The 72,089-nt window shown below is 41.1% G+C and overlaps 1 long non-coding RNA gene across 5 annotated transcripts; it reads left to right on the top strand.

The window, feature by feature from the left end:
* The first annotated feature begins 30,270 nt into the window (after positions 1 to 30,270).
* LOC147359264 (uncharacterized) lies at positions 30,271 to 44,729 on the top strand. 5 transcript variants are annotated; one of them, XR_015140216.1, is made up of 4 exons: positions 30,271 to 31,244; positions 32,286 to 32,646; positions 36,354 to 36,461; positions 43,185 to 44,040. It is a non-coding gene; the product is annotated as an uncharacterized LOC147359264 (long non-coding RNA). The 5 variants fall into 5 exon arrangements; XR_015140218.1 differs by lacking the exon at positions 30,271 to 31,244 and adding an exon at positions 36,120 to 36,248 and having other exon boundaries at positions 31,623 to 32,646; positions 43,185 to 44,729; XR_015140217.1 differs by lacking the exon at positions 43,185 to 44,040 and having other exon boundaries at positions 30,397 to 30,833; positions 36,354 to 39,124.
* The last annotated feature ends 27,360 nt before the right edge of the window (positions 44,730 to 72,089 follow it).

Raw genomic sequence — 72,089 nt, 5'->3', positions numbered from 1 at the left:
GTGGTTCATTAAGACGGAGCGAACAGTGAGTTGGAAAGAGATTGAGAAAATAAAAACAATAATTAAATCCGCAAATGCTGCCTGTTCAGAACAGATGAGGTGGGAGAGAATACCACCACAGTATGACTGCTTCCAATTATTTAAAGCCATGATCATCCTCGTTTTGAAATAATTGCCCCATTTGCTCACTTTTAGCAAGTCTATTTGGATCTGAAGCCCTTTCTTGCTTTTATTTGGCCTGACGTTAGATTTTGCTAGTGAAATCTCCTCCCCTTGCAACACTGCAGGCAGGCTCTGAGGAGCTGACTCCTAGAACCCCTGATGGAAACACCACAGGGAATGAAAACCGGGTTCAAGTCTGGCCGGCTGCAGTGCCTCCTGTTAATGGGTAGAAATGCAATATTCATTAAAAAGAATTCAGACTTCAATCGTTCTAATGATCATGAAACTTCTTTCATCAATGCATAATAGAACAAAAAGATTGATTTTCATTAGGAATGACTTTCAACATTTTTTTTTTTACTTCTTATATAAAAAATAAATCTGTTCGAAGTCTTATAAGGTCCAAGGTATTTCTGATCTGCTTAGAAACAGTAGGTAAGTTTTTACGGAGTTGTTCTCTTCTCCACTGTAGTCAATTTGGAATATTCCATTAGCTGGTGAAATTAGTCACCTAAAATTACTTTCCATTAAGAAGCCCCTCACTTCTCTCCCTCTGATCATTAAAATAGTACTTTTGAAAAGGACATTTGATTTGACCAGGACATTGCATAATTTCTTTTTTTGTTCTATAGAAGAAATGAGGAACAGGAGACAGTCATCAATGCAATTACTACACTGCCCATATGTAGCCACCCAAACTTACAAAATGACTACTTAACATTTTCTAAGTGTCAACAAAAGAGTGAAAAGCTTCATCAGATTAAGACCTTGCCCATCGGCACCTGCATTTTCAGGGTGTCAAATGTGTGTCCATGACCACTTTAGACTGTAAAAACCTCCCTTGTGCTGTTAAAATGGATTCTTGTTAAACTTGAAAGCCAATCTATTTACACACTTAAAAGGGTAGAACAGAAGGGCCCATAGAAATCACACAGTCTGACTTGGTCAATTAGAGTGCCACATTCTCCCGCCATGGTGAGTGATCCAAGGATTGGCACGTGACCCAGATCCGTGAGACACCTGAGGACTGAAGCTGGGACTGTGGGGTGGGACTCATGCATGCTCTCCTCTTCAGTTTACAAAACTTCTGAGCATAGTGAGTGAGTCATGTTTGTTAGTATGTACTCAAGTTTTATAGATCGAATGAAGGAATGAAGAAATTGAGCCCTGCAGAGCTGGCATATTTTTCCCAACATCACAGTAAGATGATGAACTGATAGAACTCTTAAAGAGATTTGTCTTAAAGTAAAAACAGGGCTTCCGTGGTGGCATAGTAGGTAAGAATCCACCTGCCAATGCAAGGGACACGGGTTCGATTCCTAGTCTGGGAAGATTCCAAATGCCTCTGAGCAACTAAGCTGGTGAGCCACAACTGCTGAGCCTGAGTTCTAGAGCCCACGAACCACAACTGAAGCCTGTGCACCTACAGCCTGTGCTCCTAATGAGGGAAGCCCGCGCACCGCAACCAGAGAGTAGCCCCTCCTCTCCACAACTAGAGAAAGCCCTGGTGAAAAAGCAACAAAGACCTAGGGTAGCCAAAAATAAAATAAATAAATAATTAAATTTTTAAAAAAGTTACTCCAACATGAAAATCATCTGTTGATTTGTATGGCTAAAATCCAGCAGAGGAGGTTTGCAGGAAAAACTGGATACAAGAGCTCAAAAGATGCTATCAAGCATTGGCTTCTCTTTATCTCTCAACTTTGCCTTTCCAGATCATTGGGAATTAGCTTCAGCCTCCACAATGTAATCCCTAAAAATCTAGGCCAGCTTCTTCTTCATTGCCAGAAGTTCCAGAAGGAAAAAAGAAAAAGTGTGTGTCTTTCCCAGAAGTCCTAGAACAAGCCTCATTGGATCTCATTGACACTGGTGGGTCATGTGACCAGTCTTCCATCAGTCACTCTGGCCAGAAGATTGGATGTTCTGATTGGTCTGGTCTGTGTCACATGTTCTCCCTCATCCAGTGGGAGTCAACACCATCTGAAATACACGGAGTGAGAGTGGGATCAGAGTGGTTCTTCAAGAGGAAAGCATCGTTCTGTTACCAGAAAATGCTGAGTGGTTTCCCAGGTGGCACTCGCAGTGAGGAACCTGCCTACCAAAGCAGGAGACAAAAGAGATGCAGGTTTGATCTCTGGGTCAGGAAGACCTCCTGGAGGAGGAAATGGCTACCCACTCCAGTACTTTTGCCTGGAGAATTCCATGGACAGAGGAGCCTGGTGGGCTACAGTTCATGCAGTCACAAAGAGTCAGACACAGCTGAACGACTAACACACAAAAATCACAGAAGCCCACAGCAAGACGCATCTGGGTCATCCGGTCCCCGATTTCAAGAAAGGGGCTATTTCCACCACTTCTCCTTATCTTGTGACTAAAAATCTCTGAATAAGCTTAGAGAAAGAGAAGATAGCAAATGAGCAATCAGTGGATGGTATAGGGAGACTTGGTAGACTAATTCCTAAAACCATAGAGCTCCTCAGGGCCACTCAGCAGTGGGACAGAGAAAGAAAGGGCTCACCTTCTTGCACTCACTTCCTAGTCTTGTTTGGGCTGGTGTCTCTTCCCCTGAATTGCTGTTCCACTCAGTGTGAAGGTGCAAGTTTGACATCCGTGGGTGTATGAGAGTTAGAAAGAAGATGATTCCCCCTATACCCAAGGTAAAACCTTCCTGTATTCTGTATTATGTGTTTCACTAGCATATGAATTAATAAGTGAAAGCAGAGAGGTGAACCATCAATTAAGAGCAAACAGGGGACCCAAATGAAGTGCTAAGGAAAGTATGGTAGCAGTGACAGATGGGGCAATGGGATCCATCAGTAGCAAGTTTCCCAGTTTTGTCTGTTTTGCTGAGGGCCAGTCAGACCAGCCTCTGCCAGCCCTAGCCCTGTTTATACTTGGGAGTTCTATATCCCACGGGACATCTTCTTCAACCTCTGCCTCTGATTCTGTGTGCCCACACAGGATCATCTGCTAACCTGCTTCTTAAGGCTTGGATTAGCCATAGAGGAGACTGAGCTCTCTCTCTGCCTTCTTGGTTTCAGCATTCCTGGAGAAGGAACCAGTCAGCCCAGCCTGTACAGTTTGTCCCTCATAGACCATCCGATTGTAGCCAGAGAGTGAGAACGTGGGGAAATTGGTTGCTGTCATGGTGACAGTGTGAAACTAGGGAGAAGATTTCAAACAACTGGAATGAGAGAAGAGCAGCTAGTACAGAAGGTGTCCAGGTCAGGGCAATTTCACTGCCTCTGGCTGGTGCTCCTGTGGCTCCTGCCAGCAGAAAACTCTAGATCTTAGGTCAGGACAAGCTATACAGCAAGCTAATAATTCGGGGTCCTTTCATTTATTTACCAGGTGCTGTGCTTAGTCATTCAGTTGTGTCCGACTCTTTGAGATCTGTTGGATTGCAGTCCTCGATGCTCCTCTGTCCATGGAGATTCTCCAGGCAAGAATACTGGAGTGGGTTGCCATTTCCTTCTTTAGAGGATCTTCCCAACCCAGGGGTTGAATCCAGGTCTCCTGCATTGTAAGTGGATTCTTTACCATCTGAGCCACCAGGGAAGCCCTTATTTACCTAAAAGGAAATAAATATTTTGTATTAATATGAATCACATTCTTCCTTTTTATGTTCCAAATAAGTAATTTATTGGGCTTCCCAGGTGGCACTCGTGGTAAAGAACCCACCTGCCAATGCAGGAGATGTTGAGAGATGCAGGTTCGATCTCTGGGTTGGGAAGGTCCCCTAGAGAAGGGCATGGCAACCCACTCCACTATTCTTGCCTGGAAAATACCATGAACAGAGGAGCCTGGCAAGCTACAATCCATGGGGTCACAAAGAGTCAGACAAGACTGGAGCAACTTAGCACTTAAGTAACTTATTACATGATTTTTAACTCCCTTAATTTTTCTATCAGGGAAAACTCACAAATATTAGACACACATTCTTACTAAGTATGTATATATACCTCTCTGTATATGTACACATAATGCAAGCATAAGATTTTTAAACTTCATTTCCAGGTTTAACGTTGAAACATCTTTCTCACTTTCAAAAGACACGTCTTTCACTTCTTTGTAGCTCACAGTCTCTAGTTTACTTTTGCAATTTTTCTTACCCAGATGACTTCCTAGGAGCTATATTAAAGTTCTTAACATTTAGATGATAAAATAAAATGGAAAAATAAATAGAAAACATGATTGACATAGTGAGGTAAAAATTAATAACACACATTCAGATGTATAAAGACACTGAGCTTCTGCATTTCCCAGTTATCTTCCTCACAGGTCCTTAACTTATTGGATGGTAGAGGAGAAACAAAATCAATTTTGTCTATTAAATTTGACCCAACCTGATAAACAGTCTCTTTATATGATCCTAACTTGGGCAGATAAAATTCCTTCCCCTTGCATATTTCCTTCCCGCCCCCTTGTTTCTCTCCAAGATGGCCACTGATTATTGAGGGGATGGGGAAGGAGGGCTCACGCAGCCTCTTAGAGGCAGGGAGAGGAAGTACCATTTTCCCACACTTAAACCCTTGTGTTCTCTGGTACAGTGGATGACTGCGATAGTGGTCTTTGGCAGCCTGGTCACGAATCACCCTGCAGGCACCAAATGATAAAATCTGTGGGGGTTCTCTGACTTTGATCAGTGTCCTCTGATCACTCCTGCTAAACTGGCCCCTCCTTGGCATTTGCTGCTGCTGCTACTAAGTCGCTTTCAGTCGTGTCCAACTCTGTGCGACCCCATAGACGGCAGCCCACCAGGTTCCCCGGTCCCTGGGATTCTCCAGGCAAGAACACTGGAGTGGGTTGTCATTTCCTTCTCCAATGCATGAAAGTTAAAAGTGAAAGTGAAGTCGTTCAGTCGTGTCCGACTCTTCACGACCCCCTGGACTGCAGCCCACCAGGCTCCTCCATCCATGGGATTTTCAAGGCAAGAGTACTGGAGTGGGTTGTCATTGCCTTCTCCGTTGGCATTTGCTGGTGTTGTGTAACCCCTAAGATCTCACTGTAGCTCTCTTCTGATCCCAAGCAGAATGGTCTTCTCACCAGTAGTCAACTGTTAGGCTCACTTTACACTATGACATCCCTCCTGGTTCACTCCCCAACAAGGGCCAGCATCCTACATCCCTGCAGAATGTGTGAGAATGTCTTGATACCTTCCATACTGCACAGATGGAGTCCTCCCTTTGCATAAACACTGTCCACCAAGGATTTTGTTCTGAGATGGCCACCACAGGTTGGCATGGGAGGAGTTACTGTGACAATTGGTCTCTTCTCAGACCCTGTGATGGCAAAGTAAGTCAAAAAGTACCTCAACTTTTAGATCTTACCTAACTCACCTAATACATCGGCGTTAGATTTTTTTTTAGTTTTTCTTTTATTGAGGTATAGTTGATTTACAGTGTTGTGTTAATTACTGATGTACAGCAAAGTGGTTGTTTTATATGTATAGCTTCCCCAGTGGATAATCCACCTGCAGTGCAGGAGTCACAGGAGATGCGGGTTCGATCTCTGGGTTGGGAAGATCCCTTGGAGGAGGGCATGGGAACCCACTCCAGTATTCTTAACTGGAGAATCCCATGGACAGATGAGTTTGGCAGGCTACAGTCCACAGAGGTGCAAAATGGCTGGACATGACTAAAGTGGCTTAGCATATATATATACACATTCTTTTTTAAATATTCTTTTCCATTATGGCTTATCATAGGATATTGGATACAATTCTCTGTGCTGTACAGTAGGACCTTACTGTTTATCCATTCTCTATATAAAAGCTTGGGCTTCCCAGTCAGTTCAGTTCAGTCACTCAGTCGTGTCCGACTCTTTGTGACCCCATGAATCACAGCACACCAGGCCTCTCTGTCCATCACCAACTCCTGGAGTTCACTCAAATGCATGTCCATCGAGTCAGTGATGCCATCCAGCCATCTCATCCTCTGTCGTCCCCTTCTTCTCCTGCCCCCAATCCCTCTCAGCATCAGAGTCTTTTCCAATGAGTCAACTCTTTGCATGAGGTGGCCAAAGTATTGGAGTTTCAGCTTTAGCATCAGTCCTTCCACTGAACACCCAGGACTGATTTCCTTTAGGAAGGACTGGTTGGATCTCCTTGCAGAAGACTCTCAAGAGTCTTCTCCAACACCACAGTTCAAAAGCATCAATTCTTCGGTGCTCAGCTTTCTTCACAGTCCAACTGTCACATCCATACATGACCACTGGAAAAACCATAGCCTTGACTAGATGGACCTTTGTTGGCAAAGTAATGTCTCTGCTTTTCAATATGCTATCTAAGTTGGTCATAAATTTCCTTCCAAGGAGTAAGCATTTTTTAATTTCATGGCTGCAATCACCACCTGCAGTGATTTCGGAGCCCAAAAAAACAAAGTCTGACACGGTTTTCACTGTTTCCCCATCTATTTCCCATGAAGTGATGGGACCAGATGCCATGATCTTACTTTTCTGAATGTTGAGCTTTAAGCCAACTTTTCACTCTCCTCTTTAACTTTCATCAAGAGGCTTTTCAGTTCCTCTTCACTTTCTGCCATAAGGGTGGTGTCATCCAGGCTAGTGGTAAAGAACCTGTCGGCCAGTGCAGGAGACATAAGAGACACAGGTTCAATCCCTGAGCAGTATTCTTACCTGGAGAATCCCATGGATACAGAAGCCTGGTGGGCTACAGTCCATAGGTTTGCAAAGAGTAGGACACAACTGAAGCGACTTATTGCACACGCACACATATAAAAGCTTACATCTGCTAACCTCAACCTCCCGTTCCATCCCTCTCCCAGCTCCCTGCAGATTGAGACTGGCAATCACCAGTCTCATTTCTGTGCCCATGACTCTGTGTCCCTACAATAGATAGGTTCATTTATGTCACAGTTTAGACTCCTCATGTAAGTGACATCATACGGGATTTGTCTTTCTGTTTCTGACTCACTCCACTTAATAAGTAATCTCCTAATCTCTAGTTGCATCCATGTTGCTGCATATTGCATTATTTCATTCTTCCTGAATAGTATTCCACTGTATATATGTACCACTTCTTCTTTATTCATTCCTCTGTCAATGGACATTCAGATTTTTCCCTTGTCTTGGCTATTGTGTTCATAGTGCTGCTATGAACATAGGAGTGCATGTACCTTTTTTAATGATGGATTCATATGGATACATGCCCAGGAGTGGGATTGCTGGATCATTTGGTAATTCTACTTCTAGTTTTCTGAGAGACCTCCTTACTGTTTTCCACAGTGTTTGTATCTGCTAGATTTTTAATGCAGAATGAGAAAGTCAGGACAAATATGTCTTACTTCCATTCTCTTCTCCTTTTGATGATGAACTGGGAGGTGAAAGAATTAAGGTTTCTACATTCTCTTCTTTTCAAATCAGAACTCCCTCTGCACTCCCTCCTTCTTCTTCACAAACTAGAATTTTCCATGCCATTTTCTCTGAATTTGTACCATTAGGTGGCTACCTGGGAATATGACATATGAGAGCGAGGAATAGAAAAACACACTATTTAATATGTTCAAGGTATTATCCCATTTACACATATGTGTTTGCTCTCAAGTTGCCCTTTTCTTTTCATGTGAAGTTGTTGCCTCCTTTGGAAGGAGCTAGCCTGCTTTATATTTTATCTGTTTTGTAAGAAGTCACCTGTAGAATCCTGGATAAAAGAGGCATTTCTATTTGATTCCTGTGGGGTTTTCATATCCTTTTATAATGGACACCAAAGAAAAGTCCTCTGGCTGACCTTCTCTTACTCCAGCTCTTCCTGGCTCATAACTTCTCTGATAAAAAGAGAGCTTTAGCAACTACTAAAGAAAAAAATGAGACATTCTCCCTACAGTAATTAAATGAACTGAGAAAAGGCAGCATTTGGGAAAGATGCTTTCCAAAGGTGAGCATCCATCCAAAGCATTTCTGCCAAGAATAAATATTTATGCACTTGTGTATTGATGGGACACTCTAGCCCCTAGTTATCATCTGGCCGGTGTTGGTCTCTAAATACTGCCCCAGAGCTCACGTTGTTGGGCGTGAAGTGATTAAGCATTGTGTCAGCAGCAGCTGTTGCCTGGAGACCTCTAATGGTGCTACACAGGCAAGGTCTCGCACTGGGAAGTGGAGGGGATCTGGTTTTTAAGTGAGGTCTTCAATCAGGAAAAGACTATTTCTGCCAAAGGAGCTTTAAATCCCCTCTAACACCACCACTATGGACCAAAAGCATAGGTTAAGTCCAGGAAGAGATCAGAGGCATCTAAGAGACTCTGTCCTGAAGTAAGAGAGAGGAGGACAGCCCCGCTCAGCCACCCCCAGGGTCAAACTGGACTCTGAAGTCCACACGCCTGCTGCCTCTCCTCCCTCCAGTCTCCTAGCTCTGACCTCAGGTTCATGGCCACATCTGTGTGTCGTTCTGCACAGAGGCTGCTCCTCTGCTGTGTCCCTCCTGCCACCAGCTCTCTGCCTTGCATCCAGTGAAATTCACATTCAGCCCTAAGCCCAGCTGTCTGGGTCCAGTGCTTCAGTATCAACATCTACTTGCCTGAACCCCATCAACATTTACCTACCTGCTTGGGTTTCTTTATGAAGACCTAGCTCTTTCCCAGGCTATGTCTCTGCTTTAATAACTCCTATTTTTTTTTAATTATTTGTTATTTTATTTATTTTTGGGGGGCTGTGCTGAGTCTTTGTTGCTGTGCACAGGCTTTCTCTAGGTGTGGTGGGCGAGGGCTACATTCTTGTTGAGTTGTGCAGATTTTCATTGCAGTGGCTTCTCTTGTTGCAGAGCGTGGGCTCTAGGGTGCACAGGCTTCAGTCGTTGGGGCACACGGGCTTAGTTGCCTCACAGCATATGGAATATTCCTGGACCAGAGATCAAACCTGTGTCCCATGCACTGGCAGGTGGATTCTTAACCACTGGACCATTGGGAAGTCCAATAAGATACACCTAAATGGTTTCAAGAATGTGGGGAAAAGTGTGAAGGCAGATGGGGACCTAGGCTAGGAAGGAGGTTAGTCCTAGTCTCAATAACATAACACCCCACCACAGTATTCACTCCACCTTGTGAGGATGTTGATGGTTGCTCTGCTATCCTGTAATGTATCAGTATTCTGTACCAAGAACTTCAGTCTCGGCTTAGTGGTATAAATAAGAAGTGTAAATTTCAACTAACAATGCAGCCATTCAGTCAACGCAACGTATGCAGATTCAAACTGTTTAGGGAAAAGTTAGTCATGCTGTTGGATATTCAGTCTTCCATAAATGTAACTCTGTATAAAAGAATTGCACATCTTATTTTATTGTGCTGCATTTTAATTATGAGAAGCAGGGACTTAGAGGATCCACAGTGAGGGGAGACTTCTGCCTTCATGACTAGGCTGGTGAATTTGGCTGAGAGAGTAACTAATCATTCTGCAGACCCATGATTCCAACCTCAGCACTGCTGGGGTGAGTCTCAGAAACTGGACAAGTAAAATTTTAGCCATTTGCTGATACTTCCTTCTAGATCTCCGACAAAGCTGGTAGCTGAACACACACCCAGGTCTCTGCCAAGGGTCTTGGCAGTGTAGTCCACAGCTTGGACAGCCCAGATCTGGGCTTATAAATGAAAAAGACTTGTGCTGGTTATTACAACCTAAAGGAAAGTCATTGTCCAAGGGGCTTTTTAATATTTTTATATTATTTTTAAATGGAAATAATGTTATTTTCATCTTTGCAATGGAAAATGCCTAGGGTATATTTTATGAACTGCTGTAGAGCTGCTCCTGAGATAATCTTTATTTTAAACAAGTTCATATTTGTAGGACTCATTTGTAGGGCAAAGATAAAGAGGCAGCAACTTGGTCTGTGAATTTTCTGTACTGTACCACTTATCAGTAATAAGGAAGCTGAAAAGGCTTATCCGGCTAGGTTTGTACAACTTTTGCCACTGACACCGCATGAATACATGCATGCTCACACACTTGTGTGTGTGTGTGTGTATGTGTGTGCATGCACACCCATATACTTTCCCAATCCGCTGAGTATATACAAATAGATGATGAGTAGTTAGATGATTTCTGGTTTTGCTATTTAGACTTTTATCACTGAAAAATCAAACGAGTCATAGTGAGAACCATTGAAAAAAAGACTTTAATCATGAAAACCATGATCTGATGTAATTGACCAAAGAGCTCATCAATTTCTGCTGCTTCATCTATTGATTAAAACAATACTAGCTATCTCTCTAAACAAAAGAGCGAGCTTTCTGAGTAAAGCGTGGTAAATAGCAGGGCCCCAGAAGTCTTCTAACTCTTTACAGTCCCAGAAACCTCAATTGTCACTCAGAAAATAGGGGAGGGAAAAAAAGCAAGCATGGAAAAAGAAATATGAGCATGAAGCTCATTTGTAAAATATCCGTTCCCCAAATGGACTCCAAACTAAAAGAACAAAAATAAAGTGATGAGAGGCAGAGAACCAGGGGAGAACAAAGCCTGCTATGAACTACCTGGTGGTTTGATAGAGGAAAAGGAATGTTTTCCTTTAAAAAATTCGCTTCCCCAACTTTTGGCGACTGGGAAACACATGTGATAAAACAAAGACATAACTGAGTCAACAGGGGATTTCAGTCTAATCAGATTTAAGAAAAGCCAAATTGTCTCCAGAGTGGAGAAATGGGAGGAAGAAGGTTTATAGAGCATGTTGGGAGAACATTATTTACTTCTCTCTGGAACACTGATGAGCTACTAGGTAATGAAATTTTTATTGCAATGTTTACTACAAACTGGCTTTGTGTCGCACATCTCTATTTTGACTTTGTGGAGGCCCTCTGCTGACCTGTTTTGGTTTGGCCTTGTATTCTTTACTGCTCTCCCTCCCCATGCCATCCTCTCCTCCACAATTTCTCTTTCTGATCAGCGTGAACACTACTAGCTTGTCCTTCCTTTGTTCCTTGGGTTTCTTAAGGTGAAACTCTTTAATCTTTATCTGGTTTCCTACTTTGTTCCCACTCTCTTTCTTCCTGTCTTGCTATCAGCATCTGAGCTCAGTGTCAGAGTAGACCTGCCCCTCTTTTTCCATCCTCTACCACTATCTTTTGGGCTCTGGAATGGCATCTCCACCCTCTGTTCTGACCACTCAACCTGCATGTCCTGCTGACACTTTCAACTCAACATTATCCAAAACGAAACTCAGTATCTCCCTCCCAAACCAGCTCCTCCTCATTCCCCTGCTTCCATTAATGGCATCCATAGCTCAAAGCTCTTTTTCCTTAACTCCCACATTCAATCAATTGCTTCTGCAGTGATTCTTAATATCTGTTCCCTCCATCTTATCCCCTCGGCCCCCACACTAGTTCAGCGCCTCATTAGTCTTCGCCTGGTCTACTGGGCAAAACCACTCCATTGATCTTCCTGCCTTCACCCACTCCAATCCATCCTACACACCCAGCTATCAGATTAATCATCCTGAAAGACAGCCCCAATTCCCTTGTTCACCCCCAGTTATAAAACTTTAAAACACCTCACTGTCTTTGGGATGAAGCACAAACATTTCATCCTGCCACTCAAGTAACTTTACAATAGAACTTCAACCCATCTGTTGAGATTTATCAACCACTACTGCCTTATTGCCCATCTAAACCAATGTCATAGCGAAGAACTCAAGAAAAGTCCAGAACTGGGCTTTTGTCTAGAAGTTCAGGCATGCATATTATTCATGGGTAGGGGCGTGGGAATGTCAAGCAGTGGCCCAAAGGCAAAGAGGGTTGTCCAAGACAATACCTGCCAATTGCATAGTTCTTTCCTCAGCCTATTACTCTGGAAACAGTAGACACTCCAGGAATTCTTGCTGAGCAACTTGCTTTTACTACATTTTAAGCTAGGATGTTACATTTGGACAAATCTCAATCAAAGAGCAGATGTTTTCTTATGCTTCTATAAATCAGTGTGGCTTATTATTCTCAACTTTCTGTTAATAGGCACTGTGTTACAAATACATTCCCTAGGCAAGGACTCAGCTATATTTTTAATGGGGAAGAAGGAATGACTTTCACTGCAGCCAGATTAGAAACAGCAGTCCTTCTCTTTCATCTCTCAACAAACAATTCATGCAGAAGTCAATGAAAAGTCTGCAGAGTCAAATTGTTTAGGGGTCAGTTAGTCATACTGTTGGACATTCAGACTCCCACAAATGTGATTCCAATATAAAAACAAAAGCAACAGTAATAATTACAATTTCCCAGGGTCATAAGGGCTTTGCATGATGAAAAAATCTTTCACAAGCTTTGCAGACTTTTCTCCCATCAACTAGTTTTTAAGTTAGGCAAAGAGGGTGTAGTGAAGGGTTTGGCAAACTTTTTCTATAAAATGGCTAAGTAGTAACTATTTTAGGCTTGTGAGCCAGATGGTCTCTCCCTCAATCCCTTTTGGAGCACAAAAGCAGCCACAGACAATGTGTAAAATTACAGGTATGTCTGTGTTTCCCCCAACATGTTATTTATGAATGCTGAGATTTGAATTTCATCTGATTTTTTTTTCTGTTTTACAATTTTTTTCATATTTATTTCTTTGGCTGTGTCAGATCTTTAGTCATGCGGGATCTTTCGTTGCGGTGCACAGTCTGATTGTGGTTACGGCACGCAGGCTCTCCAGTCGTGGCACACAGGCTCTGGAGTGTGTGAGCTCAGTAGTCGCACCAAGGCATGTGGGATCTTAATTCCCCATAACCGTGTGCATGCGTGCTAAGTCACTTGTTTCTGACTCTTTGTGACCCTACGGACTTTGGTCCTCCAGACCCCTCTGTCCATGGGATTCTCCAGGCAAGAATACTGGAGTGGGTTGTCATGCCCTCCTCCAAGGGGATCTTCCTGACCCAGGGATCTCTTGGCAGGTGGGTTCTTTACCGCTAGCACCACCTGGGAAGCCCCTTATTCCCCAACCAAGGATCAAACCCATGTCCCCTGCATTGCAAGGTGTATTCTTAACCACTGGACTGCCAGGAAAGTGCCTTCATCTGATCTTTATATGTTACAAACTATCATTCTTCTTTTTATTCAACCATTTAAGGGTATAAAAAATATTCCTAGTATATGGACCATATGAAAAGAGGAGGTGGACTGTATTTCACCCATGAGCCAGAGTTAGCCAATTCCAGGGCTTCCCTGATAGCTCAGTTGGTAAAGAATCCACCTGCAATGCAGGAGACCCCAGTGTGATTCCTTTCTGGGTCGGGAAGAGCTGCTGGAGAAGGGATAGGCTACCCACTCCAATATTCGTGGGCTTGCCTGTGGCTCAGCTGGTAAAGAATCTGCCTGCAGTGCGGAACCCCTGGGTTCAATCCCTGGCTTAGGAAGATCCCCTGGAGAAGGGAAAGGCTATCGACTCAAGTACTCTGGCCTGGAGAATTCCATGGACCGTATAGTCCACAGGGGTCACAAAGAGTCTAACATGACTAAGTGACTTTCACTTTCACTTTCTGGTTATAGTGCTTTCCTCAATCTACAGATGAGATTCTGTAGCTCAGAAGTTGAAATGACTTGTGTCTGAAATCACACAAGATGACACCAGTATTAGGTGTCTAGGCCATGTCATCTGATGAGAAGTCTATGCCCTGGCTCTCCAGCAATGCTTCCCTACATTTGTAAACATCTAAGAGTAGCTTATTCCTTGGAAGAGAAGTTACGACCAACCTAGATAGCATATTCAAAAGCAGAGACATTACTTTGCCAACAAAGGTCCAGCTAGTCAAGGCTATGGTTTTTCCTGTGGTCATGTATGGATGTGAGAGTTGGACTGTGAAGAAAGCTGAGCGCCAAAGAATTAATGCTTTTGAACTGTGGTGTTGGAGAAGACTCTTGAGAGTCCCTTGGACTGCAAGGAGATCCAACCAGTCCATTCTGAAGAAGCTCAGCCCTGGGATTTCTTTGGAAGGAATGATGCTAAGCTGCAACTCCAGTACTTTGGCCACCTCATGCGAAGAGTTGACTCATTGGAAAAGACTCTGATGCTGGGAGGGATTGGGGGCAAGAGGAGAAGGGGACGACAGAGGATGAGATGGCTGGATGGCATCACTGACTCGATGGACGTGAGTCTGAGTGAACTCCAGGAGTTGGTGATGGACAGGGAGGCCTGGTATGCTGCGATTCATGGGGTCGCAAAGAGTCGGACACAACTGAGTGACTGAACTGAACTGAAGAGTAGCTGCCTATTTTCTAAGCAAGGAACACTACACCCAACATGGAGAAAAGCATCTGAAACAATATCAAAGAATCACAACATTCCATCTTCCCCCGAAAGGCTCATGGGTGGTCTGTGACATCTCCCCAAAACTAAGCGCAAAAATGATGTGTGGGTTTTCATTAACAAAGACTCCCTCCTGGAACAGACTTTAGCCCAGCTCCTCTGGATCTTCTCCTCAATTAGACCTCATTCTTGGCCTGCAGCCCTTACCTGCCATGCCCAGTTTTTGGGGCGGGGGAGAAGATTGAGCTTGTGCTATTGCTGGGATCTGCCCAGTCTTCTAGTTAGGATGGTAAACTCCCCTTCCAAAGGGACTAGGAGTGTTAAAGGCCGAGTGGCACAGAGCCCTGACTTTGGCCAGAAGCCTTTACCCTAATAGTTACCACCATGGGGATGGAAAATGAGCATGGCTGGGGACAGCAGCTGAACTAACTGGTTGGCCTCAACTTGGATGTCAGTGGTGGAGACCAGGGGAGGAGATTGGAAGAAGGGGTATTCCAGAATCACCCTGAACCTTAACGGTTCCCCTTGACAGGATTGACTTCATCATTCATAGTCAGATGCTACACTACCATTTGAAAATGGGGCTCGGTAATATGGAGAATGCACTAATATCCTAATATATTCTTGGGCTTAAGTCAACACAAACAGGGCTTTCTAGAGATACTGCTCAGGTACGTGGAGGATGAACAGACTGTGGGTACACTGCACAGCTATGTGAATACAAATCATTACTTTCCTGACACATTTGGTGTTTGATCCCCCAGGCTACTACTGCTTTTGGGCATGGAATTATTGTAAAAGTCCTGACTAGTCAGATCACTGAGAAGAGCATGTCCATGCTTAGGGTCTGCAGATCTTTCTTCATTTATTTTTATATTAATTTTGAGTCTTTTCCTTGAATGGCAGAGCTGCTTCACTGACTCCTTTTGTTAGCCATTCCTTCCACTTTGGTGTTTTCCCAAAACAGGCTTCCCTAGACCATGCTGTCAGCTTTTTCTGTTTTAAGTAATCTACCCACCCACCTGTTAATGGCAAGTTTATGCCAAGTAGCATGATATAAATTTTTAAAGGTCAAGAAATTAGTTCCAGCCAATAAAAATCTTAATGATATCCAGCGGCCTGTATCAGGACAATGAACTATTTTATTTATTTTTTTTTTTCTAATTTTATTTTATTTTTAATCTTTACATAATTGTATTAGTTTTGCCAAATATCAAAATGAATCCGCCACAGGTATACATGTGTTCCCCATCCCGAACCCTCCTCCCTCCTCCCTCCTCATACCAACCCTCTGGGTCGTCCCAGTGCACCAGCCCCAAGCATCCAGCATCGTGCATCGAACCTGGACTGGCAACTCGTTACCTACATGATATTTTACATGTTTCAATGCCATTCTCCCAAATCTTCCCACCCTCTCCCTCTCCCACAGAGTCCATAAGACTGTTCTATACATCAGTGTCTCTTTTGCTGTCTCGTATACAGAGTTATTGTTACCATCTTTCTAAATTCCATATATATGCGTTAGTATACTGTATTTATGTTTTTCCTTCTGGCTTACTTCACTCTGTATAATAGGCTCCAGTTTCATCCACCTCATTAGAACTGATTCAAATGTATTATTTTTAATGGCTGAGTAATACTCCATTGTGTATATGTACCACAGCTTTCTTATCCATTCATCTGCTGATGGACATCTAGGTTGCTTCCATGTCCTGGCTATTATAAACAGTGCTGCGATGAACATTGGGGTACACGTGTCTCTTTCCCTTCTGGTTTCCTCAGTGCGTATGCCCAGCAGTGGGATTGCTGGATCATAAGGCAGTTCTATTTCCAGTTTTTTAAGGAATCTCCACACTGTTCTCCATAGTGGCTGTACTAGGTTGCATTCCCACCAACAGTGTAAGAGGGTTCCCTTTTCTCCACACCCTCTCCAGCATTTATTATTTGTAGACTTTTGGATCGCAGCCATTCTGACTGGTGTGAAATGGTACCTCATAGTGGTTTTGATTTGCATTTCTCTGATAATGAGTGATGTTGAGCATCTTTTCATGTGTTTGTTAGCCATCTGTATGTCTTCTTTGGAGAAATGTCTATTTAGTTCTTTGGCCCATTTTTTGATTGGGTCGTTTATTTTTCTGGAGTTGAGCTGTAGGAGTTGCTTGTATATTTTTGAGATTAGTTGTTTGTCGGTTGCTTCATTTACTATTATTTTCTCCCATTCTGAAGGCTGTCTTTTCACCTTGCTAATAGTTTCCTTTGATGTGCAGAAGCTTTTAAGGTTAATTAGGTCCCATTTGTTTATTTTTGCTTTTATTTCCAATATTCTGGGAGGTGGGTCATAGAGGATCCTGCTGTGATGTATGTCAGAGAGTGTTTTGCCTATGTTCTCCTCTAGGAGTTTTATAGTTTCTGGTCTTACGTTTAGATCTTTAATCCATTTTGAGTTTATTTTTGTGTATGGTGTTAGAAAGTGGTCCAGTTTCATTCTTTTACAAGTGGTTGACCAGATTTCCCAGCACCACTTGTTAAAGAGATTGTCTTTAGTCCATTGTATATTCTTGCCTCCTTTGTCAAAGATAAGGTGTCCATATGTGCATGGATTTATCTCTGGGCTTTCTATTTTATTCCATTGATCAATATTTCTGTCTTTGTGCCAGTACCATACTGTCTTGATAACTGTGGCTTTGTAGTAGAGCCTGAAGTCAGGTAGGTTGATTCCTCCAGTTCCATTCTTCTTTCTCAAGATCGCTTTGGCTATTCGAGGTTTTTTGTATTTCCATACAAATTGTGAAATTATTTGTTCTAGCTCTGTGAAGAATACTGTTGGTAGCTTGATAGGGATTGCATTGAATCTATAAATTGCTTTGGGTAGTATACTCATTTTCACTATATTGATTCTTCCAATCCATGAACATGGTATATTTCTCCATCTATTAGTGTCCTCTTTGATTTCTTTCACCAGTGTTTTATAGTTTTCTATATATAGGTCTTTAGTTTCTTTAGGTAGATATATTCCTAAGTATTTTATTCTTTCCATTGCAATGGTGAATGGAATTGTTTCCTTAATTTCTCTTTCTGTTTTCTCATTATTAGTGTATAGGAATGCAAGGGATTTCTGTGTGTTGATTTTATATCCTGCAACTTTACTATAGTCATTGATTATTTCTAGTAATTTTCTGGTGGAATCTTTAGGGTTTTCTATGTAGAGGATCATGTCATCTGCAAATAGTGAGAGTTTTACTTCTTCTTTTCCAATTTGGATTCCTTTTATTTCTTTTTCTGCTCTGATTGCTGTGGCCAAAACTTCCAAAACTATGTTGAATAGTAATGGTGAAAGTGGGCACCCTTGTCTTGTTCCTGACTTTAGAGGAAATGCTTTCAATTTTTCACCATTGAGGATAATGTTTGCTGTGGGTTTGTCATATATAGCTTTTATTATGTTGAGGTATGTTTCTTCTATTCCTGCTTTCTGGAGAGTTTTTATCATAAATGGATGTTGAATTTTGTCAAAGGCTTTCTCTGCATCTATTGAGATAATCATATGGTTTTTATTTTTCAATTTGTTAATGTGGTGTATTACATTGATTGATTTGCGGATATTGAAGAATCCTTGCATCCCTGGGATAAAGCCCACTTGATCATGGTGTATGATCTTTTTAATGTGTTGCTGGATTCTGATTGCTAGAATTTTGTTAAGGATTTTTGCATCTATGTTCATCAGTGATACTGGCCTGTAGTTTTCTTTTTTTGTGGCATCTTTGTCAGGTTTTGGTATTAGGGTGATGGTGGCCTCATAGAATGAGTTTGGAAGTTTACCTTCCTCTGCAATTTTCTGGAAGAGTTTGAGCAGGATAGGTGTGAGCTCTTCTCTAAATTTTTGGTAGAATTCAGCTGTGAAGCCGTCTGGACCAGGGCTTTTGTTTGCTGGAAGATTTTTGATTACAGTTTCAATTTCCATGCTTGTGATGGGTCTGTTAAGATTTTCTATTTCTTCCTGGTCCAATTTTGGAAAGTTGTACTTTTCTAAGAATTTGTCCATTTCTTCCACGTTGTCTATTTTATTGGCATATAATTGTTGATAGTAGTCTCTTATGATCCTTTGTATTTCTGTGTTGTCTGTTGTGATCTCTCCATTTTCGTTTCTAATTTTGTTGATTTGATTTTTCTCCCTTTGTTTCTTGATGAGTCTGGCTAATGGTTTGTCAATTTTATTTATCCTTTCAAAGAACCAGCTTTTGGTTTTGTTGATTTTTGCTATGGTCTCTTTTGTTTCTTTTGCATTTATTTCTGCTCTAATTTTTAAGATTTCTTTCCTTCTACTAACCCTGGGGTTCTTCATTTCTTCCTTTTCTAGTTGCTTTAGGTGTAGAGTTAGGTTATTTATTTGACTTTTTTCTTGTTTCTTGAGGTGTGCCTGTATTGCTATGAACTTTCCCCTTAGGACTGCTTTTACCGTGTCCCACAGGTTTTGGGTTGTTGTGTTTTCATTTTCATTCGTTTCTATGCAAATTTTGATTTCTTTTTTGATTTCTTCTGTGATTTGTTGGTTATTCAGCAGTGTGTTGTTCAGCCTCCATATGTTGGAATTTTTAATAGTTTTTCTCCTGTAATTGAGATCTAATCTTACTGCATTGTGGTCAGAAAAAATGCTTGGAATGATTTCTATTTTTTTGAATTTACCAAGGCTAGCTTTATGGCCCAGGATGTGATCTATCCTGGAGAAGGTTCCATGTGCGCTTGAGAAAAAGGTGAAATTCATTGTTTTGGGATGAAATGTCCTATAGATATCAATTAGGTCTAACTGGTCTATTGTATCGTTTAAAGTTTGTGTTTCCTTGTTAATTTTCTGTTTAGTTGATCTATCCATAGGTGTAAGTGGGGTATTAAAGTCTCCCACTATTATTGTGTTATTATTAATTTCTCCTTTCATACTTGTTAGCATTTGTCTTACGTACTGTGGTGCTCCCGTGTTGGGTGCATATATATTTATAATTGTTATATCTTCTTCTTGGATTGATCCTTTGATCATTATGTAGTGACCTTCTTTGTCTCTTTTCACAGCCTTTGTTTTAAAGTCTATTTTATCTGATATAAGTATAATGAACTATTTTAGAGTCTGATAATATTATTTTAATAAGGAGAAATGCATAGACATGTTTAGAGCCTATATAAGTGAATTTGGGTATCAGGGCTGTGTGTGTGTACAGGGAGTGGGGAGGACTGAAAATGGTGTGGTCCTGCCCTTGGTCAGAAGGGGGCGACAGAGGATGACATGGTTGGATGGCATCACTGTGGACTGTGAGTTTGAGCAAAATCAAGGGAAGCCTGCTGTGCTGCAGTTCATGGGGTTGCAAAGAGTTGGACACGACTTAGCGACTGAACAACAATTCTCTCAGTCATGCCCAAGAGATCCTCTAACTAACCTTGGCCTTGCTTTGATCTATGTCTCTCTGGAGACCTGACTACTATCACACATTGAAAAAACAGAGACAGTTGCTAGAATCTCCTGACTCTCTATTTCTGGATTGGACCCGACAAGAAATTGTTTTTCCCTGTGTTAACCCTTAGTCTTTTCCCTTGGTCAGAGTTTTGTCCTTGACCTTCATCTGCCTCCAGTCAGATTTGGATCCAAAGCCTATTCTGCAGACCCACCTCTCACCCTCAGCTGCAGAAGGGGCTGGATGGACTTCCCTCCCCTCCATTGCATGTATTCCTCTCCTCACTTAAGATTTAGCCACCTTCTCTTTTTAGGGAACTTACATTTGAACTTTCTTGTCCATGGCATACTCTATATTAGACCCTAAGGGCAGGCATCAGTTTTTTTTCAGGTAGATGCTGGTACTACAGACATTCAATCAGTAAAACTAAAAACAAGCTTTCAGTTGCATTGTGCTTCTATTCTGCAGTCTGTTTGGTAAGTTACAGGATAGAGGTAATCTGATATTCTACCTGTCTGAAGAAAAATACAAGCTACAGCTGGGAGGTCAACATGAGAGTGCATTCAGTTCAGTTCAGTACAGTTCAGTCGCTCAGTCGTGTCCGACTCTTTGTGTCCCCATGAATTGCAGCACACCAGGCCTCCCTGTCCATCATCAACTCCTGGAGAGAGTGCATTAGAATGTATATATGTGGATTCAATCACGGGATAACTGATCTACATCTTATAACAAATACACATAGAATTTCTTTATGCTTTTTCCTTATGCCTTTATACCCCCAGATCCTACTGAATGTCCTTACAGAAGGACATATTTACATACATTCTGTATTACACTCATTCATATTAGTGGTCATTTGATTTTTATCATTATCTCGCCATTTCATGTGGGATGCTCAAATGGCTCTCACAAGCCTGTGGAACTGAAACAATAATGATGATCACAATAGGGTAAGAATGCACAGAACATAGAAAAGAAATGCTAGCTAACTGAAGAAGTAGGAAACAAGGAATGCAGATTTGAAGTGACATTTGGGACCCAAATCAAAGTGATATCCTAAAAGGAGCGAAAGAGGGGACCATGCTGGCCCTGTGACAGCTGTTGAGGGGATCAGAAGTCACTCTCTGCAGCCCAACAAATGCTGCTATGTTTGGAGGAGCCAATTCAGGATGTGCTTCAGTAGCTGTAATTTAAGAATAAGGGCATTGGGATTTGAAGCTGAGCTCTCCACGTGCATATAATAACCAAGGATATTTCTATCCGAACTGCAGGACCTTGGGCTCATGCCACAGCTTTTCTACTCTCTGTCATCTTTTTGCAATTAGAGAGAAGATCACATATGAAAAAATGATCACCCACCAGCCCTATCTGAAAATCATCAGCTCTGAGCCCCTATGTTAGCTTTTTAAGTTCCACTCCCTGGAGACCGACCGTAACTGGGCATTTCCAAGCACTGATTGAAGCTCATTATCACCAAAGTGGTTCTGTAGTTCAATTTTGTCCACCCCATTTCACAGATGGCCAAATTAAGGTCCAGTGAGGTTAAATAGTTGGCACGGTCTCCCAGAGACTGAATTTCAAGGACCTTGAACTGGAGATCAAGGTCTACCCTTTCCTCACCAAAAGCTATTTCTTTTTCTCCCTCATCAAAACATTTGGAGAGAATCAGAGTTAAGTAAAAAAAAAAAATGTGGTAGGAGTCTTAGGGCTCTGAATAAAATGTTCTGCAGAACCCACATGAGATTTGATAGCAAACATTTTCTGTCGAGCTATCAAAAATAGACTCTTGCCACTCTTGACTAGCTCTGGATAAAATTCTTTTTTCCTTCTCCTCTGCAATCCTTTACCATTTTCCTGGCATGCTTCATATCTAATTAATATTTTCTGTAGTTCTGACCATTTTAATCCTTCCCCTCCATTATTCTATTCTCACCACTCTCACCAAGATGAAAGGGGAAAAATTTCTCACCAGTCACACCTAGTAACTTGTTGAGTATTGTTCAGTCCAACAAGGGAGGGATTTGAGCATTGTCCTGTCTATTTCCAACATTATCATTGTTGATAATGATGAACTGGATTCTATTTAGAATTTCACAGCATTTGCTCTTATTAGTTGTCTCACCTACAAAATGAGGTTCCCACCCATAGGGTTGTTTGAAGGTTAAATTTTATATTCCTGGTGATACAGTGGGTAAGAATCCACCTGCCAATGCAGGGGACACTGTTCAATGCCTGGTCCAGGAAGATTCCATATGCTGCAGAGCAACTAAGCCTGTGTGCCACAGCTACTGAGCCTGTGCACTAGAGCCCTAGAGCTGAAACTCCTGAAGCCCTGGCACCCTAGAGCCTGTGCTCTACAACAAGCGAAGCCACCACAATGAGAGGCCCATGCACCACAACTGGAGCAGGCCCTGCTCACCGCAACTAGGGAAAGTCCACACGCAATAACAAAAACCCAGCAAAGCCAAAAATAAATACATTTAATTAAGTTTGGCCACCTGATGTGATACTTTCGGCCACCTGATGGGAAGAACTGACTCATTTGAAAAGACCCTGATGCTGGGAAAGATTGAAGGCAAGAGGAGAAGGGGATGACAGAGGATGAGATGGTCGGATGGCATCACTGACTCAATGAACATGAGTCTGAGTAAACTCCAGGAGCTGGTGATGGACAGGGAGGCCTAGCGTGCTGCAGTCCATGGGCTCGCAAAGAGTGGGACATGACTGAGCGACTAAACTGAACTGAATTAATTTCAAAAATCTGATGGTATATGTAAAGGATTTAGCAGCACATCTGCTATACACTAGGCATCTTTCAAATATGTATTATTTTTAATGAACCTTTCATGGAGGCAATATGGTAGAAAGAGCATAAAGTTAGAATTAATTCAGAGATTTGTGTTCCAGTTGTGGATCTGACACTGAGTGCCCATTTGTTTAACTCCAAAAGACCTCCTTCTGCTCTCTACCACGGGAACCAATCCCTGTTCAGTCTTCTCAAATTTATAGAAAGGATCAAATATGCTGGTTGTTTTCAAGTACATTTGAAAACATTTAAAGTCTATACACACAAGTGTGTGTAATTATTTTAGTCATTCTTGCCATTGCTGTATGTAATAACAATGAGTTCATTCCCTTCATATTGGAGGGTGTGAGTCATGGTAGAATAATGTAGCAGACTTGGGCTCCAGACAGAATGGAATTCAATTCTAGTTCTACCACTGACATCCTTTGCGACCTTGGGAATGTCATGAACCTCTCAGAACCTTAATTTGAACATATATTAAGTGGGGATAATAAGTAGTAGTAAAAATCGCTCAGTTGTGTCCGACTCTTTGCATCCCCATGGACTGTAGCCCACCAGGCTCCTCTGTCCATGGAATTCTCCAGGCAAGAATACTGGAGTGGGTAGCCATTTCCTTCTCCAGGGGAATCTTCCTGACCCAGGGATTGAACCCGGGTCTCCTGCATTGCAGGCAGATTCTTTTCTGCTGATCCACCTAAAGTCCATAGTAATAGAGATTCCTAGAACAGCTGGGTTAGGGCTAAGGCTCAGACATCCCAGAATTTGAAACTGGGCAACACTGCCTCTGTTTTCTGTGTGTATCCTCTCTTTGCTTGAGACACAGAGAAAACGTGAATCCAGTCTATACCTGGGGGTTAAATATACACAGTTATGATTCTCTGACTGGACTGGTGTGGGTGGAAGTCAGATTCCAGAAAAATAATATTGATCCCCTAGAGAGAAAAATCTTAGTGAGAAAGAGCCACTACAATTGACCACTAAAAACAGAAGGCTTTTCATTTCATCCTAATATGAGATTCAGAGATAATAGGACCTATCTACATACATAATGTTTTTTTTTTAAATCAATAAAATGGCCTACCTATAATATGAAGAAGTAAAAAGGAAAGTAATTTATAATAAAATCCTTTGCACTTCATAAAGTAACAGCTGGGAGGTGATAACACTGGGATATTAAATGACATAAGCAGAAGCGTGTACCTTTTTATAGAATCACACTGCTACAGTCCAGCTGACCCACAAGTCTGTAATATTGGCAACTCACACTTCACAAGTGGTGTTGCCACTGGTGATGTAATTTTCTGAGCTAAACAAATCCTAATGATGTTATGAAAAGACAAAATGTAATGTTCTCTCAGTTTATATAGTTGAATTGTAACTCCTCCTGAATTCTTAGAAAATTCAACGTATATTAAAAGAATGCATTGTGCTGACAAAAATAAGTTAGTTGCTAGGCTTGGAAAATGATAAATCGGCTTTCTTTATCTAATAAATGTCCAGGCGGACATTCAAAAGTTAGATGGGTATGGGACAATTCATTTGGGGCAACAGTGTAACACATATCACAAGATTTCCAATATTTCTGCCCCAACCACCAAGAGCTTCCTTAGTCATTGTAATAACCAAAATGGTTCCATGAATTTAAAAAACACTCTTTATGGGGTGGTACCCTCCCCATAGAAAATTATTGTTCCAATGAGTCAGTACAGTCTGACCAAAATTTAAAACTATAGTTATCAAGTAACTTCATAATCTATCCCTTCCTCTGGGCTTCCGTCTCATCCTAACAATCCCAGACCACTGTCCCTCTTTCTGTCTCTACTTTTATCTTAAATGATCTTCTTAGATTGTGCTCTGATCACATTGAGATCATATTTAGCAAGAATACTGTGCCTTTTCTGTGACTCGTGCATCTTCCATGATCAGTGGGTACCAGGACCCAATTTATCAATACTTCTAGTCCCATTTCACAGAGGAGAAGCCTGAGGAAATGAATGCAGGTAATTCACCCAAGGTCACGCCACAACCTGCTTGTAGGGATTGACTAGACTCTGTATCTTTCAGATCTGACCACTGAACCCCTGTTCCACCCACTTCCCTCATAGACCTTGACTTCATTAGCCCTTTAAGAAGGAGTGGGTAGGGACTTCCCTGGTGGCCCAGTGGTTTACGACTTTGCCTTCCAACATAGGGGTCACAGGGTCAATCCCTGGTTGGGGGCCTAAGATCCCACATGCCTAGGGGCCAAGAGAAATAAAACATAAAACAGAAACAATATTGTAACATATTAAATAAAGACTTTAAGAGAGAATGGGTCAGCAGGTAAAACTGCAGTTGCTGTTTGGCTCTTTGTCAGCTTGGTAAGAAATCAGTGATGGAGGTGGAGACTCCCCAAATGAATTTCCATTCATCCAACTCTTGCCCTCCATCATTTGCATGATTAATTGCACCCTAGCTCTCAGAGAACTTCTGGCTACCACCAAGGCTGCAACTCCAGTGAGTGCAGATCCATCACAGAACCTACTTAAGAGGAGGAGCGGATGATGAACACATCCAAATATGCTGAAGCAGGGTCAAACCGCAGACTCATTCAGCCCAGCGACAAGCAGTGTACCAGGCTTCCCATCTCCCTCCTTTGCAGAGATGTGGCCGGGAGTGTAATAAAAAGTAATGATGTGGAAGAAAGCATGCTGTTGCCTTCCAAGGGTCAAGTCAGTACAATTTGTGCGAGGTCCTGACATTTTTACTCTTTTCCAGTAGAGAAATACTGAGCTGGAAAAAAATGCAGTGCCCAAGGGAAAAAAAAAGACACAAGCCAGGGTCACTTCACACAGTTTAAAATAGATCCCATATGAAGCATCCCAATATATCATGAAGATTGCTTTACAGAGCAGGAAAGGAAGCTTGGGGGGACTGCCATCCAGCACCACCTCCATGAGTGACGATAGACTCACTCTTCTTAATCACTGTGGGCCATTCTTGTGAGCAGTTATACATGAGCTCTCACTTCTGGAAAAGCCGTTTTCTAATGGGGCAGCTGGGTTCTTGCTAATGCTGACAAAGAGACCTATCATTTCATGAAGTGAGTCAAAGGATTTATTCAGTGTTTTCAGAAGGCGAAGGGCACAGTGCCCACTTGGAAACACACATCATACAGCAGGTAAAGAAGATGGCAATTTGTAAAAGAATTTTCAAAACCTCCAAACAACTGATGTATTCCTGAGGGCTCTAAAATGATAAGTGGAAGTTTGCAGCCTCCAAATTGCAATGGTTGTAGCTGTGACCTCCTTGGAGAGAAAAGGGGTCTTTGAAAGGCTTCACTGGAGACTGTATTCTCGTATTATTATCCCCTAGATGGTAACCTAGCTTTTAAGAGCCAATGTGTGCATGCGTGCATACATGCAAAGTCACTTCAGTTGTGTCCAACTCTTGTGACCCTATGGACTGTAGCCCACCAGGATCCTCTATCCATGGGGTTCTCCAGACAAGAATACTGGAGTAGGTTGCTGTACCCTCCTCCAGGCAATCTTCCTGACACAGGGATGGAACCCACGTCTTCATGTGTCCTGCATTGCAGGCAGATTCTTTACTGCAGAGCTACTGGGGAAGCCCTTAATCTTAGTTAACCCACCCTAAAATCCTGTGAAACTATCTAATATGATGCTAATCAGTAAAAATCTCCAGTCTTTTAAATTAAGATGTATGTTTCTATTAGTAAAAGCCCCTTTTTAAAATTTTCAGTAAGGTCTACATGGATGGGAATTTAACTATCTCCATGAAGGCAGCACGTTAGGATCAAGACTTATTAATCTTTTTGCTATTCTTATGCTCTACCTGTAAAAGAAATGGAGCTGGGATTGTTTTCTAATCCCATAGGGAATGTTGCAAGGGTAATGGTCTTAGAATAACACAGTCTTATTTTTAGCAATGAGCATTGTGTTTTTAGGTGAAGATTGATTGCACTCACTCATTCAGCAGATACTTGTTGTGTACCCGTGCTGGGCACTTTGCCAGGTAGTGGGGACAGATCGGGCAGCATGTTTGCCCAGATACCTACAAGCTATTGGGCCATCCTACTAAACCAGACAGAAAAAGAAAATTAGAAAGAATAAGGTCAGACTGTTTTAGAGACATTGAAAATAATCACAATCAGCAGGATCTAGTGATTAATGAGGCAATTCCACAGAAAGATGGGAAACATAAAATGGTAGCACCACAGGTACATCAAGATGCATTTTTGAACAATTACGGCAATTAAAGCACCTGAAATAAAACTTTAAGGATATAGAAGGAGAGCATGAGAAAATATCTTGATGCTTTTCTAGTCTTCACTCCTCCTCCACCGCCTCCCCCAACACCCCTCCCCGCCCCCAACCCAGCCATCTGATTCTTGTTCCAATAATTATCCATTTACTAGCCTCCTGACAGCAAATCTGATGAACACATTCAATCAATTCTTTCCATTCTGGTCAGTCACACTGAACACATGCAGTATGACCACCCTTGGGAAAGAACGATCCACCAAGGTCAAACGAGCCTGAAAGATCTGTGGCCCGCAGAGCCATTCTCAGATCCTGATCCTTTTGACTTCTTAATCATAAAGATAGAGAGGGACCATCTGCAGTACTTTCCAAGGTCATCCTCCTTGCTGGGCTTGGGAATTGATGTCAATCACCATGAAACTGTGCCAACTCAGACTCCTCAGAAGGGCTCTCAGATTCTGAACCTCCTGCACTACGTGGGACCCCAAAGCATTTTTATAAGTATTATTGACATCCTATTCCCTCTCTTTAGGGAAGGGTTGGGGAATACAGCTTGAGCGACTTCTCTGGTGGCTCAGATGGTAAAGGTGTCTGCCTACAATGCGGGAGATCCCTGGGTTGGGAAGATCCCCTGGAGAAGGAAATGACAACCCACTCCAATATTCTTGCCTGGAAAATCCCATGGACAGAGGAGCCTGGCAGGCTACAGTCCATGGGGTTGCAAAGAGTCGGACATGGCTGAGCGATTTCACTTTCTTTCACTTTCAACCAAATCCAGGACCTGTCACTTAATAGCCTTCTGGTCTCAAGCAGATTACTTCACTAGCTGAGCCTTGCTCTCCTCATCTATGCTGCTGCTGCTGCTGCTGCATTGCTTCAGTTGTGTCCGACTCTGTGCAACCCCATAGATGGCAGCCCACCAGGCTCCCCCGTCCCTGGGATTCTCCAGGCAAGAACACTGGAGTGGGTTGCCATTTCCTTCTCCAATGCATGAAAGTGAAAAGTGAAAGTGAAGTCGCTCAGTTGTGTCCGACTCTAGCGACCCCATGGACTGCAGCCAACCAGGCTCCTCTGTCCATGGGATTTTCTAGGCAAAAGTACTGGAGTGGGGTGCCATTGCCTTCTCTACTCCTCATCTATAAAGCCGAGCAAACTCAGCTACACTCAACAGGTCACTGTGAAGATTAAATATGGCAATACTTGGGAGGATACTTTCACAGACCTTGGTATCTAATTTTCCAGACATGCTTAAAGTACCCATCCCTCCATATCCCTCCCACAAAGGAAAACTGGGTCCCTGTAGTCTCTGCAATTTCAGTGTAACGTCTGTGTTGATGTTCTGGGACGCCACCTTCCGCTCATCCACAATGATTGGACCAAAGTAGTCACCTGACCCCAAAGCAGACAATGCATAGGCTAATCAGCAGCCATCGCCCATTGGCGCAATTCAAAAACAAGCATACAAATTAGTGAGTCGGGCTGATCAAATTCTTCTCTCTGGATTTTTAGATTTAGAAAAAGAGGAGGATGAAATAACTAACAATGAAGGAGAAGGTTTAAAAAAAAGAGAGCAAGAGGGCTGTTTTGGTGGTATGACATGCTAAAATCATGGATAGGCATATTTTATGAACAAGCAGAAAATTTTAAATGGAGACTAAGAAAAACATCTATAGAAAGAGGAAAACAAAGCAGACCTGCAGAAAAAGAGAATGAACAACGGATACAACTTTCTCTCAGTTCCTGAGCTTCCTGTTCTGATTCCATTTCCAGTCTATGGGAATCCTTAGAACAGCTTCCTTTTTTATTGAGATAACTTGGGTGGAACAAATGAGGTCTGATTAGGCACTCACTACGTGTTACTTCCCTTGTCTTATTTACTTGTCTGGTTGTCTCATCACTTATTCATGCATCCTTCCCTGGCGACTCAGGCAGTAAAGAATCCACAGTATAAGAGACCTGGGTTCAATCCCTGGGTTGGGAAGATCCCCTGGAAAAGAGAATAGCTACTCACTCCAGTATTCTTGCCTGGAGAATTCCATGGACAGAGGAGCCTGGCGGGCCTACAGTTCATAGGGTCGCAAAGAGTCGGACACAACTGAGTGACTAACGCTTTTATTAAATTATGTATTAAATAATTCTTGACCACCTACTATGTTCCAGGTATATCGTGTCTTCCATATTTATTCTGAGGGTTTAACTTGTAACTTTCCCCAATGCTATTTTTGCATTTATCTGGGCATAGGAGAGAAAGACAAGACACATACTAGTGACTGTCATGGTGGGGGAGATATTTAGAGAATTATGGAAGTGTATTAGATTGTCCCTGAGGGGCAGGAGGTGGGCCACCCTCTCTAATTCTGAGCAGCTGAGCCCAGCGAGCTTCCACATCAACCCCAGAGCCCAGAGTTAACTACCAGGATAAGGTCTAAAACCAGTCTTTCTTCTATGTCTCTCCCAACATGCCCAGCCTCGGAGAGGAACCTTTACAACATCTTCCTCTCACCCTGTCCTCCATGGCTCATAAAACGTCTCTTTTCTCCTGCTCAGTCCTCAGACTTCCTCATATACCATCATCTGTCACAGGGATGTTGACAGCTCAGAATAAACCTGCTTTAATTCTCTGGATTAGTTTCCTCTGGGTTTAAAAAAGAAAGGGGAAAAAAATGGGAGAAAATCTTCTCAGTCTCTCTTAAAGAGAGGTAAAGACCCAGAGGCGCAAAGAGACAGTGTCAGAGATCCTGGGGACACTGGCTGGCCTTAAGAGGTCTACCAGCTCAGGTTCACATTCGTGTCCACATGTTAGACAGATGGCTCTCCTCTCGAATGGTGATCAGTTTCACACTCTGCATTGCTGCTGCTACTGCTAAGTCGCTTCAGTTGTGTCCGACTCTGTGCGACCCCATAGACGGCAGCCCACCAGGCTCCCCTGTCCCTGGGGTTCTCCAGGCAAGAACACTGGAGTGGGTTGCCATTTCCTTCTCCACTCTGCATTAGCCATGCATTAGAAGAACTGTCGCTGACAGCAGGATAGATGCCGTGGTCAGCCCCTGCAGAGGCCTGGGGCTCACGCACCTCGGTCAGGCGCTCCAACCTGGTTCTTCAAAGACGCCGCTGGGAGTGGGTGGCCTGTTCTCAGTGTCTCCCCGGCCTGACAGATCCAGCCTGTGTAGCCACAGTAAGGCTGCACAAGCTGCCAGAACTTCAGACCTTTTCACTTTGGCCTGAAATGGATTATTAACAGGCTGGCTGAGTCTGTCATTGCCAAGTAACTAGAAACCTGACTTGGCAACAGGGGCCTCTTTGATTAATACCAAACAGGCAGTCAGTGAATCGTTTGATTAAATAGAGCTAATTTGGTGGATAGGTGAAAATCTCTCAAAGATAGGATGGGACAATAAAAGGAGAGCTTGGTGGGGAGAGAGAGGGAAATATGCTTTCAGGATTTTATCGATAGAGCATTTCAGCTTTCCTGAATTCAGGCCATAAAAAGCACCCTCAGGAGATCCCTTCAGGCAAAACACAAGGCCCTTCCTAAGGGGGAAAGAGTGAAGTTAATGGCCTGAACTACCACCCTCCAGCCTGCTTTAAAAGGTCAAATTGTGGCTTCAGCAAGCAAGCCCGGGCTGGCTTCCAATCACGCTGCTGAAAGAACGACATTCTGCTTTTTCAAGACAAAAGAAGAGGATGAAGAAGGGAATGTTGTCTGAGGGGAATTTAACTCCTGGCAGGCCACGAAGTGTTAAATCCCCTGCTGGATTCTCTGCCTTGTATTTGTTTAATGCGTCTTGCTGATGAGGCCATAAGGAGCACAAGGAGAAACAGCAGGCAGCTCCCTGCTCGTGCTGAGGTGGAGCGAGCCTTTCCACCACGAGATGGCAGCACAAGCCTGCATTTGAAGCAAGGGCTGTACCTGAGGGCCGCAAGCTGCAGCCCCCACCGCCGCCCCAAGAGGTTTTTATTCCCCTTGAATTTTAACCAATTGCATTACCAATTGCATTACATCTTTTGTCTCCAGAAGGACAGAAATAGGTTTCATTCCTTTCCCTCTAAATGATTTTAAGTTTCCTTTTGTTCAAGCTCTGCTCAAAAGAGAGAGCCCTATTTCAAGGGTTGACCTGCTTGAGACTTCTAGTAAGTGGGCCAAATGATTATACCCCAAAGACAAACATGTTCTCTGAAAGGCACTCTCCGTGTTGTCAGGAGCAATGCTAGTGCTGTGCTAACCCGCCGACAGGACACCAGGGAGCCGTCATCTTCCCCCAGGGAGGTTTTAGCCTTCTCTCCAAACCCAATTGTTTGTTTATGGAACAAGAATCACCTGCTGTTACCTTCCTCTCAGGACTAGTTGGCATATTTTAAAAGGTGATGAATTTTCCCTTTGGCTTCAAGTTTCTATGACTAGATTTTCCATTGCCTTTTTTTTTTCCCCCCAAGTAATAGCATCACTTAAAGAAGATACATAGCCTCAAATGTGTGTTAGCTTTTTGTTCAATAAATAAGCAATATTACTGTTTTCATGGTCTCCTTCCATACTGATTCCCTGTGGCTTGTAACAGCAGCCCCCCAAACACAGAAGAATCCTCAGACATAGCTCCCTCTAACTTCCAGAACTTGGTGTGTGCAGCTGCACTCTGCTGAAAGCACTCCTGCCCCCTCTTCACTTGGCTAATGTCACTACCTTCTCTAGCTCTCAATCTAAGTGTCACTTTCTTTGCTGGGTATGTCAGTTGTCAAGGCCAAGTCCAGATGAGATAGCTTGCGTATGACTCTTGTAACAGCCTGAACTTTCATCGTTTCAGTCCTTCTAACATTAGGAATAACCTTAGGTTGATGAAGCAGTGGTCTATCTCCCTTCCCTCATCGAAGAATAAAAGCTCAACAGAGGCATTTCCACCTGGCTTAGCTTACCCGACAGCCCAGTAGTTGTTGAATTAAAGAAAAAAAACTGTAGAATTAAAAGCATACTAAAATTTGTGAACTTACTTTTATAATTTGAAGAAATATTTTACTTTGGTAACCTATCTGCAGCGCTTCTGCTTATTCTCTTACCTCCTAATGTTTTTTATTCTTCTGTGTAATTTTCAGTACACACGCAATGTCATGCAAAGCCTAATTTGCCTCTAATTACAAGCTCTAGAAGAATCTGCTGTGACCTTAGCCTGCTGCAGTGAATTAAGATCACTTGTGTTCTGCTGCTTGTTTTGAAAGATCCAGTCTCCTTTCCCCCTGAAGTCTGCCTAGCCATGGCGTCAGCTGACCTTGCTGGTTTGAAACTTCAGGCAGAGTTGTCAGGCTATTTGAAAAGCAGTAGACTTTTAAAATTCATAATAATAAGGGACCAGCTCCCAATTTTGAGAATGTAAGAAGTCTCAGCATATGTATTTGTTTCCTCCGTTTTGCCAGCGTGGAGGGATCTACCATTTGCCTTCCTGAGATGACTGGCTTGAAGAACTGCAAGGAATGCTTGTATCTACATGAAGCTCGGAGCACTGGGCTCCAGGCCCTGCAGGAGCCGTGTGGTGGATTGCCTCGACCTGGATCCTGAGGATGTGGAAGCTTTGCTGGAAACTCACCAAGGGCTTTGGTGCGTCTGAAAGGATACATGGGAGACAAGGAGGTGAATGGGGCTGTGAGAATGAAGGATACAGATACTGTCTACAAGATTCAGTTTGGCAGAGAGCGTGATGATGTGGAATGGAGGCGTCTTGGTTGTGTTTCGGGCTTCAATTCATGGTGTTCGTGAGCTTCACGCTTCAGCTGTCTGGTGAGTGACTGATGAACCAAAGGCTGGTTTTTTTCATTGTTTGTTGTTTTCTTATTGGAACTTTGAGCTACTTGCTGGTCTGAGTAGTGAATACCCCCTTGTCTGAAAGAATACGGCATGGTGCTACCCACAGTCCTCTACTGGGTTTGAATTGCCTCGAAATTTCAAAAGTAGTGGGGTTGTCATGGCACCCCCAGGAATAGGAGACCGGTCTCCTTGTTTTTGGATGCAAATTCGTCTTGAGAGAGCATGGAGCCAGGAAGAAACAAGATCATTGTGCTATTTCTTGTGTATTACAAGGTGTTGTGGTTTTCAGTTTAAAAATAGGGAGAATTCTGAGGCATTTGAGAATCAGTGTGGTGTGATGGGAATGGTTGAATCATGAAACAGAGGCCTAGGTGTGAATATTTCTCTGCTAACTTTGTGAGTCCTTGGGCAAAGCATTTACGATTTCATTTTCCTTATGGGTAGAACAGATAATTATGTCTAGTTTAGAAGATAATAGTAGGATTTTAAAAATGATGTATATCCATGCTGCAAATGGAAGAACCTTGGAAATACCATGTTCAGTTCAAGAAGTTGGTGAACAAAAAGGACACGTTTTGCTTGTTTTTGCTGACATGATATGTCCAGAGCCAGCAAATCACAGAGACAGAAGGTAAACTAGAGGTTGCCGGGGGCTGAGATGTTGGGGAGAATGGAAAGTGACTGCTAAAGGGTATGAGGTTTCTTTTTAAGGTAACGAAATTGTTCTAAAACTAGATAGTGTGGAAAGTTGTACAGTTCTGTGAATATACTAAAAATCACTGAATGGTATACTTTTAAAAGGTGAATGCTATGGTATGTGAATTATATTTTAATAAAACTGTTGTTTCAAAAACTCTCTGCCACATTAGGAAAAAACAACGTAAGTCAAGTATTTTGTATGTGGCACATAGTAGGTGTTCATAAATGTCTAGTTCCTTTTTTTTCATTTTTTCTATTAAGGGATAATTAACAGATTACATTCTAGTAGTTTCAGGTGTGCAACATAACGATTCAATGTTTATATTATGAACTGATCACCGCAAGTCTAGTTAATATCCATCATCTTATAGTTACAATTTTTTTTCTTGTGATAATTCGGTACTCTTTCAGCAAGTTTCAAATATGCAGTATAGTATTATTAACCATGCTGTGCATTACCTCGCCATGACTTATTTATTTTATAAGTGTGTACCTCTGAAAGTGTGTATCTTTCGACCCATTTCACCCACCCTTGCCCTGACAACCACCAATCTGTTCTTTGTATCTATGAACTTGTTGTTTCCTTTGTTTTCTTTCTCATGGGTTTTTGTTTGTGTGTGTGCGTGTTTGGATTCCACATATAAGTGAGATGATACGGTATTTGTCATCTCTGTCTGCCTTCTTTCACTTAGCATAATGCCCCCAGGGTCCATTCATATTTTCAAAAATGGCAAGGTTTCACCTTTTTATGGCTGATTATCATTTCATTGTCTAGGCAGATACATTAAATAGATCGATAGCACCTTTTCTTTATCCATTCACTGAACTTTTACATTGTTTCCATATATTGGCTATTGTCAATTGTGCTGCAATGAACACAGCGACGCACATGTGCTCTCAAATTAGAGGGTTTTTTTCTTCAGGTAAATCTTAGAAGTGGAATTGATGGATCATACGGTAGTTTTGTTTTTCATTTTTTTTTTTAGGAACCTACGTACTGTTTTCCATAGCGGCTGACCAATTTACATTCCCATTAATGGTATATGAGAATTCCCTTTTCTCCATATCCTCACCAACACTTGTTATTTGTTGTCTCTTTGATAAATAGCTGTTATAACAGATGTGAGATGGTGTCTCATTATGGTTTTGATTTGCATTTCCTGGATTACTAGTGATGTTGAGCATCTCTATGTCTTCTTTAGAAACATGTCTACTTGGCTCTTTTTAAATCAAATTGTTGTTCTTTTTTTAATTGAGTTGTGTGAGTGCTTATATATTTTCAATGTAGCAGATATATGATTTGCAAAATTTTCTCCCATCTATTAGGCTATCTTTTCATTTTGCTGATGGCTTTCTGTGTTGTGCAGAAGCTTTTTAATATAGTCCCACTTGTTTATTTTTGGTTTCAGCTTCAAAAAATCACCTCCAAGACCTATATCAAGAACCTATGTTTTCTTCTAGGGATTTTATGGTTTCAGGTCTTTAATCCATTTTGAGTTAATATTTGTGTATGGCATAAGATAGTAATCCAGTTTCATGCTTTTCTTGTGGCTATTCAGTTTTCCCAACACCGTTTATTGAAAAGACAGCCCTTTCTCCAGTGTGTATCCTTGGCTCCTTTATCATGAATTAACTGCCCATATATGTGTGTGCTTATTTCTAGGCCCTCTATTCTGTCCCAATTATCTATGTTTCTGTTTTATGCCAATGCTATCCTGTTTTTATTACCATAGCTTTGGAGCATAGCTTGAAATAAGAAGGCTTAATGCCTCCAGCTTTGTTCTTCTTTCTCAAGATAGCTTTGGCTATTTGGAGTCTTTTTTGATGATTCCGTATACATTTTAGGATTGTTTGTTCTATTTCTGTGAAAAACACCATTGGTATTTTTGATAGGAATTGCATTGAATTAGTAGATTGCTTTGGATAGTATGACATTTTAATCATATTAATTCTTCTAATATGAACGCAGAATATCTTTCCATTTACTTACATTTTCTTCAATTTCTTACATTAATGTCTTTTGCACATTTAGTATATGGGTCTTTTATTACCTCCTTGGTTAAATTTCTTCCTAGGTATTTTATTCTTTGTGATATAACTGTAGATTACACTCAATCAAAGGAAGATGTTTTCTTAGTTTCCCTTTCTGATGGTTCATTATTACTGTGTAGAAGTGCAGACAACTTAATATATTAATTTTTTTTTTATTCTGCAACTTTACTGAATTCATGTATTAGTTTTAATGGTTTTTTGATGGATTTTCAGGGTATTCTGTAAGATCTTATCATATGTGAATAATGACATTTTTACTTTTTCTTTCTGAGTCCTTTTGTTTCTTTTTATTGCCTAATTGTTCTGGCTAGAACTTCCAATACCAAAGTGGCAACAATAAAGGGGCAAGAGTGAGCATCATTATCTTGTTCCTAAGAGGAAAAATTTGCAGGTTTTTTACTGTTAAGTATGATGTTAGCTGTGCAATTGCAATATATGACTTTTATTATGTTGAGGTATATTCCCACTATGCCCACTTTTTGCATGTTTTTAATCATAAGTGGATGGTGAAGAACTTACTTTTTCAAAAAACCTAACTATGGATCCATTCTGCTTTTTTCAACAGCTCTCACTTGACTTTCAATGTATTGTTTTAACTGAGTGGGGGGATTATAATTAGAAAACAGAATTGTGAAAATCTCTGAGTAACTCATGGGAATGTGTCACAATATCATCTGCATTATATTTTTCTATAGGGTAAAAAATGTCTGAATAACATAGCTCACAGGATCAAGTAAATTTCCTGCTCAGCAGTTGATGGATTCTAAAATCTTGCCCTAGCTTTACCTCCACCATTATTGCCCAGTTGGTACTTTTTCTATCAGGTAACTCTCATTTTTCCAGACACATACCAGTCTCCTCTCACTTTTGTGACTTGTTCTGACCACTCCATTTTGGATGACTTCCCTGCTGTCTCTCTATTCCTGCAGTTCCCACTTGGCCTCACAAATGTGCTCTGGTCCTGTCTCTGCCAAGAAGCTTCTCCTCAATATTGAAGCCCACAGTGATCCCTCATCTCTGAAACCCTACACCTGAAGGTCTGTATCCAGAGACTGTGACTTCTGAAATCAAAATCTCAGCTAGATTAAAATGGATTATGCTTGGATCCCAGAAAAGCCTGCATGCTAACTGGAAGTATAAACTATTCATTCTGCAGTTATTTCCTGCCATAAGCATATTCTCCCCAACCAAAACAATAAGCTACACATAGAAAGCTTGTGTTATATGTTTTTGATATCCAGAAAGCATGTTATTTGAGTCTTGGCATAAAGTAAGCACTCCGTATGTTGATTTGTATGGAGCAAGCCACTCTTTTCAATCTGTACATTGACTGATTCATATGAAAAAAAAAATCTATCATTGTTCAGCCTATTCCAAATCTTGGCAGTCTTATCACAAGAACAGAGTTAGACCTAAGAATCTGAGGGGTCCCAGGCCTCTTCCTGGTCCCAGGAGGGCTTTGGGCTAGTACTTTAACAGGAATTCAGTGTCTCCCAGAGGGCAACACTCAAAGCATCTTAAAAGCAAGGGATGGAATAGCAGTGGATTGCATGGAGACAGACCAGAGGACACCTGAGATGCCTTTCCCCATCACTGCCCCACCTCCCAGATACAGATGTGTGAGAGTCTGCAGCATCCTTTCTGATTTAGGCAGTGACCGAATAACCCTGCCTGTTAGTGGGATGGTCACTCCATTCTACTCCATTTTCTGAGCACTCAATCAGAGGAAGAGTAAAGTATTCTGGCCATGTTTCTAGAGAGCTCACAAATTAAAAACCTTAAGGTTTTCTGGAGTTCCCAAAGCAAAACCAGAAAAGCTGAAAGATGACTGGTATGATTAATACATTTATCAGCACTAGGACATTGTTATTTTATTGCTGGTATCAGAGTGACATCATTTTTCATAAAGACACCATAATTGTCTTTGAATGTCATAAAAGGTGAAATTCATTCTCATGGAAATTGAAGAGAACATTGCAAAGGCTTCCGTCAAAGGGGAACTAAATGATTTAGATGATAAAATATACTGGCTTTAAATTTCTGTCTGTAAACCAGGAGTGAAACCACAGAGAATTAGGCTTGAGATGAAGATTGTAATAACCTGGAATTAGTTTGGGCATCCCTCTAATCTCGTTTTTCATGGACTACAGCTATTCATTGGGAAATCTGTTTTCTTTCACTGGCCAATATTTCAGCTGTCTACTTTCCAAATGAAAATACTAGAAGGGGGAAGAGATGAAGATACTAACTTAAATATATCTTATTGGAGATGGCAGAAGCAACTTACTTCTCACTAAAGCACACAAAACTCAAGATATAAAGCAACTTATATGCATAAGACCTTAGCTCAAAATAGTTATCTTCTTGTCTGCTAAGTGGTCAGAATTTCTTAAGGACAAATCCTAGAACCATCACATACAAATTCGTTTTTTAACAGGCTGAGATGATGAAAGCTGGACAAATATTTAGGAATTCCTTGCTATTATGTTATATGTCAAACTTCCTTCCTTTTCCACCCCCACCTCAATATGAACCCACTGGAAATTCCTTCTGCTGCCAAGAGCCTTAGAAAACCTTTACATTATTAATTTTTCCATGGATTTGTCGTGTTTTGGAAGCCTCACAAGAAGCTGAGTGCAGAGTTTGAGGGCAATAAAACAGTCAGAACAAATGGCAAGCCTTTCAGTTTGGCACTGCAGAATGGAGCATGCATCTGTGCATTCCTCTCTGTGCGGCTGGAAGGCTGGAAACGTCTCAAATTTGGCCCTTGGTTTATGTTACTCAGGCAAATGGTCTTTCAGTTATTCTATGGGGGGAAGCCCTTTAGAAGAAAGGCAACATTCAAGGGGAAGGATGGAGGAAGGGACAGTTAGGGAGTTTGGGATCGACATGTACACACTGCTATATTTAAAATGGATAACCAACAAGGACCTGCTGTATAGCTCAGAGAACTCTGCTCAATGTTATGTGACAGCCTGGATAGGAGGAGAGTTTGGGGGAGAATGGATACCTGTATATGTGTGGCTGAGTCCCTTCACTGCTCCCCTGAAACCAGCACAACATTGTTAACCAACTGTATTCTAATACAAAACAGCTTTTGAAAAGATTTAAAGAAAATAAAGGCAACATTATAGGCCAGTGATTCTCAATTTCCAAGTGCATAGACATCTTGCTAAATGCATTTTCTGATTCATTAGGTCTGTGTGTAGAGCCTAAGACTCTGCATTCCTAGCAAACTGCCAGATGATGCTCATGATGCAGGTTCATGGATCACCCTTTGAAATGAAAGGGGTTAGCAAAACATAGGGTTGACTCACCCTATGGGCTGCCCTGGTGGCTCAATGGTAAAAAACCCACCTGCCAATGTAAGAGACATAGGTTCAATCCCTGTGTTGGGAAGATTCCCTGGAGAAGGAAATGGCAACCCACTCCAGTATTCTTGCCTGAGAAATCTCATGGACAGAGGAGCCTGGCGGGCTACAGTCCATGGGGTTGCAAAAAGGAGTCGGATACAATTTAGCGACTAAACAAATCGCCCTATACCAGGCTTGGTTTCCAGCAATTTAATCAGTGCTTACGTTTGACTTAAAATAAATTTGAAATTAGTCCAACTCACAATGTTTGTGAAAATAAAATCCATTTGATTTCCATTTGAGGCCAGTATTTACTTGGACATAAAATAGGTTATCAACGAACGCAGGGAATGAGCTGGGTGTAAAACAAAGAATTCCTTGGTCTTTTACTTAAGCATTTTTCTTTTGTGTGTGTGTGTGTGTGTGATTCTTTGCGACCCCATGGACTGTAGCCCACCAGGCTTCTCTGTCCGTGGAATTTTCCAGGCAAGAATACTGGAGTGGGTTGCCATTTCCTTCTCCAACTTAAGCATTTTTCATTCTCACTTTGCAACTGTATATTTTGCTTCCTTGTTAAAAGTAGCTAATGCCAATTTTATCTTGCCTTTTTATTAACAAGCTTATCTTCACCAAGTACAAATCAGTCCCAGAAATGTCACTGCAGCTCATGTGCATCAGGCACAAGGATTAGATAGGGGAGAGCTTGGCATGGCCTGTTTTCTTTTGCTCACCCGAAAGGAATCTCATGCTCAGTTCCAAGCCAGATGTCATTTGGGGTGATATTATATAGAAATTCCAGTAATTAAACTCACTAAACTATGACCAGCTGGTATTAACCCTCTTGTTAGGTCACAGATTGATTCCTTCTCTTTTGTTTGAAAATATATCTAAGAGCTCCTCTGTGTTCTGAATTAGTTATAAGTTCTTAGAAAAATGACCTCCAAAGGCATGAGTTTGGCATGCCGTAGTGATCAGAGAGGGATTTGTGTGTGTGTGTGTGTGTGTGTCTGCTGTCCGTGGGTGAACGCACATACCAGGCTAAATGTGTTAAGGCAAAACTTGTAAAGCCTGAATTTCAGATGTTGGTGCAGAAATGTTAGCATCAGAACCTAAAGAGAGCATCTTTCTTGGGGGCTGGACAGGGGGGCACATAAGAAAGTAGGTTACCAAAAGACATGGGAAAGGCCAGAAAAGGTCAGAACAAATCCAAAATCCATTAAAAACTGGCATTGGAGACCATTTTGCCTTATATCCCAGACAACACTTAAAAAGTGAAGGTATTTATTAAGCACTGTGTCATATGCATACTAGTCATTCAAGTATAGTAACGCCAAAAGCAGCGTAGACCGAAACGCTCACTCAGCTAATATGTACAGATGGCTGCCTTCCAGTAGGCAGATAGCCGCTGCCATCAGGGGACCTCTGGATAAGGGTATTGTTTAAGGCCTCAACAATGTCTTCTCCTGATCTCAGCAACTGGAGCTCAAGGAAGGTGTGAGTTTAGGACAGCTGTGTCACATGTCTGTGTAAGGTTTGGAGCACACGTTACTGTGCCATACATGTCTGAATTCAAGAGTGAAGTAGGACTTGAACTCCATAAAATGTGCAGAGTAGAAGTAAAGAAGTAGCAAAACTGATAAGAAGTATTTGCCCATTGGGATAGTTTTATCTATTAAGAAAAGACAAAAATAAAAATGCTTATGACAAAACATATACATAACAATATAAATAACGTAATGTGTGTGTGTCGTGTGCCCAGTTGTGTTCAACTCTTTGCAACCACAGGGACTGGAGCCCACCAGGCTCCTCTGTCTATGGGATTTTCCAGGCAAGAATACTGGAGTGGGTTGCCATTTCTTTTTCCAGGGGATCTTCCCAACCCAAGGATTGAACTCATGTCTCCTGCATCTCCTGAATTGACAGGCAGATGCTTTACCAGTGTGCCACCTGGGAAGCCCATAAATAATGTTTTATAGATATATATAATATATACAACATAAATTATGTATAGATATAACTAAACACTGTGCTGTTGACTAGAAAACAAGTGTGCTCTCAGAAAGGATAAGCAAGTAAAATGATGGCAGGAAATACATCTTTCTCACTCTTCTAGCCCCGACATCCAGCACAGGGGCTGGTACATAACAGGTTTACAAGATTGTCTGAATAATTAACATATAGATCTTCATTTATTCATTGAGTTAGGTCAGAGGTGAGATGCTCCATGGGTATTTCTAGACTCACTCCCCTAATTCCTCCCCCACCCCCACTTGGGAGCTTCTAGCCTATCTGTCTACTGTTTTATCAGACACTGCTTTCCATTCTCCAGTACTCTTGCCTAGAAAATCCCATGGATGGAAGAGCCTGGTGGGCTACAGTCCATGGGGTCGCAAAGAGTCAGTCGCGACTAAGCAACTTCACTTTCACTTTTCACTTTCACGCAGTGGAGAAGGAAATGGCAACCCACTCCAGTGTTCTTGCCTGGAGAATCCCAGGGACGGCAGAGTATGGTGGGCTGCCGTCTATGGGGTCGCACAGAGTCGGACACGACTGAAGCGACTTAGCAGCAGCAGCAGCAGCTTTCCATTCATCAGTGGCAGCTTCAAATACTCTACAACCACACTGGAAGTTCCTGAAAGCCAAGAATGATTTCTGATGCTTCCTCAGTGATCCCTTTAAACCACAAGAGCCAAATGCTGATGGGATGGTTGCAGTGACCGAATAATCTGCTATCTTTTGGTTTAAGATCATTTGATTCACTCTACAGTGCAAACTGGGGCTTCCCCAGTGGCTCAGCAGTAAAGAATCTGCCTGCAATGCAGGAAACTCAGGAGATACAGGTTAGATCCCTGGGTCAGGAATATCCCTTGGAGGAGGAATTGGCAACCCACCCCAGTATTCTTACCTAGAAAATCTCTTGGACAGAGGAGGCTGGAGAGCTATAGACAATGGGGTCACAAAGAGTCAGACACAACTGAGCTACTGAACACACACACAGGGAAATTGTGTTGAAAAATAGAGACTGCAGAAAGAAAATAATTCTGGACAAAGTACCTTAAGATTGGCAAGGGTGTCGACCATCATTCTCAAACATGATTGATAGAATAGCTTCATCTCTTTGGTGTGCAGTCTTACTACACCTGTTACAAATTTAATGCACTTTTTTAAATATTTCCGGAATTTTTTCAACAGTTATGCCCAGCATTGCTTATGGTAGCAAAAATCCTGAAAGTAAACTGTGCATTAGAGTAACAATGATTCAATAATTTCTGGTATGTTCATCTGGTAAAAGATGAAGCAATCAAGAAAAGGAAGGAAACAAGCTCCAAGACACCCTGTTAAACAGAAATCAGAGTGCAGAGCAGTAGACATCCTTGGTGGTTCCAAAGGAATGTATGTAGTACATAACTAATTATACATGCACGGAATATGTTTTAAAAGATGCACAATAAACTGGAAAGAATAATTGCCTCTTGTATGGGAAACTTGGAGTGAAAAAGAGAGCCTTAAATACCCTGTGGACTTTTTTGTATTGTTTATATAGTTTTGTTTTTACTATGTATCCACATTGATCTTTAAGATCAATTTTATAAAACTACTGCTTAGGAAACTAGAACCGCTTGAGGGTATTTCAATACCATGGTTGCTGCTGCTGCTGCTGCTGCTGCTAAATCGCTTCAGTCGTGTCTGACTCTGTGCGACCCCATAGACAGCAGCCCACCAGGCTCCCCCGTCCCTGGGATTCTCCAGGCAAGAACACTGGAGTGGGTTGCCATTTCCTTCTCCAATGTATGAAAGTGAAACGTGAAAGTGAAGTCGCTCAGTCGTGTCCGACTCCTCGCGACCCCATGGACTGCAGCCCACCAGGCTCCTCCATCCATGCGATTCTCCAGGCAAGAGTGCTGGAGTGGGGTGCCATCGCTTTCTCCATCGATACCACGGTATCAGTGCCAAATTGGGCTACAAACACTCCGGAGCACTTCAGTCAGCATTTCCGAGCATTCTGCCTCACGATGGCAGTCTGGTTCTTCCATTTTCCTTTCTCTAGCAAAAATTTAATTTGGTTTCCTCTGAGTGTTCTCTGGCTTCACCTGCAACTTCGGAGTCCACAGTGAATTGAATTATTAAGGAGCTCCTTTCCCAGAAAGAAGACCTTGGTTTTATTATATTTAACTCACCCCATCTTTTCCTCATCTAACTTTCTTTCTCTTTTAAATTCTCACAACACAATCTGGCTTCCCCCACCACGGCATGTACAGTGGAGTTTTCCCCTTAACAGCTTGATGGGTGGTCAGATTCTAGAATCTTGCCTTAGCTGAAGAATATTATTTAGACACCCGTCTTCGATGTATGTGCCTTATTTTCTTATTATTGTAAGTGGTGTTTTTATTTTATTCCCTTATGCAGATGACACCACCCTTATGGCAGGAAGTGAAGAGGAACTAAAAAGCCTCTTGATGAAAGTGGAGAGTGAAAGAGTTGGCTTAAAGCTCAACATTCAGAAAACGAAGATCATGGCATCCGGTCCCACCACTTCATGGGAAATAGATGGGGAAACAGTGGAAACAGTGTCAGACTTAATTTTTCTGAGCTCCAAAATCACTGCAGATGGTGACTGCAGCCATGAAATTAAAAGACGCTTACTCCTTGGAAGGAAAGTTAAGACCAACCTAGATAGCATATTCAAAAGCAGAGACATTACTTTGCCAACAAAGGTTCGTCTAGTCAAGGCTATGGTTTTTCCTGTGGTCATGTATGGATGTGAGAGTTGGACTGTGAAGAAGGCTGAGTGCTGAAGAATTGATGCTTTTGACCTGTGGTGTTGGAGAAGACTCTTGAGAGTCCCTTGGACTGCAAGGAGATCCAACCAGTCCATTCTGAAGGAGATCAGCCCTGGGATTTCTTTGGAAGGAATGATGCTAAAGCTGAAACTCCAGTACTTTGGCCACCTCATGTGAAGAGTTGACTCATTAGAAAAGACTCTGATGCTGGGAGGGATTGGGGGCAGAAGGAGAAGGGGACGACAGAGGATGAGATGGCTGGATGGCATCACCAACTCGATGGACATGAGTCTGGGTGAACTCTGGGAGTTGGTGATGGACAGGGAGGCCTGGCGTGCTGCGATTCATGGGGTCGCAAAGAGTCGGACACGACTGAGCGACTGATCTGATCTGATCTGAACCCCAATTTCTCTGGTTCTACATATTCTTCTTTACCCGCAATGGCATTTTTTTCCTCAATAAAAAATTTTCTTCCAACGACATACTGTGGGAAGATCCATAGAGTTGGACTTCCCAGGTGGCATTAGTGATAAAGAACCTGCCTGCCAGTGCAGGAGATACAAGAGACCTGGGTTTGATCCTGGGTTGGGAAGATCCCCTGAGTAGGTACACCAGCCCACTCCAGTATTCTTGCCTGGAGAATCCCATGGACAGAGGAGCCTAGTGGGGCTACAGTCCACAGGGTTGCGAAGAGTCAGACACAACTGAAGAGACAGCACGCACGCATCCATAGGGCCACTGTGGCTTCTCTAGGTTAAGTGAGGGTGGCGATGCTGACCCACATGCATGCCTTTTCTTCCTGCTGCTCTCATACCCCTGACTCTCCACTCTCCTCACCCCAACCCTACATGCAATTTTGAAATATCCTCCAGGGTGCCTGAGGGTGCACAGTCAAGTTTGAAAACCTCTGTCTAGAACAAGAAAAGGCAGCTGTAAGGGAAATTTAAGTCACTATTGTCAGAAAGAAGGCAGTTACTCTGGTGAGATAGGAGACATGTAGCTCCAGGACCCATGTCTTCTGGCCTGAGCTACAGAGAATGCCTCAAAGCATTTTGTGCACCAGCCTCTAGCACAAACACAACACAAACCTTTAAAGGGCAGCTGAACAGATTTCTGCTTTCCAAAAATCTGTATTTTTTTTTTAAGAGAAAATAAAAGGATTTTAATTTTTTATGACTCCAAGAAAATATGTTATCAAAAAAAAATTAGACCTTTAAAGCCTGTTTTTCTGATTTTAAAAACACATTTTAAAAAAATGGTGTACTAGAAAACTTTGGTGGTTGTTTTTTTTCTAGAAGGCTGTTACTTTCAACCAGCTCTCCCTCTCTAATCCCAGGCAGGGTTCTCTCCCTTCAGCGGACAGCCAATTTCTGAGGCAAAAGATTCAGCAGAGAGCTCCAGAGCCTTAGGAGCTTCCCAGGTGGCGCTAGTGGCAAAGAACCCACCTGCCAGTGTGGGTGGACGTAAGAGACGCGGGTTCAATCCCTGGGGCAGGAAGATCCCCTGGAGGAGGGCATGGCCACCCACTCCAGGATTCTTGCCTGGAGAATCTCCATGGACAGAGGGCGATAGTCCATAGGGTCGCAAAGAGTCGGACACAACTGAGAGACTTAAGAACAGCACAGAAATGAATGCTATTCATGATAAGTCCTTCTGTCTGCTATGATGTGATTTTTTTAAATTATCTTTCATGTACCTTCATTACTTTGATGTTTTTAAATACTTAAAACACAGTATTAGATATGAAGTAATGGTCAAGTTACTTAATTTCAGTGAATTTGTTTCTTCTCATAAAATTAGAATAATAACCCCATTCATTGCTTCTTCTCTTCCTATCTCTTTATTTTGAGAAGGAAACATTGTTGTTGTTGTTTTTTAAATAAATAGGACAACTAGCTATGTGACCTTGAAAAGACCATCTTTCTCACCATATTTCCATCAGGATTGTACTAGATCTGGGAAGTTCTTTTCAGCTGTGACGCCAAGGCATGATATTTTGTTACCTTTTTTAGCTTCGAAAAATACAAATGTATTATTTTACTGTGCTGGAGATTAGCTGTGGAAGGCTGGTCTCGCTGGGCTAACTTCAAGGTGATGGCAGACCTGTGCTGCTCCTTGGAGCTCTAGGGGAGAATTTGTTACTTGCTTTTTCCATTTTCTAAAGGCTACCTCCTTCCTTGCTTTTGTGTTACTACGACTTCAAAACCAGTATTAGCTGGTCATGTCCTCACTGCATAACCCTCTGACCTCCTTTTCTACTTTTTTTTTTCCTTTAGTCCCCTTTTATTTTATGTCTTTCAATTGAGGTCATATTCATATAATGCAGAATTAACCATTTTTAATTGAAGTGTAGTTGATTTACAATGTTTCAGGTGTACAGCAAAGTAATTTAATATATATATTCTTGTTCAGGTCTTTTTCCATTATAGTTATTAAAAGATACTAAATATAGTTCACTACACTATACAATAGGTCCTTGTTGTTTAGCTATTTTATATATAGTAGTATGTATCTGTTAATCCCAAATTCCTAATTATCCTTGCCCCGCCCAGGTTTTTTTTTAATTGAAGTATAGTTGATTTACAATGCTGTATTAATTTCTTCTATATAGCAGAGTGACTCAGTTATATTTTTCTATTAACAGGATATTGACTATAGTTCTCTGTACTATACACAGTAGGACCTTGTTGTTTATCCAGCCTATGTATAATAGTTTGTCTCTCCTAACCCCAAACTTCCAATTTTCCCTCCCCTACCTGCCCTCTTGACAATCACTAAAATTAACCATTTTAAAGTGAACAATTCAGTGCATTTTTGTGCATTCACAATGTTGTACAATCATCACTTCTGTCTAGTTCCAAAACATTTTATCTCAAAAGGAAATTCCATGCTTATTAAGCAGTTGCTCCCCATTTTCTGCTCTCTCTACCCTCTGCAACCATCAATCTGGTTTCGATTTCAGTGGATTTACCAATTCTGATACTTCATAGAAATGGAATCATCTAATATTTGACCTTTTGTTTCTGGCTTCTTTCACTTAATATTTTTGAGCTTCATCCAATATTACCATGTACAAGCACTATCATTCCTTTACATGGTTGAATAATGTTTCACTGAGTGAATACACCACAATTTGTTTATCCATCCTTCCATTGATGGACATTGGACCATTTCCATCTTTTAGCTATTGTGAATAATGCTGTTATGAATAGACTTATACATGTTTTTGAGTACCTGTTTTCAGTTCTTTTGGATAGCTACCAAGGAGTAGAATTGTTGGGTCACATAGTAATTCAGCATTTAATTTTTTAAAGAACCACCTATATTGTACAACCGTTGGGCCAAGTTACCCTTAATTTTAATACATCTCCAGGGAGCTACACTCCCTCTCTCTAATGTGACCCCCTTTTGCTAATACCTCCCGTGATTGCAGGGGTTCCTCTGACATTTACTAAAGTAAGAAACCCTCTTAATGAATGTTCTACATGTGGAAAGCTGCCATAAACTCCTAGGAGACTGGAAAGCCCTTCTAAAGGGCTGTAGACCTTTGGACACTTTGATGAAACTTCCCTGTGCTGTCACAGACACATGCTCAAAAATATGGTAGATGCTTTGTAAATGTGAGAAGCTGTGTAAAGTCATATGAGTCAGCTGGCTTTTAGAAGTTGAAAAGGAAAACAACTACAATTTCACAGTCTTTGTAAAATATTTCTTTATATCAAACCTTTTATTTGCTTGGCAAAAGCATATTAACTGCCTGCTATGGTGCTTAGCACTGATTAAATAACATGATCCGTGTTATCAGAGAACTCATGAGCTAGCAAAGGAAACAGATGGTAAACAAATAATCATGTTAGAATCTGACAAGTGCTAAAAACAAGCCTGGACAGAGTGTTGTGGGGGTGCAGTAGATGGAGGAGTTTATCATACCTAAGAAGCTGAAAAGCTGACTCACTGGAAAAGACCCTGACTCTGGGAAAGATTGAGAGCAGGAGGAGAAGGGGATGATAGAGGATGAGATGGTTGAACAGCTTCACCGACTCAATGGACATGAATTTGAGCAAACTCACGGAGATACAGAAGGACAAAGCCTGGTAAGCTGCAGTCCATGGGGTCTCAAATAGTCAGACAGGACTTAGTGACTGAACAACAACGACAAAGCTGAAAAAAGGCTTGACAGGAAAAGAGATTGTCAGCTGGGTTATAAAGCATGGTAAGAATGTGGTCCTCAGAGAGAGATGCTACGATTAAAGGCTTGGGAGTACCCAACTGCAAGACACAGTTAAGTGAATCTTTACATAATTCAAGAATATCTAGGAATAATAGGGTTTATGAATGTGGGAATGAGAAGGGAATTGGAAAGTACATATTGTATCTTTTTAGCAGCCAGAAATGAACTGACCCTACCAGCCTGAGACTGACCCCTTGGAGAGCAGCCCCCTCCTGACATTCAGAGTCCTCCGGGGTATCACTCAACCCACACTGGCTAAGCATTGCCATTAGGCATATGTAGCAATGTATGACTTACTTCTGGGGGTGCCATTTAAAAGATTTCAAGACCTCAGAATGGCATTTCTCTAAATTTCTAAATGCATTTGTCAAAATCCTAGAAAGCTCTGCTGTATAAGCATATAAGCCTTGCAATAAAACAGCCTTAAGTGACTGCTTTTATCCCTCTAAGCATCAGTTTTATTATAAAATGGGCCTTATGAAAAGACCTGCCTTGTAAAGTTGTAAGAGGATTAAATGACGAAAATGAATCAATTAGTTCTAATCTGGTGACTCTGGTAACCTGCCTGCCAATGCAGGAGATACAAGAGATGCAGTTTGCATCCCTGAGTTGAGAAGATCCCCTGAGGAGGGCACAGCAACCCACTCCAGTCTTCTTGCTTGGAAGATTCCGTGGACAGAGGAGCCCAGCGGGTTATTGTCCATGAGGTTGCAAAGAGTTGGGACAAGTGAGCACATGCACACACACACACACACTCACATAGTAAGCATTTATAAATGTGACTTAATATTATTCTTAATGAGAAGCTCTAGGAATTCAAACTGATTTGGTATCTCAGGAAACTATATTCTTCACCTCTCTTTTAGGAAACATTTGAATCAAGGGGTCAATTCTAGTGATGAAATCTTTATCACCAATATCATGAAAAGATCTGGGCTTTTTGTTAATTGGCTTGGAAAGGAAAAAAAAAAAAATCTGTGATTTCTGGTTCTTTGTAGCATCCTAAACAGATTGCTTCTCTTGGGAATTTCCCAAGACCTGGTCTCAACAGATACAGCTCTCATCTCTGTGATGACAGCCCCCTCTACTTCTTGAAAATGTCCCTGGAAAAAAGATCAAGAGTGACTAAGGGAAAGAACTCAAGGTTTGAATAATAATAGTCTCCTGTCAGCTAACAGAATTTCACATACATTTCATGAGTGCTTGCTATTCAAATCCTTGCAACTTGGAGAAGTTTTTCATTCTTGGCTACCTAAAGAACTCAGCAAAAGCTAAACCTACCTTGACGAAGCTCTATCCCAAGGTGAAATTACATTTAGAAATATGGAGATGATTCCGACACAGCTTAAAGACTTTTCTCCATAATCTGTCACATTTAACAACTGTGTCCAGGCAGATGTTTATACTTTTCAGCATGACAAAGTAGAAGACAGACCAAAGAGATCAAGTTCAGACATCAGGCATACCTTGGCTTCACTCAAAAGAGAACTGGTAAGAGCATTAGAAATGTTATTAAATTTACATAAAGGGAAATATGGAAGGCAACATAAACAGATCAGGGGAGCCATACCTGGGAATTAGGAAACATGCCTGGTCAACAATTAGGAACAAGTTTGAGAGAGCAGAAAACACTGTATTTTTACATGCAGAGCATCTTTTTCTAAGGAAAGGTTTTTTGTTTTTTTGGTCTTCGTTTTGTTTTTAACAAAAGCAAGAAATGCCTACCATCATGGCAATGTACGACTGACTGATGTGCTTAAAATTCAACAATTGGTATAATCATTAGTGATTATATGATGGCACTTGTAAAGAACCTGCCTGCCAAAGAAGAAGACATAAGAGACTCAGGTTCAATCCCTGGGTCGGGATGATGCCCTAGAAGAGGGCAGGGCAACCCACTCCAGTATTCTTGCCTGGAGAATTCCATAGAGGAGTCTGGTGGGCTACAGTCCTAGGGTCTCAAAGAGTCAGACTTAGCACGCATGTAAAGCAGGCCATGGAATTACATATCCTCTGATAAACCAGTGAGTGACCCAGGATCACTTCTTCATGTGCTCTACTACTGTTTCTAGGCTATTCTTAGATCTGTAATCTGTCGGGAACTTCCTGTGCTCTGAAAATGTCGATCTGCCCTTATTATTTGCTGCATTTTCATCAAACTTAAAAAATAAGGCATAATGAACTTCAGTTTAAAAATCAAACAAATGTTGCAACCTTCTGGAACTTCCCTACTTGAAATCTTGTCATTGTATTTGTAAAATCATCCCCTTCGTCCTGTTTAATAATTGATTTCCTGATGACTGCTCAAAGAGTGATTTTTTTCCTTCAATGTCAAATACTCTGACATTGGACTGAGTCATTTTGAATCTGTTCACAGTCTTAGATGACCTCAAACAAACAAAAATTTTGTACTGAAGAAACACCATGCCCTGAAATTGGTTTTCCTTTAAATTCCAGTAATTTACTTATTTATAATTATCTTTTCATTACTTTGGCTGTTTGTCTTTATGTAAGAGACACTGAACTTCATTAGCTTTTGCAGTGAGTAAAGAAAATGTAGAACTATTGATCCACCAACAAAACATCTGAGTGATGTAAGAGATGTTAGGATTGTGGGTTGATGAATTTTAGAACTTTCACTTTAGTTCTCAAAGCAGGTCAAAATTTTTTTAACAGAATAGTTTCTGTGGTTGTCTTTTTTTTTTTTTTTTTGAGATTTGCGCTGATGACCTAACCTTTAAGATTTATCTCTGAAACTAAATTTCTGATTATGCTCTAATTCTCTTTAGTAAAAAACTAAATAGTCTATGCACTAGAAGCACTAAAAGCTCACAACTGGAAGGTGAATAGATTAACAGAATACAGTGTTATATTTTGTATGACAGTTGCAAGGGCCTGAGTAGCGAAAAATCAGTCATAGGTCCATCTTGTAGCTGATAGAAAGGTTCATATCTTATCTATTGTTGTTGTTCCATCTCTCAGTAGTGTCTGATTCTTTGCGACCCCATGCACTGCAGCATACCAGGCTTCCCTGTCCTTCACCATCTCCCAGAATTTTCTCAAACTCATATCCCTTGAGTCAATGATGCTATCCAACCATCTCATCCTCTGGTATCTTATCTATAATTCTTATCTATCTTATAAAGTTTCACATCTTATAAATAAGGTAATTAAATCATTGGAATGGTACTTCCTGTGAATAAATGGAAAAAAACAGTGAGAAATCCTGGCAGAGACAATGCAATTTACCTTAGGAAAATGAATAAGCTCAACACCATGGGCAGAGGACACCTATCCCAGTTTAAAATGTTGAAAATAACAGTTTTGCCCTTACCTGGCCTTGCTGTCTGACATTTACTTAAATGAATGTGTTTTTTCCATCAATATTAATTTATTTTCCCGTCACTTACAGGAGATAAAATAATACTGGCATTATTTGCTCAAGAGAAAATACTATGGCAAATGAAAACTAGTTCTGATTATCTTCTTTTTTAATTTCATGTTTTAAATGAGAATGTTTTTAATTTTTATTGGAATATAGTTACTTTACGATGTTATGTTAGTTTCTGTTTTACAGCAAAGTGAATCAGTTATGTGTATATAGGTGTTCCCTCTTTTTTAGATTCTGTTCCCATTTAGGTCACCAGAGAGCATTGAGTAGACTTCCCTGTGCTGTACAGTAGGTTCTCATTAATTATTTTATACGTAGTATTGTTTATATGTCAATCCCAACTCCCAATTCATTCCACCCCCCGCCTTTCCCCCTTGATATCCCTAAGTTCTCTACATCTGTGTCTCTCTTTCTGCTTTACAAAGAAGTTCATCTGCACCATTTTTCCTAGATTCCACATACAAGTGATATTATACAATATTTATTTTTCTCTTTCTGACTTACTTTACTCTCTATGACAGTCTTTAGGTCCATCCATGTTTCTGCAAATAGCACTATTTCACTCCTTTTTGTGGCTGAGTAGTATTGCATTTATGTGTGTGTGTGTGTGTGTGTGTGTGTACCACATCTTCTTTATCCATTCTTCTGTTAACAGACATTTGTTGTTGTTCAGTTGCTCAGTCATGTCCAACTCTTTGCAACCCCATAGACCACAGAGCCCTAGGCTTCAGAGACATGACTGTTGCCATGAGTTTTACATAATGGATAAAAAAGGTCTAGGCGGTCATCATTCCACACCTGGATTACTGTAACTGCCTATTATTGGTTCTCTTCTGTCCCTTCCCAAATTTAATCCATCCTGTATATGGCTGCCAGATGAGTCTTTGGATATTTATCTTTTTCATCATATCAAAACCTACAGCATATCATCACTTACGAGGACTAGCACATCTGGTGTAAGCTCTTTATGACATCAGAGTCTTTTACATACAAACCTTGTGGGTTTGTGCTCAGTAGCTTCAGTTCAGTTCAGTTCCATCGCTCAGTCCTGTCCGACTCTTTATGACCTCATGAACTGCAGCACGCCAGGCCTCCCTGTCCTTCACCATCTCCTGGAGTTTGCTCAAACTCATGCCCATTGAATGGGTGATGCCATCCAACCATCTCATCCTCTGTTGCCACCTTCTCCGCCTGCCTTCAATCCTTTGCAGCATCAGGGTCTATTCTAATGAGTCGGCTCTTTGCATCAGGTGGCCAAAGTATTGGAGCCTCTATGTCCAGGCTATTGTGAATAGTGCTACAATGAGCATTGGGGCACAGGTGTTCTTTTGAATTATGCCTTTTTCCGTATATGTCCAGCAGTAGGATTGCTGGGTCACTGATTATCTTCTAAGTTGATACTATCTCAGCTTGTCCTTCACAATGTCATTTACTGTTACCTTAGAGAAACTTATCAGTAATTTGATAACCTTTATCTACTACTACTACTAAGTTGCTTCAGTCGTGACCGACTCTGTGCGACCTCATGGACTGCAGCTCACCAGGCTCCCCCGTCCCTGGGATTCTCCAGGCAAGAACACTGGAGTGGGTTGCCATTTCCTTCTCCAATGCATGAAAGTGGAAAGTGAAAGTGAAGTCGCTCAGTCGTGTCCGACTCTTAGCAACCCCATGGACTGCAGCCTACCAGGCTCCTCCATCCATGGGATTTTCTGGGCAATAGTACTGGAGTGGGGTGCCATTGCCTTCTCCGAACCTTTATCTACTAAGTATATTTGTTCTTTATTTATAAACCTATATATCATGTGCATTTTCCTTTATATATATATATGTACAGGTACATATATATATATATAAAGACATGTCTATCACATATAATTCTTTCACCTACTAATTTAAGCTAAGAGAAAGATCCCCATGCTCAAGGGCTTGAGGTTTTTATAGGATCAATGTCAGAAGGATTATCACTTTTTTCTCTTCAACAAAAGAACCCTTTCTGTTTAATAGTCTTCCTAGTCTAGTATTACATACACGAAAAAGAACCTGAATGTGTTAGAAATTTGTAGAAATCCATATATGTCAGAAAACCCCAGGAAAGCATTGAAACTAGATGTTTGTTTTTTCTTTTTTTTAAGTTTTATCAAGATACAATTAATAAAAATACTGCACACATGTAATCTATACCTCTTGATGAGTTTGGACATATGCATATACTTGTGTTACCTAATCCCAAGATTTCCAGTACTGTACAGCAACCCTTTGCAATCTAAAGACTGTCCCCAAAGGCTGGGGACAGTAATGCTGTGTTAATGCTTCTTAAGCTTTTTTTGTTGTTGTAACCATTTCATAAAATCTTTGTTGTATTCATATTTTAGGGCAATAATTTAATTTGTTCCTTAAACAAAAGATTTAAAATTTTTAGGATTTTTTTTCAAATCACTGCCTAAATTTCTCACTCTTTTTCCATGCCTATTAATAGCCTAACATGTATAAGTGATGTTGATATGAGATCAGACAAAAATCCTTGCCCACCAGGAGATCATAATATCATCTAAAATCATCCATTGTCTCTTCCTCTACTCTTTGTTTCCTCCAACAAAAACAAATTAAACAGTAACCAACTGACAGGCAGAATCCTCCAAGATCAAAATTTATTTTCAGGAAAGTTAAATTCCTTGGGTAAAAGGAGAAAACAATTTACCAGACTCTGTTACGAATGCTTTGTAAACATCTTATTTAAGCAAAAATAATCCTTTGAAATATTTTATACATAAAGAAACTTAGGTTCAAAGAACTTGAATGACATACTCAATATCACACTATAAATGATAGAATTAGGATTTAACCCCAGTTCTGTGTAACCTCAAAGGTCCTACTACTCTTTCCTATAACTGACACCTTCTCCAAGGACAGAAGCAGGGTGGCAGGCGAACATTAGGAAGGAAGGAAAATCTATTCAGCAGTGAAGAAATGAGAATTTCATTATCTTGTTCTTCAAATAGAAATGATCAGTAGGAATCCCAGTGGGACTTAAGGGTATAAGTTAGCATGACCCAGGACCCAGGTTTCACTGGTCTCCTCTGAAGCACTGCCATTCATTTCTTCACTCAGCACTAGTTTATTGGGGGTCTAGTAAGAGCCTAACACTGTTCAAGTCACTAGTATAGCACAGTGAATAAGGATCTCTGTTCAGAAGACCCAAACGATTAACAGGTAGACAAACAAAAAATAAAGTAATTGGATTATCTGGGCTCGTCTATGACGTTGATATTTGGCTTGAGGTCTGAAGAATGGAAGGAAACAGAAAGGTAGAAAGGCTCTCCTAGAAAGAACAGCAAATGCAAAGGCCCTGGGGCGGGAAAGAGCTTGACTTGGAAGAACTGGAAAGCAGGCCAGTGGTGTAGCCTTGTGAGCACCAGGGCGGGTGGTAGGAGATGATGCTGGAGTGAAAGATGGGTGCTGACCCCAAGACAGGACTTCAGGCTAACGTGGCGGGGTCATTCCTCTCCCTATATTCTACTGTCTTCCGTTTGTCAGTGGCCAGCACAAAGCTTTTATTTTGGACAATGCCCGCAATCAGGAAACACACTGTACTCTTGTTCCTTGTTTACACTTATTTACTTTTTTTTGGCTGTGTTAGGTCTTCGTTGCGGCACATGGGATCTTCGTTCTGTCCTACGGCCTCTCTAGTTGCGATGTGCAGGCTCAGCAGTTGCAGTGTGCGAGCTTAGTTGCCCCTCGGCATGTGGGATCTTAGTTCCCTGAGCAGGGATGGAACCCTCATCTCCTGCATTGCAAGGCGAATTCTTAACCACTGGACTACCAGCGAAGTCCCTGTACTCTGATTCTGATTACCTGCTGTAGGTCCAAGCCCGCAGTAACCACTCTGAGTGTTACTCGGTGATAATGCCTCACATTTTGGTGGGATTCATTGCAATGGACTTCCTGGCACCCTTTCTTCTTTCTCACAACCAGAATAAGTAGTGTAGTCTAGTAGCCACGTGCCTGGGCTGTCACACATGGGCACCAACAAAAGTTCTGCTACTTCACAGTTGTGTGACTTCCAACAGGTCACCTCATCTCTCTAGATCCCAGGTCTGTCATTTCAAAAAGGAAACAACTATCTTGCTGCATTCATTCTGTGGGGAATAAGCAAGATAAAGTGTCAAGATTGTCCAGCATAGGGCCTGGCAGGTAGTAAATGCACAATATACTTGTACATATTTCAATCCCCGGCTTCCCTGGTGGTTCAGATGGTAAAGAATCTGACTGCAATGCAAGAGACCTCAGTTCAATCCCTGGGTCAGGAAGATCCCCTGGAGAAGGGAATGGCTACCCACTCCAGTATTCTTGCCTGGTGAATTTCACAGCCAGAGGAGCCTGTATCCCACCCCATTCTGCAGATAGAAGAACCAAAAGTCAAAGAGATAAAGTGACTTGTCTAAGTTTGCACATTTAGGAAACGCTAGAACCAAAACTTTGGCTACTTCATCTAGCTGCTTTTTCCGCTCTATGGCCATGAATCACTGCAAAGGGAAAGGAGGTTAATAAACCTGCTTCCACCATCAAGGGAGAGGGTATCATGTACAGGGAGAGGGAGGTCAGTTTCTGGGAGCATGGGATTCGTCTGAGCATTGATCTAAAAACTCTTCAACAAGAATTTCTTAAGGGCATACTTGACTCTATTAAACATTTCTCTTTGCTGTTTCTGCTGAGCAAAAGAAGGGAAAAAACCAGCCTGCCCTATGCTCTCTTAAAACAAACAAACAAAAAAAAAACAAATGAAAGTTTGATGAAATCATGTGGGTGCTCTTGACTTATCTTTATCCATCACCCGAAAATGTGCCCATATGGAAGATAAATAGTGCTATTACATCCAGTTCTCTGTACTAAGTTCCAGAAATGCCGACAAGACACTAATCCCAACAGAATGTATGGAAGTTAATTATAACTGAAGTGCAACAGAAGTCAGCCAAAAGATTGCAATCAACAAGATTCATGGAATGAACACTTTGTTCTTCGCTGGGAAGGAGACATGCCGCTCTCTCTCCTCATCCCCCTTCTGCAAAGCCTCTGCCTTGCCTACAGAACTCCTAAAGCACACAACTCCATCCTAGGAACAAGGACGGAAGCTGGAAGCTGAGAAGGAAAGGAAACCTTCTCATTGGCTCATGCTCAGGGGACTGCAGAGACCCTAGTCCTATCTGTGTCAGCTTAAACTTGAAGCCATTTACTGCCACTTATCTTCTCCCAAGAAGGAATCCATCAGGCATTCAGTGTAGTAGCATCTTTCCCTGAAATATGATTGGCTGTAAGGCCACCAGAAATTCAAGTTTGCTATTAAAGCCTTGTTAGGAACGCTAGTCAGATTTCAAAAGCTATGGTTCTTGTAAGATAGGCAACTAAATTTTCTGCCGAAAAGAGAGAAGGTCAGGATTTCCCTAGTGGTCCAGTGGCTAAGATGTCATGCTCTCAGTGCAGGGGGCCTGGATTCGATCCCTGGTCAGGGAACTAGATCCCGCATGCCACAGTGAGGAACTGGCATAGATAGAACTGGCAACTTGGCAACTTGGATAGAAAGAGATCACAGAAGACTCTGTAGAAGAAATAGCACTTGAGACAGGATCTTGAAGGGTCGGTAAACATATTTGAAAGTCAGAAGGCTTTAGATTTATAATAGATTAAAGAATTAGCTGAAAATTCCAAAAGAAAAATACAATGTATCCAAATGGAAAATATGAAAAAATATTTCTCAAAATTGTTAACCACTTTAAAACACCTTTCATTTTTGCAGTGTTTTGGGGGAAATAGCATCATGTAAAGGTCTTTCTCTTCAAAATATCTCAGCAGTTTTATTGGCTGAATAATATCTACTCAACAGCAATTTATACTCAATATCTAATACTGGACATTTAACTATGAGTAAAGATTTTGCGATTGCATTATTAGCAATGCATGAGCAAGTTTTACTCATGGTTGTTCTACCCGAACGATGCCATGTACAGATGGGAAATGAAAGGCAAATATTTTTATATTGGCCAACAGATCGGCCAAAGTAGTCACTTTGGAAATTTTTTGAGCTAGCCAGAATGATAATGTTTTTTAGTGATGGTTTATGAAACCAGCTCCTCTGGTTATCAGAGAGCCCAATAAGGCTCTCTAGTTTATAAGGTCCCTCTTATATATGGTTTTCTAAGAGGGACTTTGGTTTTATATATATGGTTTTATAAGAGAGGCTATGGTTTATAGGAAGGACCTTAAGGTACCTTCAGAGGGTTGTTTCTTCCAACCCTCTCCTTCCTCTGTTTCTCCCCCTGATTGAGTCTTGCATATAATTCCTTGCACTGAAGCTAGTTAGCAATTTTCTTTCATCTTGTGCCTGGCCCATGCCTCATCTCACCTGCCTTTGCCTTGCAAAACTTGAAATCTGAGCCTTCAGAATTAAGCCTACAAGTGTTGTTATGCCCAAAAGTCCTTTGGAGATGTATGCCAGACCAACCTCTGGGCCTCAGTTCCTTTATGCCTGTCCTGCCCTCAACATTTCAGCCTATTCCAACATATTCCACTATTTTCAGTTTCCGAAACCAATCTTGATTTCTTCTGACCTGCTCCTCAGTGCCTTTGCTAATGCTCTTCACTCTGTCTAGAATGGTCTTCCAGCACTCCATCCCCAAGGATCATTTCACAGATTTCAGCATTTTTTCAGTCTGTTCAACATAAAGCATTTTTATATAAATCTATTCAATTTTTTAAAAATATGTTGAGCTTCAGCTCTTTCCAGGCATTGTGCTGATTATAAGGGAAAGATAATGGAATAAGATGGGTCTTGTTTTCTGGGGCCTAACAGTCTTTGTGGTAATTATTGTGTTTTTGTATGTCAAGCATCTGAAATTGTTTTCTTAAAAGGCCAGAGACTAAATATTTTAAGTTTTAAGGGAAAACCAAAGCTGATATGTAAGTATGTAGATGACCATTTAAAACTTAACCATGTCTACTGTATAGCACAGGGAGCTCAACTTAAGACTCTGAAATGGCCAAAATGGGAAAGAAAATCTGAAAAAGAATAGCTTTATGTGTGTGTATAACTCACTTTCAGTACACCTGAAACTAACACAGTATTGTAAATCAACTATAATACAAAATAAATTTAAATTTAAAAAAACACTTAATCATGTTAAAATGTAGAAAAAAAAATGATGCTTGGCTGATAAGTCTTAAAAAAAAAACCAGGTGGTTTTCTAAACTTGGTTCAAGCAGCCAAATTCTATCAACCTATGGTCTAGACCTGTGGTGTCCAGTAGCAGCCACTCACCACCTGGGACTGCTGAGCGCTCACAAGTGGTGAGTCCAAAAGGAGATGTGCTCCAAGTCTCCACACTCAATTTTAAAAACTCGATTTTAAAAACTAGTACAAACAAAAATAATAATAATAATAATATAAAATATCTCAAGATTTGTTTCATGTAGTTATGAGAATTGGACCATAAAGAAGGCTGAGTGCTGAAGAATTGATTCTTTGGAATTGTGGTCCTGGAGAAAACTCTTAAGAGTCTCTTGAGAGACTGCAAGGAGATCAAACCAGTCAATCCTAAAGGAAATCAGCCCTGAATATTCACTGGAAGCACTGATGTTGAAGCTGAAGCTCCAATACCTTAGGCCAGCTGATGTGAAGAACTTCATTGGAAAAGACCCTGATGCTGGGAAAGATTGAAGGCAAAAGGAAAAGGAAAAGAGGGCAACAGAGGATGAGATGGTTGTACGGCATCAGTGACTCAACAGACATGAATTTGAGCAAAATCCAGAAGATGGTGAAGGACAGAGAAGCTTGGCATGCTGCAGTCCATGGGGTTGCAAAGTCAGACATGATTAAGCAAAGGAACAACAACAAAATGCATTAAAATAATGATATTTTAGATACATTGTTTTAACATATATTATTAAAATTTCACTTCTTTTTTTTTTTACTTTTTTAAACATGGCTGCAAGAAACCTTTAAATCGTATAGCTGACTCACTCACATTAAATTTCTGTACAGAACTGGTCTGGATAAATTCTGTTTTGGGCAGAATGCCATAGTTTAAAATGAACTCATTAAAAATAACAAAAAACAAAACCCCAAACCCTCATTTTTTCATAATTCCCTTCCCAAAAACTTCTTAGCAAAGTTTTCCCTAGACTGGGAAATTTGAACTTCTCTCTGTGATTCAGTAACTGTCATATCGTATTTCTTTACTTTCTCCACAGACATTTCTGGAATTTTCATATATGTTGGTTTCCTTACTTATTCTCTGCCTCTCTGAGTTAGAATGTCTATTCTACAAGACAAGAGCCCTTTCCAATCTTCTTCACTGTGGTTCCAGGACAGGTCAGCCTTCTGGTACTGCCTTTTGCCTTGCTTCCATTGGGTCTAAAGCTATGCCCTAGTTGGTATTATGTTTTATTTCACTGGTGTTATAGAAATGGGTACTTTTGGAATAGTCATGGGATCATTAATAGAGTATTCAGAACAAAACACAGAAACATCCATTAGTTTATTAGTCAACTTTGAGCCCAAAAGATGGATGTCTAATGGTTTTGGTGAAGAGGAAGGGGAAATAATGGAATGTACTTGGATAAGAAGCACCAAGAACAGACATTAGGAAGAGAAGGGAGATAATACTGGAAGGATGGTGATGGTTTAGTCGCTAAGTCATGCCTGACTCTTGCAACCATGTGGACTGTAGCCCGCCAGGCTCCTCTGTCCATGGGATGTTCCAGGCAAGAATACTGGAGTGGGTTGCCATTTCCTTCTCCAGGAGATCTTCCCAATCCAGGGATCAAACTCGAGTCTCCTGCATTGCAGGCAGATTCTTTACCAACTGAGCCAATTATCAAGAGTTAACATAACCCAGTGGAAAATAGATCATCTTAAATCAGGTAAGCTAATCCTGGAGAAGTCCCCCAAGAGACTAAGAAAAATTTAAAAAGAGATTCAAGTTGGTTTTGAAGCAAACACTTGTCTTTTCACCTCTATCCCTCCTAAGACAATTCCTAGGTCCCTTTAATCTCCTCTAAGAAGGATTTCCAGTTTTACCAAAAAGGCTGGCACCAGCTCTAGGTATATTTATGGTTGTGATTTTTAAGCTATAAAATGTTGTATAATACACCTACCACATTTTTGGCAACTGCTGCTGCTGCTGCTAAGTCGCTTCAGTCGTGTCCGACTCTGTGCAACCCCATAGACGGCAGCCCACCAGGCTCCCCCGTCCCTGGGATTCTCCAGGCAAGAACACTGGAGTGGGTTGCCATTTCCTTCTCCAATGCATGAAAGTGAAAAGTGCAAGTGAAGTTGCTCAGTCGTGTCCGACTCTTAGCAACCCCATGGACTGCAGCCTACCAGGCTCCTCCGTCCATGGGATTTTCCAGGCAGAAGTACTGGAGTGGGTTGCCATTGCCTCATTTAATGAGAAAAATAGGTGACTAGTAGTATTATTTTCCTTCTTATGTATTTTACTCTTTTATCTATCTAGAACGAGACTAGGGACTGTTCAAAAAAGGGTACCTAAATGATTTGATAATATTTCCTACTTAATATTCCTGTTGCTTAGACCTTGTGTCCTACTTTTGGTCACTAAATACTTTGTGCTTTGCAAAAGCTATTTCTAGTGTGGAAATGAGAAGGCATCGTGCAATGGACACAGAGGTACCTGAGCTGTAGAAAGCAGAGTTCTCATAGAAACAAATTCTACAATGGCAAAGAAACGCTCTTACATTTTCCTTATACCATACTGTCCATTCCTCTACTCCTCTTATGTTTCTAGACTTTCCTCTCCTTACGCTGAAGGAATATGAATCCATTTTGCTAATATTCTTTATACAATTGAATTCTCACAGCTATACCTCTTCTAACGAGGAGGTAATGAAATTTCCAAGAAGTTATAAGAAAAACTGATAGTTAAGGAGACAGTGAGAGGAAGTGCCAGGGTTTGCTTGCTCTTTCATCAGACATAGCCCTGTTAGAATGAGAAAGTCATGCCAATGTTGAATTATTAGATGTTTTACTTAAGTCTGCAAGATGATGCATGTTCATCATAACAATTATAGTTAAAACGCTGCTTGCTGAGTCCCTACAAAGTACAAAGTACTATTTTTGGCACTGGGGAGTCAAAAACTTACATGAAATACATGATGTCTGCCATTGAAAGTTTACAGTCTATTTGAAGATACTGTTCACACATATGTGTACATGTGCATATATGTGTATATAACTTGGGATTGTGTGCTTTATATTTAACTATATAATTGGGATATATTGTGTATGCATGATTATAATTGGGAAAATTAAGTTTGGAATTAAAAATTTAGATTTGGAAGATTAACTAGTAAAATATTACAATTGGCCATCATTTTAAAAATAATACTAACAGAAAATATAGAATAGAACAGTCTGTACCAATTAAAAATAAGAAATAAGGGAACTTATATGAACAAAATTCGTATTTTTTGTATGTCTGAAGTTTTGCATACCCTTCAAATTTTGAAAAAAGTTAAAATGTAAGAAGCATATGCTAAATATATGATGAGTGATGTTTGTACAGGCAATTAGTACAAAAGCTCAGAAGAGAAAGCAGCTTGGGGATTATTCTGGAATATCTCCAAAGTAAGCTAAGTACATACAGTTCCTGTGTGTTTTATGGAGAGTGAAACTCTTTACTCCATAGTTAGCCACTATGTGGAACCAGAATGTGGAACCAGAAAATCTTTAATTTAATGAAATCTACATTGTACATAGTCTTTGGAAATTATTCAATCTTAATAGTCCATAAATATATATGTGTGTGTTCAGTTCAGTTCAGTCACTCAGTCGTGTCCAATTCTTTGCAACCCCATGAATCGCAGCATGCCAGGCCTCCCTGTCCATCACCATCTCCCATGGTTCACTCAAATTCATGTCCATCGAGTCAGTGATACCATCCAGCCATCTCATCCTCTGTCATCCCCTTTTCCTCCTGCCCCTAATCCCTCCCAGCATCAGAGTCTTTTCCAATGAGTCAGCTCTTCGCATGAGGTGGCCAAAGTACTGGAGTTTCAGCTTTAGCATCATTCCTTCCAAAGAACACCCAGGGCTGATCTCCTTCCGAATGGACTGGTTGGATCTCCTTGCAGTCCAAGGGACTCTCAAGAGTCTTCTCCAACACCACAGTTCAAAAGCATCAATTCTTCGGCGCTCAGCTTTCTTCACAGTCCAACTCTCTCATCCATACATGACCACTGGAAAAACCATGGCCTTGACTAGACGGACCTTTGTTGGCAAAGTAATGTCTCTGCTTTTGAATATGCTATCTAGGTTGGTCATAACTTTTCTTCCAAGGAGTAAGCGTCTTTTAATTTCATGGCTGAAGTCACCATCTGCAGTGATTTTGAAGCCCAAAACAATAATGTCTGACACTGTTTCCACTGTTTCCCCATCTATTTCCCATGAAGTGATGGGACCAGATGCCATGATCTTCATTTTCTGAATGTTGAGCTTTAAGCCAACTTTTTCACTCTCCTCTTTCACTCTCATCAAGAGGCTTTTTAGTTCTTCTTCACTTTCTGCCATAAGGGTGGTGTCATCTGCATATCTGAGGTTATTGATATTTCTGCTGGTAATGTGTGTGTAAGAAGCTTTAAAAATATTTATCAAGTAGTATCCTGTTATGTGTTATTTAATAACTTAAAATAATTTGCTATTACCTGATTATTCAGTTCATTTCAGTTCAGTCACTCAGTCGTGTCCGACTCTTTGTGACCCCGTGAACCACAGCACACCAGGCCTCCCTGTCCATCACCAACTCCCAGAGTTTACCCAAACTCATGTACATCGAGTCAGTGATGCCATCCAACCATCTCATCCTCTGTCATTCCCTTCTCCTCCTGCCCTCAATCTTTCCCAGCATCAGGGTCTTTTCAAATGAGTCAGCTCTTTGCATCAGGTGGCCAAAGTATTAGAATTTCAGCTTCAACATCAGTCCTTCCAATGAACACCCAGGACTGATCTCCTTTAGAATAGACTGGTTGGATCTCCTTGCAGTCCAAAGGACTCTCAAGAGTCTTCTCCAACACCACAGTTCAAAAGCATCAATTCTTCGGCGCTCAGCTTTCTTCACAGTCCAACTCTCACATCCATACAAGACTACTGGAAACACCATAGCCTTGACTAGACAGATCTTTATTGGCAAAATAATGTCTCTGCTCTTTAATATGCTGTCTAGGTTGGTGATAACTTTCCTTCCAAGGAGTAAGCGTCTTTCATTTCATGGCTGCAGTCACCATCTGCAGTGATTTTGGAGCCCAAAAAAATAAACTCTGACACTGTTTCCACTGTTTCCCCATCTATTTCCCATGAAGTAATGGGACCAGATGCCATGATCTTCATTTTCTGAATGTTGAGCTTTAAGCCGATCTTGTCATTCTCGTCTTTCACCTTCATCAAGAGGCTTTTTAGTTCTTCGCTTTCTGCCATAAGAGTGGTGTCATCTGCATATCTGAGGCTATTGATATTTCTCATGGCAATTTTGATTCCAGCTGTGCTTCACCCGGCCCAGCATTTTGCATGATGTCCTCTACATATAAGTTAAATAAGCAGGGTGACAATATACAGCCTTGACGTACTCCTTTTCCTATTTGGAACCAGTCTGTTGTTCCATGTCCAGTTCTAACTGTTGCTTCCTGACCTGCATACAGGTTTCTCAAGAGGCAGGTCAGGTGGTCTGGTATTCCCATCTCTTGAAGAATTTTCCACAGTTTATTATGATCCACACAGTCAAAGGCTTTGGCATAGTCAATAAAGCAGAAATAGATGTTTTTCTGGAACTCTCTTGCTTTTTCCATGATCCAGCAGATGTTGGCAATTTGATCTCTGGTTCCTCTGCCTTTTCTAAAACCAGCTGGAACATCAGGAAGTTCACGGTTCACGTATTGCTGAAGCCTGGCTTGGAGAATTTTGAGTATTATTTTACTAGCGTGTGAGATGAGTGCAATTGTGTGATAGTTTGGGCATTCTTTGGCATTGCCTTTCTTTGGGATTGGAATGAAAACTGACCTTTTCCAGTCCTGTGGCCACTGCTGAGTTTTCCAAATTTGCTGGCATATTGAGTGCAGCACTTTCACAGCATCATCTTTCAAGATTTGAAATAGCTCAACTGGAATTCCATCACCTCCACTAACTTTGTTTGTAGTGATGCTTTCTAAGGCCCACTTGACTTCACATTCCAGGATGTCTGGCTCTAGGTGACTGATCACACCATTGTGATTATCTCAGTCATGAAGATCTTTTTTGAACAGTTCTTCTGTGTATTCTTGCCACCTCTTCTTAATATCTTCTGCTTCTGTTAGGTCCATACCATTTCTGTCCTTTATTGAGCTCATCTTTGCATGAAATGTTCCCTTGGTATCTCTAATTTTTTTGAAGATATCCCTAGTCTTTCCCATTCTGTTGTTTTCCTCTATTTCTTTGCATTGATCGCTGAGGAAGCCTTTCTTATCTCTCCTTGCAACAAAATGCTGTATAACTTCCTTAAGAGGATAGGCTATTTTATTTTTCCCAAAGAAGTCCAACATCAGTATCACCCTTAGCTATTTTTTTCATTCTCAACAAAATAGCACACAGGTGTTTTGTCTTTGTCAGTGCCCACGGGTAGTGCGAAATTATCCTTTGTCCGTCCCAAAGCTGCAGAGTCCACCCTAGACTCTGAATCAACAAGTCTGAGGCCCTGCGGCTGGCAAGCAGTAACTTCTGCTGTCAGCTCTCCAGGCTTCTCACTGACCCAGGCTTGGAATGCAGAGCAGAGTGGAAGTGTTTAATTTGGAAGTTATCTGCTCCTTGAAAGTTTACCCCAGGGGTTCAGAAATATTGAGCTGCTTGGCAATGGAAGAAACCTCCCAATAAGAGGGCAGGCTGAAAAGATTAGTTTCACTGAGGCAAGGAGGGCAAAATCTGAAGCATGAAACACTGGTCACTACTCTTGATCTCAAGTGATAAAAACACAGTGAAACAAGTTTAATCAGAAAGAAAATTGGTTCATGTTATTGAAAAGTCCAGGAGAGAATCTGGCTTCACGGTCTCTAGATGATCAAAACTTTTGGCTCTCACTATCTCCTGTTCTCTTTCTTGCTCCTGTTCTCATAGCTGTTTCTCCAAATGAATTACCTGTGTCCTCTCAGACTGTAACCTGAGGATGGAGTAGACAAAGAGTTGAGGATAGGAGAGTGGACTTAGGGGGTTTGAGATCGACAGGTATACACTGCTGTATTTAAAATGGATAACCAACAAGGACCTACTGTACAGCACAGAGAACACTATTCAGTATTATGTGGCAGGCTGGATGGGAGGAGAGTTTGGAGGAGAATGGATTACATGTATATGTATAGCTGAGTCCCTGGTGGCTCAGATGGTAAAGAATCCACCTGCAATGCAGGAGACCCCAGTTCAATTCCTGGATTGGGAAGATCCCGTGGAGGAGGGCCTGGCAACCCACTTCAGTATTCTTGCCTGGAGAATCTCATGGACAGAGGAGACTGGCGTCACAAAGAGTCAGACATGACTGAGAGACTAAGCACAGCACAGAACTGAGTCCCTCTGCTGTGCACCTGAAATTATCACATTGTTAACTGGCTATACTTTGATATAAAATACAGAGTTTAAAAGAAAGAAACTGCGACAAAACCAGATATAAGAAGTAAGTCAGCCATCAGATATATGAGTACAGAGGACAAAAGGCTCAATGATTTTCATAGACCTCCATGCAATAATGACAGTAACATTTATTGAGCATCACCTGCGCCTTTACTTTACCAAGCAGTAAATCTCATTAAACCTTCAAAATTCTATGCGAGAGTCTCAGAGATCTAAATGTCTTGCCCAAATTCACATAACTGTTAAACCATGCAGCTACCATATTTGAAAACCCAGGTCAGTACATATCAATCCATTACTGGACACTCTGGACATTGGCCAAAGTGTTGACTGCTAAAGACTCATAACTGCCTTCTCCTAAAATCTCCCTTCAGAAAGAGAGTTCCCTCAAGAAAGGGAGATGCTTCACCCAAGGCTTTGCCCCTCAATAAAAGGTACCAAGATCCAGTCACCTCACATTAATTTGAGAGACTGCAAAGAACTTCCCATGGGATCTTCAGGGGCCTCTGTTACAACTGTGTCACTGTTAAACTTCAGTTTCTGCCCCGTTTCACTCCCCACTCTTCTGTATGTGTGTTGTTCCCAAGTGTACCCATCGTAAGACTCACATGCACAAAACTCCATTTCTGCTTCTGTTTCCAGGGAACCAACCTTAAACAAGTTGAAAGCCTGAGCCGTTGACCTTTATCATAAACTACCTCTTCACATCAAGTTTGTTGACTCTACCTGCTTAACTCTAAAGAGACAGCAGGAAATGAATCATGAAGTTTTGAAAATGAGCAATTTCCAAACAGGGAACCAAAAAAAAAAAAAAATGTTCTCATGACGTACTCAGAACAGTAGCATAATTTTATGTGAATTGCGGACCTAGTCAACAATTTTTCAAGGTAAATATTTTATGTTCTCTATTACAAAGCTGAGCAGAAGGCCTTCATCATATTGGTTTACTCTTTCCTGTCTTCTTGGCAAATTAAACTGTTTGATGAACAGCTTGCATTTAGCAGTTTGTCCTTTGTGGTGTTTTACAACATTGAGCTTGCCTGCCTGTCAGAAATGGTTTAGATACAAATTGTTTCCTTGAGGAGTAACCATGCAGTCCTGTACTCCTAGGTCACTGGGAATTTGTTAATATTCATCAAGTCCTGTGGTATGTCAAATAGACACAAAATTTCCAATCCCCAGCTTCAATCTGAGTTGCAACAGAAACCACTATAAGAAAGAGCACTTTGTCCATCTAGTCCTTGAAGGATGTTTCAAGTTCACCTAGTCCTCCTAGAACTTTCAGAAAATGGTCATTTTTCCCTTCCTTCTCAGTATTTTTCAGTATGAAAGACTGGCCTCCGTGTTTCGATTTCTTCAGAATATTTGCAGTTCCACTGTTAGAAATTCTTTCTCTAATAATCAGTCAAAGGTGACTAAAGCAATAGCAAACTTTTAAACCTTTTTATTGCAGTTCGGTATAAGGGTGACTGAGTTTACAAGCAACTTTTGAAACAGGTGGTTTTGATGACTAAGTTCTATAGAGGGATAGGGTAGGAAGCCAGCACTGGTAGAACAATTATTTGTTCATGATGCTTGGCAGACATGACTTTATTTGGTCCTCAGCTAACCCTAAATTATTCCTGTGTTATCCCCTGTTTGGGCTTTCCTGGTAGCTCAGCTGGTAAAGAATCCACCTGCAATACAGGAGACCCTGGTTCAATTCCTGGGTTGGAAAGATCCCCTGGAGAAGGGAATGGCAACCGACTCCAGTATTCTGGCCCGGAGAATTCCATGGACTGTATAGTCCATGGGATTGCAAAGAGTCAGACGCGTCTGAGCAACTTTCACTATCCCTCTTTTATTGGTGAGGAAACTGAACTTTAGAAAAGGTTGTCCAATATCACATACCTAGAAAGTATCAGACATGGGTTCCAGGTGTGGGCCTGCTTAACAGAACAGCATCATCCTCTCAAAACACTGGACTCATCAGGGGAGACGATCATGTAATCATGGTAGAAAAGTGAAGAATGAAGAGGAAGTAGGAACCAAAACACAATTATTTAGCCTCATGAGCATCACTGTACTAGGCTCTCGGGCCTAAGGTAACACAGACTACACAAAGCATGACATGAAGCTTTCACCCTGGTGAAAAAAGCTCCTTCCCAACAAATAGACTAATAGTTCCCATGAAGTAAAAAGGTCACCTCCTGTGCATCAAGGCCAAGAACATCTGTAAACTCATGAAATTCTCTGGTGCCGGAGAAAGTCCAATCTGGTTTATAGATTCTTTGCTGTTTGGTACATCAGCCTGATATTTCTTCAGCCCACACTCAGAATTAGGGTGCTCAGAAAAGGACTGTGGAGATACTTGGAGAGGGGACTCACCTGTAAGTACCTGATATATGTAGTTCTCCATAGGAGGCTGGGCTCCCCAGGTGGTGCTAGTGGTAAAGAACCTGCCTGCCACTGCAGAAGGTGTAAGAGACACGGGTTCAATCACTGGGTCGGGAAGATCCCCTGGAGAAGGGCCTGGTAGCCCACTTCATATTCTTGCCTGGAGAATCCCATGGACAGAGGAGCCTGGCAGACTACAGTCCATAGGGTCACAAAGAGTTGGGCATGACTGAAGCAATTTAGCACACACTACATGAGGCTACAGATTCATTTCCAAATAAAACAGCATTTTCTTTGGGACTGTCTACTGCTACATTATCCACAGTGTCTCTCCCTAAAACACCAACAACGCTTAAGTGTTTGAAGTAGAAAAGGTACTCCCAGGTAAGGTTCTCCAAGTATAATAGGTTTTACTTATATCATTGGATTTAGATAAAATTCACTCAACTTAGTATAAATTCAGAAGAGCCATGAAAAGATATAACTTTCATTGTACTAAATGTAAGAGAAAGCATAATTTTTTTATCTCTGTTTAAAGATAGCATTTCAATCAAACCTTTTGATGATTGAATGATTGATTATTCACCATCAATAAGTGGATTTTCTCCTAGAGCTCCTTTTCAGGCACTAATTTCCCATGGTAAAGAAGGAGTTTCACAGCACCAGGCTGGGCTCCCTGTGTTGTATAGCAACTTCTCACCAGCTATCTGTTTTACACATGGGTAGTGTATATATGCCGATGCTATGAGTTCACATGCAGATGTATGTGTAATGTATATGAGTGCTAAGTCCCTTCAGTTGTGTCCAACACTTTGCAACCCTATGGACTGTAGCCCGCCAGGCTCCTCTGTCTATAGGATTCTCCAGGCATGAACACTAGAGTGCATTGCCTTGCCCTCCTGCAGGGATCTTTCCGACCCAGGGATCGAACCCAGGTTTCTTACATCTCCTGCGTTGGCAGACAAGTACTAGTACTACCAATAGCACTACCACTAATGCTACCTGGGAAGCCCATATATACATAATGTAATACATGCAATTTTGTATAAATCATTCAATTCAAGAGTAAAGTAGCATGATATCTGCAATTTATATTCAAATTGTTTAGTTAAAAATTGTGTTATTTATATATAGAAATGTAAAGGTGACCAAAAAAAAAAAAAACAACCTGATAATTAAAAAAAAAAGTTTCTGTCCACTGAGATGGGGACACGTTTGTGGATGCTGTCAAAGGCTGTTGTATTGATACATTTGATGCCTCATGTCAGAGAAATCAAAGATCCCAGAAGGAATTACTTTCTACCAACTCATATGTGCTCAGCTTAAGTATGTATTTTACAGGATTTTCTTCAAACACAGGACTTTATGACAACTATTTTGACAAGAACTGAAAAAGATACATTCAGAATGTATCTCTCAGCTCCTTGTCTAGTTAGGTTTATCCTACAATATCTTTGTTACATTTTAAATAGCATATCCTTTATCTGTGATGGGAATTTCACAAGGAAATCTCTTGAAGAACCGAAAGGAGTATGTGTACAGATTGAAAAGGCAATTTAAAGGGCTATTGTTACCATGGATATCCCACTGGACTGGATACAGCTGTGTAAACCCAGGGTGGGAGGTGTGTAAACCCAGGGTGGGTGGTGTGTAAACAGAGGTTTTGACAATGAGATGCTGCTGAGTTTGGCTGGAGCTCAGATCACACATGTCAGGTTTAATTATCAATATCTCCCAACATGTCTTTGACCTAAACAGAATATATGGTTGTCTCTTCCAACACATCTGTGTAAAGTCATTTTGGATAAAGTGAGTATTTTGACATACAGCATCTGAAATTTTTACTTTAATGGAGGCATTCTTCTAAGGATCAAAGATTAACAAAAAGGAAAAACTACTTGTACAGAAAAGTAAGCAAAGGCAGAGATACCAGAAAAATTTCCTTCTCGTCCACTGCCGGTAATCAATACCGGCACTCTGTCAATGAATTATTGTAAATAAGTTAGTAGGTAAACCCACTTGTCATTACTCTGTATGCTACTGAAATTCTATAGAGCCTGAGGATAAACTGATTCATTTCATTTATCAAAATCCTACTCACACTTTAAAACCCAGATCAAAGATCATCCCTTCCATGAAACCCTGAATGTCCACAACCTGGAATAGGTTCGCCCTGCACCACATCCCACCATACCAGTTTTCTCTGTCATATGAAAGAAAATTGTCTGAATACAAAGGGTATCTTGATGGACTTTATATCAGAGTTTGAATCCTGGCTCTTCCACTCCTAGCAGAGTGACACTAAGCAAGTAAGTTTGCCTTTCAAATCTAGTAATGAAAACAATGATGACATGTATTGAAACCTTACCATACACAAAGCCTCATATGCAACATGGTATTTCTAATCCTCACCACAACCTACAGTGTGATCAGCATTGTTCTCCACTGAGGAAACTGAATGGTTAAATAACTTAAGAAAGAAAAGAAGAAAGTGAAATCGCTCAGTCATGTCCGACTCTGCGACCTCATGGACTGTAGCCTACCAGGCTTCTCCGTCGTAACCCATTCAACAAGCTTATCTTCCAGCTTCAGCAGCTAGGCACGTTCTATTCGTTATCCTTTCTCACTTCACCTACCACTTCGGGAGCAAGTAACAAATAGTAGCTCTTATTACACACATGCTGACAATACCAGGCTGTTTATTGATTAACCACATAGGCTAGGTCCTAATGGGAAGTTTTAAAGACAATATTAACCACTGTGGTCTCTCAGGACCTGGGTTCTTCATTTACTGTGGACAACCCGGACCTTGAATTTTACACTGTGAAGTAAAAACTGCAGCATCAAAGGCTCTAAAATGCAACAAGATCTCATACATCTCATTTATCTCTTTTTTTCTTGATGAAAATGACCACTCTCCGTAGATGTAGAACATTTTGACCATAATTTACTATATGGGTTCCACATTGATTAATCTGAGCACGATAAAATATTTCAAAATATTGTAATCTAAAAATTAATGGATGCTTAAAAATAGACTTTCTCAATTCCAACATTACTGAAACATTATAAATTGAATATTTTGAGCCTAGATTTTTAAGAAAAATTGAAAGAAGTATATTTTTATACTCATTTCAAAGTTGGATAAGAATTCCAAAACTTTATTTAGAATAACCACTCTTCAGTCTGGAATACAAGTATTTCAGCTCTTTTTGAAGTCCTTGGGCAAGGTTTAAAATGTCAATTTAAGGCATGTAATTTATAACAGAAAGAATTCCTTTGGGGGCTACAAACTACTTGAGCTTAGCAACCTGGAGTTTATATATCTTTTCTTGCTCTTGGCAGTGATCTCAGAAGTCTAGCTTCTGAAAAGATAGTAAATGTGTTCAAATTAGGAATTGACCCTGATGAAGCTAGACTTTCTCCATTGAAAGCTACTTGCCTTAGACACCAATCCAGTCAATTAGACCTGTGAACACACTTACTAATAAGGATGGAACTGTTCATGCGTAGAGGCAATGTGGTACAGTACAGGAGCAAAGACTTTGAAGGAAAGAAGACAGAGGTCTGCACCCTGGCTTTGTATGTGTTAGGAGAGTTAATTACTTCCCTGGTGGCTCAGCAGTAAAGAATCCATCTGCCAATACAAGAGATGCGGGTTCAATCCCTGGGTCAGGAAGACCTCTTGGAAAAGGAAGTGGCAACCCACTCCAGTATTCTTGCCTGGGAAATGCCATGGACGGAGAAGCCCTGTGGGCTACTGTCCATGGGGTCACAAAAGAGTCAGACACAACTTAGTGAATAAGCGGCAACGACAAAGCAGTTAATATGCAGGAATGATTTATTGAGAATTTGGCTTGTGCTGGGTACTATCCTGGGT

The sequence above is a fragment of the Bos grunniens genome, chromosome 14 (genome assembly GCF_055505025.1).
Source record: "Bos grunniens cultivar Pamir isolate PY7600 chromosome 14, Bosgru_T2T1.0, whole genome shotgun sequence".
Classification (NCBI taxonomy): domain Eukaryota; kingdom Metazoa; phylum Chordata; class Mammalia; order Artiodactyla; family Bovidae; genus Bos; species Bos grunniens.
The sequence above is the reverse complement of the archived record's forward strand: the minus strand, read 5'-3'. Positions and strand labels throughout refer to the sequence as shown.